The sequence below is a fragment of the Sarcophilus harrisii genome, chromosome 1 (assembly GCF_902635505.1).
Source record: "Sarcophilus harrisii chromosome 1, mSarHar1.11, whole genome shotgun sequence".
Taxonomy (NCBI): Eukaryota; Metazoa; Chordata; class Mammalia; order Dasyuromorphia; family Dasyuridae; genus Sarcophilus; species Sarcophilus harrisii.
The window spans coordinates 430,171,937-430,236,134 of NC_045426.1; the positions used below are offsets into that span (position 1 = coordinate 430,171,937).

The following is a 64,198-nucleotide window of genomic DNA, read 5'->3' on the forward strand; positions in this document are numbered from 1 at the left end:
TGATCAATAATGATCTCTAGTTCATATTTGGTCACAAATTTCTTCCTCCTCCACAAGTCTGAGAGGTAAACTATCCTATGTTCCTCTAATTTATTTATAATCTCATTCTTTATGCCTAAATCATGGACCTATTTTGATCTTATCTTGGTATATGGTGTTAAGTGTGGGTCCATGCCTAATTTCTGCCATACTTATTTCTAGTTTTCCCAGCAGTTTTTGTCAAATAATGAATTCTTATCCCAAAAGTTAGGATCTTTGGGTTTGTCAAACACTAGATTGCTATAGCTGACTATTCTGTCTTGTGAACCTAACCTGTTCCACTGATGAACTAGTCTATTTCTTAGCCAATACCAAATGGTTTTGGTGACTGCTGCTTTATAATATAGTTTTAGATCAGGTACAGCTAGGCCACCTTCAAAATACGGATTTTTCAACCTGCAAGGCTGAACTCAACATGACTTAATGTTGGGCTTTACTTATACTATGGAACTGGGAAGGCTCCTAGTTATGGCAAAAATTCATCTTGACCAGATTGAGAATCAGTCTTTGGACTCTCTGAGATTCTAACAGAGAAGTTCTCATCTAATGAAGCAATCAAAGGCAAACTGCTCATTTATTTATTTCTATGCTGACTTATTTACTTTTTTTTTTTAATAAAGCTTTTTTTTTTCAAAATATATGCATGGATAATTTGACAACACTGACCCTTGCATAGACTTGTATTTCAGATTTTCTCCTTCTTCCCCCACTCCCTCCCCTAGATGGCAAGCAATTCAATATAGATTAAGCATGTTAAAATATATGTTAAATCCAATATATATATATATATATATATATATATATATATAAACACATTTATACGTTCTTTTGCTGCACAAGAGAAATCAGATCAAAAAAAGAAAGTAAATGAGTAGGAAAACAAAATGCAAGCAAACAACAACAAAAAGAGTGAGAATGTTATGATGTGATCCACATTCAGTTCCCACAGTTCTCTCTCTGGGTGTGGATGACTCTCTTCATCACAAGATCATTGGAATTGGTCTCAATCATCTCACTGTTGGAAAGAGTTACATTCATCAGAATTGATCATTGTATATATATTGATGTTGTTGTGTATCATGATCTCCTGGTTCTGCTCATTTCATTTAGCATCAATTCATGTAGACCTCTCCAGGCCTCTTTAAAATCATCCTCCTGGATTGGCGAGACTTACATGAACTGATGCTGAGCGAAATGAGCAGAACCAGGAAATCATTATATACCTCAACAACGATACTGTATGAGGATGTATTCTGATGGAAGTGGATTTCTTCAACAAAGACAAGATCTAACTTAGTTTCAATTGATCAAGGATGGACAGAAGCAGCTACACCCAAAGAAAGAACACTAGGAAATGAATGTAAACTGCTTGCAATTTTTGTTCTTCTTCCCAGGTTATTTATACCTTCTAAATCCAATTCTCCCTGAGCAACAAGAAAACTGTTCGGTTCTGCACACATATATTGTATCCAAGATCTACTATAACCTATTTAACATGTATAGGACTGCTTGACATCTGGGGGAGAGGGTGGAGGGAGGGAGGGGAAAAATCGGAACAGAAGTAAGTGCAAGGGATAATGTAAAAATACCCTGGCATGGGTTCTGTCAATAAAAAGTTATTTAATAAAAAATAAAATAAAATAAAATCATCCTCCTGATCGTTTTTTTATAGAACAATAATATTCCATAACTGTTAGGGGTCAGAAGTTGAAACAAGGTACTAATTCACTGGAATTGATGGAAACAATGCTTATGTACTTAATTTCACACCTTTAAGAGTTCACACATTAGCATTCAAGATTCACAAGTCAGGAACCCACAATCCCACTCTCTCAGAGGAGGAGTCAACCTTTGAGTTCACGCCTTTAAGAGATCATAAAAAAGAAGCTCTTGGAGCCTCAGCCAGGAGTCAGTTGGAGGAGATTCGCAAAGAGGAATGGGTGATTTTAAAAAAATGCACTGGCCCACTTTGTAGCAAGTATAGTTTTATAGAACTGGAATAATGGAGTTTTATGGGGGATATAAATTGAGGACATTTTTGCATTCATTGACAAAGGCACAGAAATGATGATTCCTTTGTATGCATCATGAAAATTTCTTTATGTCAAGTGCATCTTTTCAGGGAAGTTTTATTAGCGCCTTCAATAATCTAAATTATAGTATGTTCATCTTTTTCCCACCAGAATGAGAAAAAGCTAGTGCAGATGGTGTTTAAGTAGGCAACATTTAATATGGGATATACATAAAGAAAATGTCCAACAAAATCCTAGAGTTCCCAGATGAGGCTAAGGAGCTGAGCATGGTCATTAAGTTTTCTGATGAACACATTGATCCTAAAAATATAAGTTAATGATCCCCAAATCAAGTGATATAAACCTTAATGTTATTATGTTACATTGCTACTTTAGGCTCATCAGGAAAAATTAATTTCAGAATTCAATAGAAATATATTCTCATGTAATAGATGGAGTACTGTTCCGGTAGGAATCAGAAACCTAGATTCTAATAGTGGAACTATTTCTTTTCTTAACAAAGACATGTAATATCTCTAAACCTCACTTTCCTCACCTGGATGCAGAGGGTCTGTGTTTAAATTCTGGTTCTATCACTTACTAGTGTGAACCTGGTGACTTGACCTTTCTAGGCTTCCATTTCCTCATTTGTGAAACAAGGGGAGCAGGCTAGATAAAATATAAATCTTGTCCTAGTTCTAATCCTACAGTTCTGTGACTGTCAGAATCAATCAAGTCACAAAGCAGGCTGTCAAGAAACAGCATTGTCATTGTTAAAGAGAATGTGTAATGCTACTGGTCTACTGAAGTGGGGGATAAAAACTCGGTGTTCTAAAAGTCAGGTTTGAAAGACAACAGACAATTTACTGGCCTTTATGGCAGTTCTTTGGCAGGGGGTGGGGGAGAGAATATATGCTTATATACCTCTCTCTGTCTCTCTCTTTCTGTCTCTCTGTCTCTGTCTCTCTCTCCCCCAAGTATTGACCCCCGAATCAACCAGTCATTTTCTTACTCCTCATAGAAATATTCAAGTAAGATTTCTTCTATGTATAATAAGGAATCAATTAATAACAAGCATATACAAAGTTCCTACTTCATGCCAGGTGCTTTGACTGAAAGGAGTCTAAACCTACAGCCTATTATCTTTAATTGAAGCTACAGATAACATGCTTCATCATAGATCTTCAGAATAGGGTTAGTACATACAAACACATATAGATATGCATACATACAATACACATATATTTGTACAGTGGAAAAATAAAGAATTGCATAAACAATCTAGAATAAGTGAGAGGGTCCCTAGGTATGTCATTGTCATTTCCCAGAATGGGGCTCATTTCTTTTGAAATCTGAGATGTATTTGGTTTGTTGTAGTCCATGAAAAGTATTTCCTTATGTATTGACAAGCATCATTTTGGAACATCAGTCTGGGAGAAAAGAAAACATTTTAGTTTTCATTCTCTGGATTTCATTACAAATAGTATTTGGATCTTGGTGGCTATCATTTATTTTCACAATTGCCAATTTCATTCTAAGCAGTCAAGTTCAGAGTGTGGCCAAATAAGACAACATTTTGATCCATTTTATCTTTGAGGCTGGTGACTCATATGTGTTACTAAGAAAAACCAATGAATAATCTGTTGATTAATATCTCTGGCCCTCCCTTTCCTCTTTTGTATGGAAAAAGTTGGAATTTGATAATCTTTTAGATTAGTGATTCTAACTCTTTTGTACTCTTCCTTGAAGTAGCCACTTTCATCTTAATTCTATATTTTTAATTTCTCCATCCCCTCTTTCTAGTATGATCTTCCAAATCTTGAAACCAAGTAAATCAGCCTATAGGAATGAAAACACCTTTCAAAACTAAATGCCATTTGTGATGACCGGGTATTTTAAAATAGCGATGGAATTGGTTAGGGGAAAAATTCTCATTTTATTTCAATGAAGAAAAGAGGAGAAGAGAATGGGCGATAGCAATGTGTGCCTAGTCAAAAATTGCTAGATCAGCAACCAACAGGAAACAGTGAGATAGAAAGGCCAATTTCTAGCTTTTCTGTTCTTCTGTTTCACCACAAAATGTTCTTTATATACAAATCAGGACTTTCAGAGAGGGTAGGGGTATTTTTTCAAGATGTATATAATAAGTATAGTAATTATTATTTAGTTTTCTGTTAATAGTATCCTTCAAGCTTTCAGCCTATTATATATTTTTTCTATGATGTTTTATTTTTTCTGTTATTTTATTATTTTTTAATTTATATTTTTCTTTTTTTTATTTTTTTTTTTTTTTTTTCTCTTCCTTTCCTCCTCCTTTTTTTCCTTTTCTTCTCTCTTCCTTCTTTCTCTCTCTCTCTCTCTCTCTCTTCTCTCCTTCCTTTCTCTCCTTCTCTCTTCTCTCTTTCTTTCTCTCTCTCTCTCCTTCTCTCTCTCTTCTCTCTCTCTTCTCTCTTTCTTTCTCTCTCTCTCTTTCCTTTCTCCTTACATTTTCTCCAAAGATTACATTTTAAAGCTTTTCTCCTCTTTTCACTTTTTTCTTCTTTCTTTCACAGGAGAAGATTTTTAAACAAATTTTTACAGTTTTCAGCCTTTCCCGGACCTCTATTTAGTTCTTTCCTTTCTTTCTTTTGAAAATATTTTTCTAAATTCCTATGTTACCAGGGAAAATTTGGGAAGTATGGACTATTTTAGCAGGATTGAACCGGCTCCAATTTACGTGAGAAAATTTCCCTATTTCTAGGACGATTTCTCAGTAAGTCTAAGAGGAGGTTTAAACCTTGAGAAATAAAGTATTTTCTAGGGTTCACAAGGCAAATGGATATACCAACTGGAATCTCGGCCTCAGACATCAAGGGCGCTTGGGCTTAATGGACTTATCACTTTGTCCCTGAGGACTAATGTTTAATGGCCTTGCCAGGAAATAGTTTAAACGTAGGTAATTTTGCGACTCTCAGATAAAGTTTATTCCAAATTCTGGAGGTGTCTCAGTTTTCAGAATCATCCTCCTAGAAGGGTAAATAGCTGGTTAAAGCAGGACTTTCGGGTTTTGTAAACTAGATGCCTGGGAAGGAAAGAGCTGCTGCTTTTTGACCTGGCTGTACAGCCCACAAGGTAGGAGTTGGAAATAAAAATTCGTACTTCTCGTTTTTGGCCGATCTGAAAACGGTTGGGGATTCCCTACTTTGCTAGAGGCGGTTGTAAACAGGGCGAAGGTCCTTGGTTCTCAATAAGTCCACTTTCCAACTTGGTGAGATCAGGGCTTATTAGATTTGGGGGCCCAAGTTGATTTTGATGGTGGTTTAAATGAAATTTGGGAAGAGTCAGAAGGTTAATTGTGCTTTTGGTGAGATAACTTTTTAGCTAGATGGATAGAAGCTTTCTATAGAAAAGCGAGAGGTTCTGAGCCGCTCCTTTGAATAAGGGAAAGGAGGTTTTTTATTTCAGGCTTTTCTTCCGGCTTTGGGGCATTGTTGGGCTTTTAGTCTGTCTTATGGATTGCATAGGGTTGTTGGAAAGATTAGTAGATGCTTTTAATTCTCTAGATCTAAATGGCCTGACCCAAATAGTGAAACTATGAAACTTTGCAGGGACAACCAGGCTAATATTAGATTTCTGGGCTGAAATTGGTTCTCAAATATTTTCAGGTTAAGGGGGTGTCTTAAAGGAATTTGAAGGTTATAGAATCAAAGCAAGGATATTATTATTAACTTTAAGTGAAGAAAATACAAGGTTTTACAGCTTAAAGAGGGGAAGAAAATTTTTAGTAGTAAATAAGGGAAGAAAGCCATTAAGGAAGCTTCCTAAATCAAAATTAAGCTGCTGGGATAACCCTAGAAGGGTTTGTTTAGTGAGGTATTATTAATTTTTTATAGGAAAATATAACAGCTTGACATAATAATTTTAGCTGGAAATCGATAATAGTATTTAGATGGTTTTGTCCTGCAAATGATTCAATAAAAAGTCTCGAACTTAACTGGGTGTCAAAGATCATTAAAGCCAATTAAGGTAAATTTAAATAATCATTTCCTTCTTTTTTAAGGAGCAACTTGGGCTGTAAAGTTAGATTTATCTTGTAAAACAAAGATGATCATTTCAGTATTTTCTTAGATCATATGAGATGGAGGAGGAAAGAAGGGAGTTTAAGGCCTTCGATGGGACAAGTCTCACTATTTTCATGATACTTGCCTGAAATTCAGAAAGAAATGAGGAGTCTCATTACACTCTCTGCATGGGGAAGAAGGATGGTTTTCATTTGAACATTCCCTACAGTTTTAAAATTGTGCCAGAACAACAGAGGAAGACAATAAACCCAAAACAAATAACTAGCAAAATAAAAAGCTATTCCAAAGCCAATCCGGAGTGCTTTTTGGTTTAGAGAAATAAGGAGGAAATAATTATGTGATATTTCTTCTTGGGAAGAAATTGATAAAAGTCCTAGTTAACTAATCAAAATATTTTCCAGCTATGAGTCATAATGATAATAATAATCAGCAAAATGAATTTATTGACTTTTTCTGGTATCCTATTAATATTTTTATTTTGTTCATTTAGGAGGCAACTAATTAGGACAGTGAATATAATACTGGATTTAGAGTCAGGAAGACTCTCATTCAAATCTTAGACCTTATTTAGCTGTATGACTAAGGGTGATTTAGTTCACCTCTGTTTGCCTCAGTTTCCTTATCTTTTAAATGAGCAAAATAATAGCACCTCCCTTGCTGGGTTGCTTTGAAAGTAAAATGAATTGATATGTCAAGTGCTTTGTAAACATTAAACCACTATATATATATATATATATATATATATATATGCACTTTACTATTGTTATTAAATTGAAGTTGTTAATCATTGAAGATGATGTGGAGTCAAAAAAATAGTAGATGCATTAGATGCATACAAACAGAAATGACTCATTTTCATGTAATATGTTTTTTTGTCTTCTCATTCTAGGAGTTACATGATGGATGCGCTCTCTGATGCAATCAGCACTTTTACTTTGAATGTTTTTAAAGAAATTACTGAAAAAGATAGCTCACAGAATGTGTTTTACTCTCCCTTGAGTCTCTATTGTGCCCTGACTATGGTCTTAGAGGGGGCCAAGGGAAATACTGCTGCACAGATACAACAGGTACTTGGGATTAAGAGAAAACAAATAAACAAAAAAACAAAATAAAAAGCAACTAGACCAAACTATATGAAACTTTTTATACTTCTCCAAATCCACATCTCAAAGGAGCTAAACTTTTCAGTAGTGTAGCCATAGAAAGTGAGGGAAAGGAACGACAAGATGTGGATGATGTGTCTCTGTGGAATGAACAGTAGGCATTCAGGATAGAAATGTGCCTAAGGTTACTAATGCAGAATAATCTTACCTTTTTACCATGGCTTGGAGGAATAACTATAAGGTCACTATTTGGGGAAGTACATGAGGAAGTGAGGAAGATAAAAAATATCAAGTGTAGTAATGTATAATAACTCTGGAAAGGTAGGTTAGACCCAGATGGTAAAGGACTTTAAATGCTGAACAAAAAAGATTTGTATTTGTTCCTAAATGCCTAAGGGGCTAATGGACCTTATAGAATTGGGTGATGTCCTCAATTTTTATTTTAAATAATTTCACTCTCTGTGGATATTTCAGCTGATTTTCCTTTGAGGTTTTTTTTGTTTTGTTTTGTTTTAAAAGAAAGGTAAATAGTCCTGAAGTTGTCCTTTTGTTTTTCTATATAGGTTCTTTCTTTAAACAAAGGTACAGATGTCTGTCAAAGTTTCCAGTTTTTTCTTGAAGAAGCTAATAAATCTGGTGATCAATGTCTGCTAAGAATTGCCAACAGACTTTTTGGAGAAAAGACTCATGATTTTATGTCAGTAAGTCTTGTCTATTATTTCTCCCTGTATCAACTTAAGGAAATCAGTGACATTTTCAAGTTAAAGAATGACAAGAGTACCTCATCTGTCATGTATTAAGGATTCAGTTGGAAGTATTTGAAAATGTCAGCCCTGGGAATATAGTATTATTATCCATAATGTCAAAGAATTAACAGTAAGGTTCAGTGGACAAAGCATTACCAGAATTCAAATCTCACCTCTGCTACTTGTTATCTGGACAGATCTCTCTGGGCCCGTTTCACCTGTCTAAAAATAGAAGGGGTGGACTGATGTTTTCTAAAGTCTTTCAATTCAAGATCTGTGATCCTTTGAACCTATAGACAATGACTATCTAGATTAAACATTTTTTTCTGACAGTTTATTTTTAAATAGCAATTTGTTGATTTATTGGAGAACATTGCCACATCCTTAGTCTTCCTTTGGATTCCTGACCATAATCTTTGCTTTTTAAGTGACCTATTTGAGCTAATAAAATATAAAAGTATTTAATAAGCCCTGATTTCTAATACCTAAGTCATTACATTCATTTAGTTAAAGACATAAAAGTTCATCAAGTCAAACACAAAGATTTGGGATCAATTTATGGTGATCGGTAATATGTTTGTGAGTGTTAAGAAGAGTTCAAAATTTGCATTGCATTGAATTGATGAAATTTAATTTTGGACTTGTGACACTTGATTGTATTGTTTATCCTACTGTTTAGTCTTTTAAGGAATCCTGTCAAAAATTCTACCTTTCAAAAATGGAAGAACTTGACTTTGTTAATGCATCAGAGGAAGCAAGAAAACATATAAATAAGTGGGTAGAAGAAAAGACTGAAGGTAAAAAATCATGGAATATCTTTTTAGTTATTTTAGAGATGGCAATTTGTGGTTTTGATAACTATTTTCCAAAATATAAAAAGGAGTTATATCTAAGCATTAAAAAGTAGACAAAAATCTGTCCATTAAATGTTATTTAAGTTTCTTTTTCTTTCCCCTGTGTTTCAATGTCCTCAGTATCAAGAATGTTTCTTAATGTTGTAATCAGGTACTAGGATGAATCATTTCCAATCACAATGCATTTCTTTATTTGTTGAATGGCTAAAATAACCATTCTACTGTTAGGAATCTAAGACAGATTCTCATTTTATGTTGCTTCCTAAAGTTTTCCATCCACCTTAAACAATGTTACCATATTCTTATTCAAGCCATGTAAAATCCTATTCCCCTGTCTTTTTGTGCCTTTTAAATATATGTATTTACATGTATTCATGCTGTACATGTTTTATTCTGATGACCATATTTAAATTGATTTAAATTCTAAGTAAATGCATTGTAAATTGGTTACTATTTCCAGGACATGTATTTTGTAGAATCTCACAGAATTATTTTTGTGATTGCCAAGTATTTCTTTCAACCTATGGTATAATAGTAAGGAGGTTTAGGAACTTCGGGGAGATAGAACCAAGGATGTCAGAATAGAGAAAATCCTCAATTTGTCAAAATATATTCCTCTAAACAACTTTTTAAAAATAAATTTTCATATCCTTTGATCACTTATCTGTTAGTTAGGAATGACTTGAATTCTTATAAATTTGACTCTATCAAATTTAAGAAATGAGGCCTTGAGCTAAAATAGTGGCTGCAAAAATTGTTTCCCAGCTTTCTGCTTCATATCTAATCTTGGCTGCATTGGTTTTGTTTGTACAAAAACTTTCCTTTAATGAAAATCAAAATGAAATGCAAAATGATCTATTTTGCATTTTATAATGTTCTCTATTTCTTGTTGAATCAGAAATTCTTTCCTTCTCCATAAATGTGACAGCTAAACTACCTCTTGCTCTCTTAATTTGCTTTCAGTATATTATTTTCTATGACCTTCTCTTGGTAGAAGTTGTAAGATGTTGGTTTATACCTAGTTTCTGCCATACTATTTCCCAGTGTTCCCAGCAGTTTTTCAAATAATGAGTTCTTATCCCAGAAACTAGAGCCTTTGAATTCATCAAACAATAGATTACTCTAGTTATCAATTGTTGTTTCTTGTGTCCCTAACTTTCTCCACTGATCCACCACTTTTTCTTGGCCAGTACAGATGGATCACTGCTACTTTTTAATACCATTTTAAGAATGATACTGCTAGTTCATCATCCTCTGCAATTTTTTTCATTAATTTCCTTGATATTCTTAACTTTTTCTTTTTCCAGATAAATTTTATTATTGTTTTTTCTATCTCTATAAACTAATTTTTTGACAGTTTGATTGGTATGGCATTCTATAAGTAGACTAATTTAGGTAGAATAGTCATTATTATTATATTAGCTTAGTCTAACCATGAGCAGCAATTTATATTTTTCCAATTGTTTGGATGTGACTTTACTTATGAGAAAAGTATTTTGTAATTGTGTTCCTATATTTCTTGGGTTTGTCTTGCATGAAGACTCTCAAAGATTTTATGTTTTCTACACTTATTTTAAGTGGAATTTATCTCTTGCTGCTGAGTTCTATTGGTAACATATTAAAAAGCTGATTATTTATGTGGGTTTGTTTTATGTCCTGAAACTTTACTAAAATTATTAATTTTTTCAAGTACTTTTTAGGTGATTATCTAGCATTTTCTAAGTATATCTTCTTAACATCTGCAAAGAGTTATAATTATTCCCTTATTTCCTATTCCAATTATTTCTATTTCTTTTTCTTCTCTTACTACTCATGCTAACATTTCTAGGTCAGTATTGAACAATTGTGGTAATAATAGGCATCCTTTTTTCACCCTGATGTAATTGGGAATGCTTCTATTTTTTTCCTATTATGAATACTACTTGGTTTTAGATAGATGCTGCTTATCATTTTAAGCAAAACTAAATTTGTTCCTTTGTTCCCTAGTGTTTTTAATAGGAAAGGATACTATATTTTTTTCAAAAGCTATTTCTACATTGAGTGGAATAATCATATGGATTCTGTTTGTTCTGTTATTAATATGATCAATTATGCCAATAGTTTTCCTGATATTGAACCAGCCCTGTATTTCTGATATAAATCCCACTTGATCAGAGTATATTATTCTGGTGATAGCTTATTATGATATCTTTGCTAATATTTTATTTAAAATTTTTGCATGTATATTTACTAGGAAAAGTGGTCCATAATTTGCTTTCTCTGTTTTAGCTTTTCCAGGTTCAGGTATGAGTACCATTTTTGTGCCATAAAAAGAATTTGGCAGGAATCCTTCTTTGCCAATTTTTTCAAATAGTTCATATAATATTGGAATCAATGGTTTATTAAATATAATTGATAGAATTCACTTGTGACTCCGACCCTGGAGATTTTTTCTTACTCAGTGGAATTCAAAATTTGAAAAAAAAATGAATATAAATATATATCTGTATGCAATCATGAAATAGTTAGTGGAATAAACATGGAACTTTAGTTAACTAAACATGCAATAAATCAGAATATGAATAAATATGGAAATTTAGTGAAATAAATATAAAAAACATATGTAAAGAAAAAACAGCTACAACAACTAAAAAAGGGCTGGAGTCAGAAAACCAGAATCCAAGATATGCCATTTATTAGTTGTGTGAAATGGGAGTCTCCTCAGTTTTCTAAGATTCATTTTCTTTATTTATGCATGGGGTTTTATCCTAACATCAAAAACCTCATGGGATTTTTATGAGTCTCATGAGTTGCTAGATGTTAACACATTTTGGAGCTGTAAAGATAATTTTTCTTTAACACAATAAAAGGAGGGATGATATATATTTGAAAATGATTTTTTCTTACAAAATAACTATCGTATTCAGAGATATTTTTGTTATTACACTGGAAAAGATTTGGTATATATTTTTCCTTGATAACATATAATGGATAGATCATTGTGGACTATATAACTATTAGCAGTGCTATGTAAAGGTGAATGATTGTACTTGAGTAAATTGTTGCAATTGAAACTCTGCTTAATGTATTTATTGATCGATCATATAATCAATGTTATGATAATGAGGAGGAAGAGGAAGAGCACAAGGAGGAGGCTAACTAGACTTGTTTAAAGTTTATAAAATGCTGTATATGTATTATCTCATTTGTTTTAGTTGTGATTATAGCTACATCTCCACTAAATTTAATCTGTAATGTTTTAATACAGGTAAGATTGTAGAACTACTAACTAATGGTTCTATTGATCAACTGACCTCTCTGGTACTTGTGAATGCTATCTATTTCAAAGGAAAATGGCAAAATCAATTTGAAAAACATGCAACAAAAGAACGAATGTTCAAAATCAGCAAGGTAAGTGGCAATTTTGCAATGTCCTACAATTCAATGGGCAACTGGGACAATGGGAAAGAACCATCGGGTTCCCTTTTTTTCTTAAGATTATAGATGAAAGATTAACAACACACTTAAACTCTTCTTTTTCTTTACTTAACTCTTCCTCATCTCTCTATCTTTTTCTTTCTCCCTTGGAAGGATTTTCCCTTCTATTTTCTGATATAATAAAGAAATCAAACTTTCCAAAGCAATCCTGATAGACTTTGTACAGAAAATGCCATCTGCGTCCAGAAAAAGAACTATGGAGACTGAATGTAATACAATATATACTATGTTCACTTTTATTTTCTGTTTTTTTTTTTTTTTTTAATTTCTCCCATGGTTTTTCCCTTTTGTTCTGATTTTTCTCTCCCAACATGATTCATAAAGCAATGTATATTTAAAATAAATAAATAAATTATTAAAAATGAAAAAAAGAAATAGCTTGTTTATACAGTGTTAATAACTGAATACTTGTTTTTATTTTTCATTCTGTGGTTGTTTTAAGGCAAAGTCATTTGTGATGCTATAGTTTGTTAGAACTGCAAGTTCTCTGAAAATATGATTTCTTCTATCAAGGTAAAAAAAAGAAGAATTCAATCCCACAGTTCAGTTTTTCTTCATTTCACTTGTTATGCCACTTATTTTCCTTACGTCAAGACCTTACAATCTGGAAGACAGTTTCCTTGCTGTTTCTGTATGTTTACCTTCTTATAAAGTTGTCATGGTAAATCATAAAAGAAGAGAACATGCTCTCTCCTGTTTTTCAGTTTGGCAATAATTTTTATCTTGGTCACTGAGGATACATTGTGGGAAATTATTTATTAGCAAGGCAAACCTAAGAGAAGTATTAAGATCTTCTTTGGAGAGAGTTGTTATTTTCCTCATCAAAGCTATCTCTATGTGGTCTCTGATTTCCAAGTTACTCTTTCCTCAAGAGTCTTTTGATACTTCCTTAAAAAGTCTGTTGATCTAAGCTTAACATGGTTAATCAGTGGGCTGAGAAGTCTACTTTCTTTTCTATCAGACTCTGAATTTAATTCTTTCCTTTTTCTTTCCTTAACTATATACTTCCTCTCTGCATCCTCTTTATCCCCTTCTAGAGCTATCTCTAGAAGGGATTTTTTTTTCTTTATATATTCAGACATAATAAAGAATTACATCATTGAGCTCAGAGACTAAAAAATAATTTAACCTCCTCATTTTAAAGGAGAGACAGTAAGTGCAAAAGGTCTTAGGGGAGAGAGATTAATGTGAATTAATATCATCAAGTAATAAAACATGTAATAGGGTAGACTAATATGTGTGTACCTATATATCTGTCTGTATCTCTCTCTGCATATATGTATGTATGTGTTTGCATGCACACATACACATGCACACATGCATAAACACATATACAATAAACCTAGAGAAGGCATTATTAATCTGAATATTTTTCTCTTAACTATCAAGCAGCTGTTAAATACCTCATATTCCAAAGAATAAACAAAGTTCTCTGTCAATGTACTTTTATTTCAGAAACTTCATTGCTAATGGTAAAAAGAGTTTTTAGAAATTAGTTGATGATGAAATATGGGCCACAATACCATTAAACCTTATTTAGACATATAGAAGTACCCATAAGATTAATGTCTTTTTTTTTTTTTTAATTACATTATCATAGAGATGCACTGGATATAGATTAACTCACAGAAAAAAGATATGTTAGTCTCAGGGGTATTTCCACAGATTCTATATCAAATGCTTTACTGTCTTAGGGATAAGGGAGGAAAGAGACAGAGGGAGAAATTTTGGAATTCAAAGTAGTATTTTAAAAAGAATATTTAAAATTGTCTTATGTGTAATTGCAAAACATAAAACATTATTAGAAAAAAATATTCTATAATACAAAATATAACAAAAAACAATCCTCCCACTAATTGGAATAACGTAAAATGTTCTAGAAACATATAGAACATAGAAGAGGTTGTGAGGAAAGATAAGAATTAGTTCCTTTTCTCTTCTTCCCCTAATAGTTATTATCTTAAAAAGGAGTACTTATATGTAGGTAAGTCTTATGTGTAGAAATAGTGTTTTTTGAGTGGGATAAAAGATTCCAGAGTTTGTTTCATATTTTTTAAAATTATAGCTCACCCATTGCTTGGTGACATATGAAATTCCTTTAACTAGTTTCATATATATATATATATATATATATATATATGTATATACACATACATATACATATACATGTATACATATATATGTATATGTATGTATATATATATATATAGTTTTAACTAGTTTCACATCACTATCAGATCAGAAATAAATTTTTGATGCAATTTGAGTGAAACTTATTCACACTGAGGTTTAACTAAATATTCAGTTGTGGACTTAGCTCAATTTTGAGCTTTTCTTGTTCTTATAGGATGAAGGGGAAGAAGTGAACAGGAGAGCACTAAGTGTTTTAATTATGAGAAATCCCAAAGAAAGAAAAAGGAAACTTAGGGACGCTAGACTTTTTTTTCCCCCTGAGGCAATTGGCGTTAAGTGACTTGCCCAGGGTCATACAACTAGGCAGTATTAAGTGTCTGAAGTTAAATTTGAACTCAGGTCCTCCTGACTTCAGTGCTGGTACTCTGTCCACTGCGCCACCTAGCTGCCCCAGGGCAGCACTATGTCACAGGAAAGAACAAAAGTTCTATTTTTTCAGTAGATGAATTTAGTCCATTTCCACTTAAGGAAACAAGCCTCAGGGCATGAACAATTTATACCTTCAGAGGATTTATAATCTAAAGATATGAGATAGGGGCATGCAAATATGTCATTTTTTTTTTCAGAATGTTGTATTGATTTTATGTATCCCCTTCAATTGCCCCGGATTCACTTTCATGTGCATTTATTTCTTTTTAGGACAAGCAGAAACCAGTACAAATGATGTTTCAGGAATCCACATTTTCCATGACCTACTTAAGAGAAGTGTTTACGAAGGTCCTAGTTCTACCCTATGTTGGAGGACAAATGGACATGGTCATTTTGCTTCCAGATGAGAACACAGATCTAAAAACGGTGAGAACAATAATTGAACAATTGGGGGGGGAAATGATTCAGAGCTGTAAGCATTACATCTAAATTTTAGTTTTAATTATTAAGTCCTTTAAAATGAATCTTCTTTTCCTAGATGGTTACACCAATTTCTTTGTATGTGTTGTGTCACAAATAGAGTATGGTAGAGACTTTGAGAAAAAAGAATGGTATCCAATTATAGGGTTTAACAATGGAAGGTTATAGCAGAAGGAGCTATCTAAAGGTAGAGGTAACCAGAGAATCTCTTTTAATATTTCAGGGACTGGAATTACTACAGGAAAAGAGTTTAGGTGTTTTTTGTTTTGTTTTGTTTTTTCCTAGATCCTTCTAGGGCATAGTGAGGAGGCACAATAGAATGGAACCAGTTAAGCTAGAGATATGATTGGAAATCACTGTGACAGCAAGCACAGAGCAGCTTGCCTTTCTTTGATTGCTACATTGGAGGAGAATGCCTATGTTAGTAACCCAGAGAGACTCATGACTGATTCTCAATCTGGTCAAGATGAGATTCCCTCATGACTAGGATCTATTCCAGTTTTGTAAATCCATAGTAAAAGTAAAGCCCAACATTAAGTCATGTTGATTGCAGAATTGCAAACTAAAAAGTCAGTATTGTGCCTACCCAGGAGATCTCTGAGCCAGTTTCCTCACATGTAAAATGGGGGTAATCTCTGCCTGAAGTAATTCAGTGAGATTATGTGTGAAAGTGCTTTGAAGGCTACAAAGTGCTAGAGAAGTTTAAGATTGGAAGTGAATAATGAAGGGGGGAGTAGGAAGTGGAATTTCCCAGGTAAACTAAGATGGTGTGGAATCATTTAAGTGAGTAGGTTATGGGGTGGGGATGGCAGAAGAAAGAAAGACTATATTTGCAATCCATTCTCCAAATGATAGGAACAAAGGATAAGAACAGACAATTTTCAGATGAAGAAATGGAAACTATTTCTAGCCATATGAAAAGATGCTCCAAGTCATTATTAATCAGAGAAATGCAAATTAAGACAATTCTGGATGCCACTACACACCTGTCAGACTGGCTAGAATGACAGGGAAAGATCATTCAGAATGTTGGAGGGGATGTGGGAAAACAGGGACACTAATACATTGTTGGTGGAACTGTGAATACATCCAGCCATTCTGGAGAGCAATTTGGAACTATGCTCAAAAAGTTATCAAACTGTGCATACCCTTTGATCCAGCAGTGTTACTACTGGGCTTATACCCCAATGAGGTTTTAAAAAAGAGAAAGGGTCCTGTACGTGCAAAAATATTTGTGGCAGCCCTGTTTGTAGTGGCCAGAAACTGGAAACTGAGTGGATGCCCATCAACTGGAGAATGGCTGAATAAACTGTTATATGAATATTATGGAATATTATTGTTCTGTAAGAAATGACCAACAGGATGAATACAGAGAGGCTTGGAGAGACTTATATGAACTAATGCTGAGTGAGATGAGCAGGACCAGATCATTATATACTTCAACAACAATACTATATGATGATGAATTCTGATGGCTATGTCTCTCTTCAACAATAAGATGAACCAAATCAATTACAATAGAGCAGTAATGAATTGAACCAGCTACACCCAGCGAAAGAACTCTGGGAGATGACTGTAAACCACTACATAGAATTCCCAATCCCTCTGTTTTTGTCCGCTTGCATTTTTGATTTCCTTCATAGGTTAATTGTACATTATTTCCAAGTCTGATTCTTCTTGTGCAGCAAAATAAGTGTATGACTATGTGTACATATATTGTATTTAATATATACTTTAACATATTTAACATATATTGGTCAACCTGCCATCTGTGGGAGGGGGTGGAGGGAAGGAGGGGAAGAGTTGGAACAGAAGGATTTGCAAGGGTCAATTCCAAAAATTACCCATGCATATATCATGTAAATAAAAAGCTATATAATAATAAAAAAAAAAAAGAAAGAAAGGCTTTATTTGGAGTCAGAGTCCAACACCTCCATTGGAATTCTGGATCAGCTTCTTATAACTTATAGGACCTGAAGCAACCTCTGTTTTCTCAATCTGTAAAATGGAGCATTATTCTGGATGGTCTCTAAGGTCCCTTTCATCTCTGAAGGAAAATACAGAAAAGACAGGTATGAGTCTCTAGAAGAATGGTGTGTGTGTGTGTGTGTGTGTGTGTGTGTGTGTGAGTGTGTGTGTGTGTGTGTGTGAGAGAGAGAGAGAGAGACAGAGACAGAGACAGAGAGAATGAATATATGTTTAGCTTCGTTCTGCATTTACCACTTTCCGAATTTTCAAGAAGAATAAAAGTTCCTTAGAGGCATAGACTAATATTTATCTAATTAAGTTAAACCTTTTTGAACTTAGAACATGCAACTCTTTTTTTTTTCATTTCTAGTTGGAAAAAAGTCTTACTTCTGAGAAATTAACAGACTGGTTAAAACCAGAGAGGATGAATAAAACTGAAGTCGAAGTTTTCCTTCCCAGATTTAAGTTGGAGGAGAATTTAGACCTTGAATGCATTCTTCAAAAATTGGGCATGTCAGATGCCTTTGATGGATCCAAGGCTGACTTTTCTGGGATTTCAGCTGGGAAGAACCTATTCCTATCCAAGGTTTTACACAAGGCTTATGTAGAAGTTAATGAAGAAGGCACAGAAGCAGCTGCTGCCACTGCAGCAGTTGCAATGTTCCTTTGTGCAAAAATGAATCCTCGATTTGTGGTTGATCGTCCTTTCCTTTTTCTTATTCGAGATAATAGCTCCAAAAACATTTTGTTTTTTGGCAAAGTGATCTCTCCATAAAGAGATAATTTACTCTTGATGGGGTCTTTACCCTCATTTTGTTTATCTCTGTTTTACCCAGATTCTGATTTGCCCAATATAATTGCCATTATAATGCAAAAATAAAATTCTTTCTGAGAAATTCTCTACCTGGGATTGCCTGTTTCCATTTGTGAAATTTTGTCTTCTGAAAGATATAATTTGCAAAGTGTGTTCCTGGGACCCTCATTTGAGGGCTTGAAATGAACATTCCCTAGTGTATTTATGATTAGTTTTTGTTAATGAAAGCACTGGCTTCTAGTAGAGTCCCTTGCCCGTCCCCGTAATTGTACCTCCCTCCCTCTGCCCACAGCCCAGTTGCAGAAGACATTATCTATCAATTTATTTTTCCCCAAGCACAGTGCTTGTTTTCTGACCACATCTTCCCTCTGACACTACATCCTCAATCTTTCTCTCCCATTGGTTACAAAAGGAAAACTAAATATTGCTATTTTCTATTCCTTTGTCAGTAAGGGATACATTTAGCTGCGCCCCCCCCCCCCCACACACACACACACATACCCACTTTTTTTTTTTTTTAAGAAAAAGATGCAGAAATTAAACTGGAATGGTAGGAGATCTGGGGAACAGGTTTCATGAAATCACAAGGGAGGTCTCTGGGAATAAAACATTTTTTGTGCTTTACCCACAAAGTAAACAAATTATACAATTACTACCTTAGTCCAGGCTTCTTCACCTGTTGTAAACATAATTGTAACATCCTCTTTTTTGTGTCAAGTATCTTCTTATTCCATTTCATCTCACATCCTGGTGCCAGAATATTGTCCTGAAAAAGTAGACCTGACCAAGTGACTCTCTTACTTCCCACAAATAACAATTTTTAAGAGACAAGAGTTTTGGGGTAAATTATAATCAATCAAATTAATGCTCTATCCCCTGCACCATCTCCTGCCCTTAAGGTAGAGAAAATTAATCAACTTATTTTCAGGTCAATTGCTTTTTCTCACTCTTTCTGACCCTTTCACCAAAACACAGCCCAAAGATGAAGGCCCTACTTTTAAATGCTTTCTTTCTCTCTCTCTCTCTCTGCCCCACCTTGTGGGCTCCCATAAGTGGAAAATAACTTTCTGGTCAGACTAAAGGCTGTAAAATGAGCCTTCTGTAAATATTTCTGAAGGGCCTATCAAGGGAAATATTTTCAACTGGAAACCTTCCAACCATCATTTTCTCTATCAAATGCCTAACACTTTCCAATGATACTGTCCCTAACCCTCTGCCTATTAGATTTGTTTCTTCTAAGTTCTGGTCTTTCAAATGGTGATCAAATGCTATATCAACCAGCTTTTGCTGCTTAGACAAGGTCCTGACCCCTTGAGTTCATCACACCTCCAAAGTGGGGTCCTATAGGAACAGATTTAGCTCCACAACCATTCCCAGCAAGGAGCAATTTTAAAAGATGAGGCTATCCACCTGTACTCCAACTCACCTTGGCCTCATTTGTCTGAGTGGAGGAATTGGTTGATGATGGAGTGAACAGATCCAGAAAAATACTACCCAGTGCCATAATGAGCACCCAGTAAGGAACAAACTGACCTTGTGCTGATCTCCACTAATGTGCCCTGGTAACCAGGTTTGTACCCTTATAGTGTCAGCAAACTTTGACCTAAGTTTGTCTCTGTAACACTTCCTCCCCACAGGCCATTGTATTTTACTTCCAGCTTCTGGCCACTTAAAAAGTATCTCTGGAACTGGCTTCTTAAACATTTCAGTCAAGAACCCTTCCTATTTAGGGACAATCAATACTCATTTTTTCAAAGATTTCTTTAACAAATGAAAGACTGGTGAATGATGTGAACTCTCTACCAACTTTTTCCCAGAAATTGCTAAAATAAACCTATTGTTTCTAATATCAATAATAATCTTGTCAGATTCTAAGAACTGCCTTGTTTGCATTAAAATTATGTGAAGCCAGAGATCTTGATTAGTTCATCTATTTGTTAATCCTTCCATCCTGTGTCTAACCTCTGGCACTGTCTGATAAGTGTATCTTTAGACAACCTAACTCTTCCATGGTTCTTCTCCTTACTGCCTAGATCTACCCTCACCTCTCCTTTCCCCTTGGAAAATCTCCTGGGATTTTAAAAGCATAATTATTATGATTTTGCTTTACTTAGTCATATTTAGATGATCCTATGAGCTTTTTCACACAATAAATGGCACATCTTTGTTACCTGTGATAAAAGCTATGACTTAATTTTTTCTGTCCCTTTTATTAAATTTTATTCATTATTATGAACTGCCATTGAAGGTATGAGTAATATCTCCCAGCTTCTTAAAGTCTTCTAAAAATTTAGCAAGTGTCCCAATGTCACTGACTAAAATGTTAGACAACACACAGTTAAAAACCCAGTTCAAGGGGCCTCTAGGTAGCTTCCTTCATATTGACATTGACTTATAAATGACTTATAAACTCTTTAATCCACCAAATAGTTCAGAATGCAACTAATCATTGTCATCTGATCTACAGGTTGATATCTTGTCTATAAAAATAGCAAAGATAATTTTGTCAAATGTTATACTAAAGTCTAAATAGATTATATAGCAAATTTGAGAAAGTTTCTTCTATTTTGTATATGTGATGAGGTGCAAATGATGAGGTGCAAGAATAGAGAGAAAGAGATCCCCCAACAGCAATGGGATCCCCTTGGCCAGTAACAGGCTTTGGGAAAGAATTTGCAAACCCCAATGAATACAGGTACGAGGTTTGTGGCACCCTAAGAAGCCAACTTGCTAGGAAGACAGACTTCCTTGGGCAAGGAATATAGCAAAAGTGGGTTACACTGAGAAGAAAATATCTTCAGCAGTGGGCATGATCCTGTAAGGACTTTTACAAAGATTCGTGGTTCAGAGTTATCTTTTATTTAGCCTTCTGAGGCTTTTTCAGGGTTTTCCCAGGCCCTGAGCTGCGAGCAATACTTCCAGGAACTAATCTCCAATTCAATAAAAGGTGATGATTATATCTCTGGCCAAGATCTCCAGTTGTATGAGACCACTTAACTTAAGGGTGTTGTCTAGAAAAAGTGTGCTTTTCCTAGGGGAGAGCTTGAGACCCCAAATCATCCTTCCCTCACAGATTAAAGGGGACACAGCTTCAGGGCTCCCCAAAAGTTAAAAGGAACACAGGTTACATCCTATGGGAATATCTTTTTGTTTCATATTTGTTAAGTTCTTAAATTTTAAAAAGAATTAATCAATTAATCAATGTTTATAAACACCAACTGATGCTAGGTAGACCCAGAGATATCATTAGGAAGATTTTCTTTATATCCCCCACACATCTCTGATTCATCTATTTTAGTTTTACCTTTTATGACCAAATAAAAGAAGTCTAATTCTTTCATGTATGCTACCAATTCAAACAGTGCAGATAATTGTTTTATCCACCTAAATCTTCTCTTCTGCAGGCCAGCATTCAACTAATTTAGTTTCTTTAATAAATCCTAATTGGGAACACCCTTTAGGCCTCTCAGAATCTTGTATACTTTTATCACAACTTGCTTTAGTCTGTCAGTGTATTTCCTACAATATGGTCCCCAGAATTTAATCCATCTCCAAATGTACTCAGGCCAAATATAATACACATGTATCTATTATGGAAAAATAAACAATTAAATATACAATCTAGAATAAATGAGAGGGACCCTAGTTCTGTCATTATTATTTCCCAGAATTGGTCTCATTTTTTTTGAAATGTGTGATGATTTATTGCATTCCACTAAAAGTATTTCTTTATGTTTTGGCAAGCATCACTTTGGGACATTAGACTAGGGGGAAGAAATTTGGTTTATACTCTCCAGATTTCATTAGAAAGTTTAAGAATCTCAGTGGATATCATTTATTTTCACTATTACCAATTTCATTCTAAGCAGTCAAATTCAGATAAGACAATATTTTGTTCATTTTATCTTTAAGCTGTTGACTCTCTTGTGCTACCGATTAATATCTCTGGTCTTCACTTTCCTCCTGTGTACAAAGAAATGTTGGAATCTGATAATGTTTAGATCAATGAATCTAAGCCCTTATTTACTATTCCTTGAAATAGCCACTGGCATCTCATCTCTATATTTTTAATTTCTCTGCCCCCTCTTTCTAGCATGTTTTTCCTATGTCTTTATGCTAAGTAACTCAATTTATCCAAATCCTAAACATCTTTCAAAACCAAATGCCATCTCCTCCATAATATTTTACTTTATTTTTCTCAGGTGAAAATTTTTTTTTTTGCTATCAATTATCACAATTTATCCATATCTTTCATGAGCTCTTACATCAATTTTTTTCACTATATTCTAAAATATACATATGTACATACACCCACATAATCTAATGTGATATCATTATATATTTAATATATCTATGTATATATTTACATAAACACTCTTATATGTGTGTGTATGCATACACACAAATATATAAAACCTATTATAAGGGGATGTAATAATAAACACCTAGAATCCTTGATATTATATTTAGGAATCCTAATGTACAGTAGTATAAATACACAACCAACTTGGTAAAACAGGGAAAGAAAAGGTATGTTGTTATCTGAACAGGACCCAGAAATAGGACTGGAAGTATTATGTAATGTAATATAATACTATAACAATTTTGTTTTAGAGGTTTAGTCAAATCGTTTAGCATCGTTTTTTGGTCACTTTCCCTTCTCTCCCTCCATTTCTCCTTTTCTTTCTTCCTTCTTTTTCTGGAGAATTATTCTTCCCAAGTCACATAGTACCAGGAGAAACTTTAGAACTGCATGGGCTGACTAGGGAAAGGGATTAGGATCGAAGCTGTAATTTCAGTTGTGTAAAAAAATTTCTATTCCAATGAAGACTGACACCATATCTTAAATTTACCGTCTAATAGAGTTGCCTAGATACTTGAGATGATAAGTGACTTTCTAGCGTCGCACAGGCAGTATGGATCATAGACTTGAACCCAGGTCTTCAGAGAAGAGGCAGATGGGGTTCAAAGGACCCTAACGCCACTTTAGTGCCTTTGGCACCAGTTTTCCAGTATGCCCCAAATCAGGAAATAATTTAAACAGTAGCTTCTATCGGACTCCTCCCCCAGTCCAATGATGCTTATTCCCAAACCCTGGGGGTGGCTCAAGCTTCTGGAAATTATCCCTAAGGGTAAACAAGACCTACCCAGGATTTAACTGCAGGAAGGAAGCTGCAGCAGTTTCACTTACTGTCTAGCCTACGGCCTACACCAGTGGGCTAGAACTACTGAGATATTCACCAATAGACAATGATTCCTTCCTCCTACAGCTGAGTATGGAGAGAGGCTGGATGTTAAGAATAGGATTGCCCGAGTGGCACAGAGGGCCCAAGGTGAGAGGGTCCCTGATCTGCCTGGTATGCCTCATTAATCACCCTGAGATTCAGGTCCTGCTGCTCGGGATTTGTGGAGTCAACCTCCCTGTGATTTTGCGCGCTGCCCTTGTGTCTGGGTTTGGAAAGTCTATAGAGACTCCATGGACCAGAGCATGTCCTGGGCGCAAGGCGAGAGGCAGCTTGTAGCTTGTTTGCAAGGACTTAGCCCTAACCTGGCATGGAAACCTGGCAGCGGATAGTGGGTTCTGAATGCTTTCTTGGGATGTCCTTGATTGGAAATAGGAAATAGTACTTTTCTCCACTTCCCAGCTTCTCCCGCCTCGCTGGGGCACATCTTAGCAGTCTGGTCTGATTCTTAGGAATTATGCATAGGGATGTTGGAGAGTAGAGGCGGGGCTGGTGATAGAAGCTCGGGCTCTGGATCCTGAGCTTGCAAGAATCCAGAAACTGTGAAAACTGAATTGAGGTGTCCTCTAATCCTGCTAATGTTGGGATTCAGGGGTTTTAGACCCCACAAAGTATATTTGGATTATATATCAGTGTTGAGAAGTGTCGCAAAAGAATTTATAGGCATACACTTCCAAATGAAGGACAAGGATTTTATTTAGCTGCTAAAAAGAATATATGCAAAAGGATTTCAGCAATTAACTGGGGGAAGGCAAGTTCCCTGGTAATAAAAAGGAAGAAAACTCATTAAGCTACGATTACACCAGCTAAAGGGTTAACCCTAAAAAGGAGTTAGCAAGTTAGGGAGGCACAGTTAAGTTCTTTTATTCAAGAGATAAAACCTAGGGCTTTGACATCATAATTTGGGTGTCTGATTAGATATGGTAAAGATAGACTTGTGCCTTTGTCAAATTAATAATTTTACCAGGGAATTAATCCTAGAGTGTGGAACTATAATAATGTTGCACTTAAAGAGACACAATTAGGATCAAAATGCCTAGATAATTAGTGCTCCTCTCTGTCTGCTTTTGGGAGCAATTTAGGGAGCAAAATTCAGACTTTCTCTACATCTTGCTTTTCTTTGCTATCTTGCTGAATTGTCAAAAGATCTAGGGCTTCACCCTAATCGTTACCTTCTTGTCAGTGCGATGGTGGGGGGGGAGAGGGGGGGAAGGGGACTTTTGAAAGCCCTGATAGAGGAAGAAACAAATCTCTCTCTGCTTCTAGGTTCCAGGTGAAACTTACCCTAGAAATGTGGAGAAAGAGAAAGTGAACTGAAGGATTCTCCTTACAGGATTACTATATGGGGGCGGGGGGGGGGGGGGGAATAATAATCGGTTTCATTTGGAAATAGTCATACAATTTTAAGATCGTCTGTAACCACAGAGAGCCTGGAGAAGAAAAGCCCAGAGGGGCTGAGTAGTCTAGTTAAGTTTACAAGGCTAGTTAGTGGCAAAGTCTGCCCAGAACTCAAGTTCTGAATCCTGACAGAACTCTTTATGACATTGGTGAAGTTCCACTCCCCTCCATTCTCGGTCAGGGAGTAATGATGAGGTTTGACGCAGGGCAGGGAGTTGTGGAAACCCCCTTGTGGTCCGTACAGTTCCTTTGTAAATGAATTTACAAACCCGAAAAGTAAAACTGGCAAAAGAAGTTTATTATTAGAACTGAGAAGTCAGCTTCTGCAGGCTGACTTCCTTAGTGGCAGGTCCCGATAGAGAAGTAAAGATCTAGCAGAGAAATCCCGTCACAGAGGTAAATAGGATCTTGTTAGGGAAATAGGTGAGAGAGATAAAGAGGGAGTACTGCTGAAAAGAAAATGTCTTTTCAGCTTTTCAGCAGGCAGAGGGTTGCATCTAAGCCAAGGAGAAAGAAAGAGGTTCCTTGGCATAATTCTTGCTTTTAGGTCCCCTGCAAGGAGTTGGGCTAAAGGAAGCTTGTTATATGGGTTATTCGCGCTGGGAGCGGTTTGATTGAAATCAAAACAGAAAATCTGGACTAATCTCCAACTCAATAGATTTGTATAGAAATCTGGATCTCCAGTTTGGGCTAAGTAGGCGTGGTCCTGGACTCAACTAATCCCACCCAGATAACAGAATGAAACTACTTTATCTTGATTCCCTGGGGAGGGTCTCTCAGGTGAGAGCTTCTCCAAGGGAGTTTCCCAAGCTTTCCCCCAAAGTCAGAAAGAGTGTGAGAGAGTTTCAGGGCTCCCCTCATCAATCTTTTACTTAGGATCCAAATGGGCTGGATCCTAAAAAGCTGTAAATCCTAGAAGTGAATTGAAATTTTTTTAAAAAGAGACTGAAGGCTTTATGATTATGGTGATCAGGCTTGTCACCTGGGAAGAAAGTGTGAAATGTACTTGCCTCCTTTCTTAAGAAAGATTTTCATCATGGGTGTGGAATGTTGTGGGGATCAGGTATACCTGCTGGTTTTGCAGAAGTGCTTATTGTTCTTCCAAGGGAGGGACTTACTGGACTGGGGAGGGGATAGAGTGTTGGACCAGAAATAAGAAAGACTCGAGTCTAATTATCAGCAAAAATCATTTTACTTCATTTTCCTCAACAGTAAAATGGGGATAATAGCTCATAGTGTTCAAGTTGGTTGTGCAGATCAAATGAGAAAATATTTGTAAGGCACTTGCATAGTGGTTGGCATGTAGTAGATGCTAAGTGCTTCTTCCATTCCTCTATTTACTGTTGGAAAAAGTGGATGTATTAGGACAATGTCAGGTGGACATAGGATTCTCCCAGATCCTATATTTAAGAAGGGCCCAGATGAAACAATTTAGAATTTCCTACCTGACTATAGGCGTATCCTCCCTCTCATTCATTTCTAGTCTACAACAGGCATTTAATCAATATTTATTGATTATCTAACTCTTGATTGCAACTAGCCTATTTGCATACTGGTTTTGATTCTAACCTTTCTAATTAATGATCCAATTTCCCCCATTATTCTTCTATAAATTGGTTGCATGGACATCCACTGTGGTCTCATAAATTCCTGTTTGTGGCCTAGTCACATTTTGTTTCACTTTCCTGTGTGGAACTTTGCTCCATTTCAGCCCTCCTTGGTTGACTGGGGCTAAGGAAGAACTGGGCTATATGACTATTTTGATAGTCTATAGCCTTTCAGCTCTGGTCTTCCATCATTCCATCAGCTGTTCTGATAGACATTTAATTTCTTTTGCTAGTTTCTCTAAAAAGTAGAGTAACAGGGGCTTTGAGTCATCTTTATAGAGGTGGGGTTTGCAACCCTGAAATTGGTCGATATTGCTGTCAGAGGAACATAGAGAGACAGAGACAGAGACAGTAGACACACACACACACACACACACACACACAGAGAGAGAGAGAGAGAGAGAGAGAGAGAGAGAGAATAGGAAATGATCTTGAGGAAATCCCTATACCAGCAGGTAAGGAAGAGGATAGAGAAGGGACAGAGACATCTAAGATGTAATGAAATCCAAACAAAGAGACAATGTGGAAAGGAAGGGAATAACTAAGTGATACAGGCAAGGAAGTAAAAGAGGATGAAAGCTGAAAATTGGAAAGCAGTTTCAGGAGCCTAGGGAAGATTTAATTCTATTTTGAAACAGTTGAGACAGTTTCATGTATGGATGGTACTGACTGACATTAACACCTGTATTTTCTTGGTGTTGTTAGGCCAAAATTAGCACAAGTAGCAGAAAATTGATACTGATTTTGTTGCACCTCAGCTTCAAAGGCTACAATGAGTGCACAATCATCTGAAAACAAAACCTCATGCACCAAATCCCTCCCCTTTACTTTCTCTTGCAGCCTTTTCAAATTGAAAAACTTACCACCAGTGCAGTAGTTGACTTTGATGCTATTTTCCTTATTGAAGGCATTTGACATCCTGGCTGAAAACATTATGCTGAAAAGCATGGGAGCAAGCACACAGCCTTGTTTCATTCCATTAGTGACTGGGAAAGCTCAAGAGCATCGTCCATTGTCCAGAAGCTAAGTAAACACACCATCATGAAATTGATGGAATATTGGATCATCACCTTCCTACTGATAATTTTTTGTTCTTTCATTTACAATTAGTCCAAGAAATCAAATTCATTAACACAAACAGAGGTTATACAACTAGTCAGTGACTACACACACACACACACACAAAATCTGGGGTGTTTTGTAGATAGAAAGTTCATATGAGTCATCAATGTGATAAATCAATAAAAAATAACTAATGCAAGCCCAGACTATATTAGAAGAAGCATGTCCTGGAATGTGAAGGCAGTAACAAAGATGACAGTAACAATTATATATTGCAGGTGATCTTGGAAAGATGAGGAATCATGGGTGTGTAGTGTTGTGGGGAACTGATGTGTCTATTGGTTTTGCAGGAGTGGTTGTTTTTCTTGCAAGGGAGGGGATGGCTAAATACGGGAGTAAATAAAGTCTGAAATCAAAAAGACTTGAGTTCAAATATGAGCAAAATCATTTTTATCAGCTTGTCCAAGGTCACACTGGCAGTAAGTGCAGAGCTGGGTTTTGAGGCCCCTTCTCCCGAGTCTGCATCTATCCCACTGCAATGCTCCTGCATTCATGCTCTGGCCAGGACACATCTAGAGTCCTGTCACTGGTCCTGAGGATCACATCTGCATGTCCAGGGGAGAGTGAAATGGGTAGAAAAAGAAAAGAAGAAGGTATTCTGCAAGAAAAAACTGGGGATATTTAGCTTGGAAGGGAGAAGTTAGTAGGCACAGGAAAGCTATCTTCAAGTGTTTGAAAGATTGGTATGGGAGAATGATTAGACTTACTCTGCTTGGCCTCAGAGGGCAGAACTCAGAGCAAAAAGAGGAGGTTTCAGAGAATTAGGTTTAGGCTTAATATAGTAAAAGCACCCCAACAACTGCAACTATCTAAAATTGGCATGTGTTGCTTTAAGAGGTGAATTCCATCTTGGGAGATGACTAGTTTTTAGATATGTATTTTCCAGGAGAGCTTTTGAAATCTCTTCAGTCTCTTATCTTCTGTAATTCTTTAATTGGAAACCTTGGCTTTATGCTGACATAGATGCTATAGAAGGTGTAATTACTCTGGTTCTGAAGAGAGGAAGGATTTCTCCTTAATAATTTTTTGAGTCAAGTTAAAGTAATCTGCCCAATTTCCACAGTATTCTTGGTCTTTACTCCCAAACAAATAATCCTGTTGCCTCCCTTTGGGCAAAAAATATAGCCCTTGTCCTTCAAAAAGAGATCTTAGGTAAGTTTTACTCACATAAGTAATGATTAGGCAAAGGATTGTGGGATAAATGCCAGGTGACTGATTCAGGCACTTGCTGCAAGTATTTGTCCAAGTAATTTTTATAGGCATTCATGTAGAGACCATTGATAACTAAAATCATTGGGGAAGCTTTGAAGTAGAGATGGCATTTGAAATGAACTTCCACAGAAAGTTAGGCTATATATAAGTACCATGAAGGGCATTCTAGGTAGCTGGTCTAATCTTCAGGAACATATGCACAGAAAAAGAAGCATTTTGATTGTTTAGTAGACCAGGAGACATATTATTAATTAGTTATTTGGGGAGCAAGAAATTGATACCAAAGACTCTTGTAAATATCAAAGCACTTACTAAATATGAGCAAAGCTGAGGTTATTTGATTTTCTCCAGTGTTACATTTTTTATTGTTATTATTTTGTTCATTTATGGAAGCAGTTAGTACAGTACATGAAATACTGCATTTGGAGTCAGAAAGACCTGAGTTAAATTATATCTTAGATCCTTACTAGTTGTATGACTCAGGTTAATTTAATTCACCTCTATTTTCTTCAGTTTCCTCATCTGCAAAATGAGCAAAATAATAACACTGACCTTGTTGGTTTCAGTTTAAAGTAAAATGAATTAATATGTCAAGTGCTTTATAAACATTAAAGGACTGTGTAAATGCACTTAACTATTGTTAATAAAGATGCATCATTGAAGATGATGTAGATTCAAAATGGAATAGATGGATACAGACAGAAACGCCTCATTTTCATGTACTGTTGTCTTCTCATTTAGGTGTGCCATGATGACTGCTCTGTCTGAAGCAATCAATACCTTTACCTTCAGTGCTTTTTTTTTTTTTTTTAATTATTGAAAAAGATGGCTCACAGAACATGTTTTATTCTCCTCTGAGCTCTACTGTGCTCTGGCGATGGTCTTAGAGGGGACTAAGGGAAATACTGCTGCCCAGATACAACAGGTACTAGGAACTGTGAAAAAAACAAACAAAAAGCACAATTAAAAACAAACAAATCAAACTTTATGAAACTTTTTACATTTCTCCAAGGCCGTACCTCAGAGGAGCTGAGTATTGCCAGTAGTGAAGCTATAGAGAGTAAGGGGAAATAGAACCCGATATATGGATAATCTATATAGCCTCTGTAATATGGACAGTAGAGATTCAGGGTAGAAATGTCCCTGAGGTTACTAATGCAGCATAATCTTACCTTCTTACCTTGCTATAGGGAATAACAAGGTCACTTTCAGGGAGTTGGGGAGAGGATGAGGAAGGGAAAGATAGGAAGTATAGTAATGTATAATGTATAAAGTCTAGAAAGGTAGGTTGCAACTAGGTTGAAAAGGGCTTTAAATGCTGAACAGAAGAAATCTGTAAAGTCAATAGGGGCCTAATGGAACTTATAGAATAGGTGAGTGACCTTATTTTTTTTTTTTTTTTGATGGCTAATAAATGTTTATTGACTGACCTAGACTATTTTTTTTTTTATTATAGTAACTTTTTATTGACAGAATCCATGTCAGGGTAATTTTTTTTTTTACAACATTATCCCTTGCACTCACTTCTGTTCCGATTTTTCCCTCCCACCCTCCACCCCCTCCCCTAGATGGCAAGCAGTCCTATATGTTGAATATGTCCTAGTATATCCTAGATACAATGTATGTGTGCAGATCCAAACAGTTTTCTTGTTGCACAGGGAGAATTGGATTCAGAAGGTAGAAATAACCCGGGAAGAAAAACAAAAATGCAAACAGTTTACATTCATTTCCCAGTGTTTTTTTCTTTGGGTGTAGCTGCTTCTGTCCATCATTGATCAATTGAAACTGAATTAGGTCTCTTTGTCAAAGAAATTCACTTCCATCAGATTACATCTTCATATAGTATCGTTGTTGATGTATATAATGATCTCTTGGTTCTGCTCATTTCACTTAGCATCAGTTCATGTAATTCCCTCCAAGCTTCTCTGTATTCATCCTGCTGGTCATTTCTTACAGAACAATAATATTCCATAACATTCATATACCACAATTTACCCAACCATTCTCCAATTGATGGGCATCCACTCAGTTTCCAGCTTCTAGCCACTACAAACAGGGCTGCCACAAACATTTTGGCACATACTGGTCCCTTTCCCTTCTTTAGTATCTCCTTGGGGTATAAGCCCAGTAGAAACACTGCTGGATCAAAGGGTATGCACAGTTTGATAACTTTTTGGGCATAATTGCAGATTGCTCTCCAGAATGGTTGGATTCATTCACAGCTCCACCAACAATGTATCAGTGAGTGACCTTATTTTTAAATGCCTTCAGTCTCTTTGGAACTTTCAGTTTATTTTCCTTTGAGGATTTCTTTTTTATTTTAAAAGAAAGGAAAGCCGTATTGAAGTTATACTTTTATTTTTTTCTAAATAGATTCTTTCTTTAAATAAAGGTACAGATGTCCACCAAAGTTTCCAGTCTTTTCTTGAAGAAGATAATAAATCTCGTGGTCAATGCCTGCTCAGAATTGTCAACCAGGTCTTTGGAGAAAAGACTTATGATTTTATTTCAGTAAAATCTACTATTTTCTCCCTATATCAACTTAAGGAAATCAATGAAATTTTCAAATCAAAGAAAGATGACAGTAATATCTCATCCGTTGTCATGCCATTAAAGATTCAGTTTGAACTATTTGAAAAAGTTAGCCAGTCCTGGGAACACAGTGTTATTTTCCATAATTTTTAAGGATTAATGGCATGATACAATGAACACAGCACTATTAGAATTCAAATCCCATCTCTGCTATTTATTTGGACAAGTCATCTCACTGTGCCTCAGTTTCTCCTCTGTATAAATTGAAGAAGTAGACTAGCTGCCTTCTAAAGTTTTCTAGTTCTAAATCTGTGATCTTATAGAAAATGAATACCAGATTCATTATCTCTTTCAGAAAGGTGACTTTTAAATAATAATTTGTTAATTTATTAGAGAATATTGCAACATTATTAGTCTTCCTTTGGACTTCCCAACCATAATTATTGCTTTGTAAGTGAAATTTTTGTGCTCATAAGACTTAAAGGGATTTAACAAGCCCCTTTTTTAAGGGCTTTAATTTTTAAGCCCTTAAGTAATTTTTAAGTCATTAGCTTCATTTTGTTAAAGACCTAAAAGTTCATCCAAGTCAAACACAAAAATTTAGGATCATGTTATGGTGATCTGTAACATGTTTGTGACTCAAACTGATGCTGAGTGAAATGAGCAGGACCAGGAGATCATTATATACTTCAACAACAATATTATATGATGACCAGTTCTGATGGACCTGGCCATCCTCAGCAACGAGATCAACCAAATCATTTCCAATGGAGCAGTAATGAACTGAACCAGCTACGCCCAGAGAAAGAACTCTGGGAGATGACTAAAAACCATTACATTGAATTCCCAATCCCTATATTTATGTCCACCTGGATTTTTGATTTCCTTCACAAGCTAATTGTACAATATTTCAAAGTCTGATTCTTTATGTACAGCAAAATAACGTTTTGGTCATGTATACTTATTGTGTATCTAATTTGTATTTTAATGTATTTAACATCTACTGGTCATCCTGCCATCTAGGGGAGGGGGTGGGGGGGTAAGAGGTGAAAAATTGGAACAAGAGGTTTGGCAAATGTTAATGCTGTAAAGTTACCCATGCATATAACCTGTAGATAAAAGGCTATTAAAAAAAAAAAAAAAACATGTTTGTGACTGTTAAAAAGAAGGGGTCCAAAATTTCTTAGCAGTTCATTGATTTAATTTCATTTTGGACTTGGTTAAATTGTTTATCTACTGTTTAGTCTTTTAAGGAATCCTATCAGAAATTCTACCATTCAAATATAGAAGAACTTGAGTTTGCTAATATATCAGAGGAAGAAGAAAAATATAAATAAGTGGGTAGAAGAAAGGACTGAAGGTAAGAAATCATGGGATTTCTTCTTAACTGTTTCAGAGATGGTGATGAATGATTATAAGTCTTGCAAACTAAAAAAGAAGTGATTTATAAGCACAAAGTAAGCACAAATCTATCCATTAAATATTATTAAATTGTTTTTGTCTTTTCCTTGATTTTTCAATGTCTTATAATGCAAAAGGCCAAGGAATAAATGAAAAAAAAAGGTGAAGTTTGGAAACCTAGAAGTACATGATTTCCAGCTATATTTTAAAGCAGTGATCTTGCAAACAATCTGGCACTGTGTAAGAAATGGAGTGATGAATCAGTAGAATAGATTAGGAACACAAAGATAGACACTAGAAAATGACCATAGTAACTTTGTTTGAAAAACCCAAAGATTAAAGTTTTTGGGCCTATGGGCTCACCATTGACAACATTTTGCTATGAAAATTGGAAAATAGTTTGAAAGTAACTAGGGATACACTTATATCTTATAGCATATATCAAAATAAAGTCAGAATGGATCTCAAGGATGATATAGGCAAATTAGAGGGGCATGGAAAAATGTACCTGTCACATCTGTGTATAAGGGAAAAGTCAATGACCCAAGAAAAGATAAAAAATATTATGGCAAGTAAAATGGATGATTTTGATTCCATGAAATTAAAAAAGCTTTTGCACAAAACAAAAAATAAAAATAATAAAAAATCCCAACCTCCAAACCAATAACTTGCAGCTAAATTATTGCAGCAATAAATGCAGCTAAAATTAGAATCATAGCAGAATACTGGGGGAAATTTTCTTACATCAAGTTTCTCAGATTTAAAGGTCTCAAATGGATAGGTGACTGAGCTAAATTTATAAAAATGGGAGCCAGTTGATAAATATTCCAAGATTATGCACAAGAAGATTTCAGGAGAAGAAATCAAACCCATTAAGAGTCACCTTTAGAAAATGATCTACATCACTACTAATTAGAGAAATGTAAATCAATTCACTCAGGGATACCACCCTACATGGGTCAGATTGGCTAACATGATAGAAAAGGAAAATGAACATTTGAGGAAATGTGAAAAAACAGAAATACTAGTGCACTTTTAGTAGATTTATAAACTGATCCAACCATTCTGAGAAATACTTGGGAACTACACCCAAAGAACTATAAAATTATGCATACCCTTTAACTCAGAAATATCACCTCTAGGTCTGGATTGCAAGGAAGTGAAAGAAAGGAGGGAAAGACCTGTTTGTACAAAAATACTCATAACAGCTTTTTTGATTGTAATAAAGATTTGGAAATTTAGGGATTTCCCATTAGTTGGAGAATGACTGAACAAGTTGTGTTATATAACCATGATGGAATTTTCTTGTGCTATGATTTCAGAAAAATCTGGAAAAACTGATATGAATTCTTATAAAGCAAAATGATCAGAAGCAGGAGAACATTGTATACAGTAACAGCAATATTGCAACAATGATTAGCTATGAAAGACTTAAGTACTCTGATCAAAACAATCATCCAAGATAATTCCAAAGGACCAGGATGAAAAACACTATCTAGGAATTCAGAATGGAGCAACCTTTAAAAAATTGTTTTATTTTTCTAATTTTTTGTCATTAACATGGTTAATATGAAAATATGTTCTACATGATTTCACATTATAACAAACATCAAGTTGTTTATCTTTTCAAGATGACAGATAGAAGAGGAGGGAAGTAAAGAATAAGAAACTCAAAAATTTTTTAATTTTATTTTGTTAGGTTATAGATGCAAATCATTTTTTTTACATATTTCAATATGAGTCATGTTTTTGAAGAGAAAAATCAAAATGAAGGAGGAACTACAAGTAGGAAAAAGTGAAACCCATTTGCTTAAATCTGTATTCAGTCTTCAGAATTTATTCTCTAGATGCAGAAGGCATTTTCATTCCAATGTTCATTGTCTTGGATCTCAGAATTTTGAGAAAAGTTAATCACCCAATCTTGCTGTTGTTGTGTACAATGTTTTACTAATTCTACTCACTTCATTAAGCATCAGTTCTTGTAAGGCTTTTCAGGCTTTTCTGAAATCAGTCTGTTCATCATTTTTATATAATAATAATATTCCATTACTTTAATATGCCATAACTTTTTCAGCCATTCCCCATTTTATGGACGTCCACTCATTTTCCTAGTCTTTGCTAACACATAATGAGCCTTTACAAACATTTTAATAGCTTTTTATTTTTCCAAATACATGCAAAGATGGTTTTCAAGATTCACCTTTGCAAAACTTTGTGTTCCAAATTTTTCTTCCTCCCTTCTCTCTTCTCACCTCTCCTAGACAGCAAGCAATTCAATATAGGTTAAATGTGCAATTTATCTAAACATATTTCCAAATTTGTCATACTGCACAAGAAAAATCAAAAGGGGAAAAAAACACGAGAAAAAAATCAAAACAAACAATCCAGGTAATAACAACAAAAAAGTGAAAAGGCTATCCTTTAATCCATATTCAATCTCCTTAGTTCTCTTTCTGAGTGCAAATAGCTCTCTCCATCAAAAGTCTATTGGAATTGTCTCTCATTGCTGAAAGAGTCAAGTTAATCATTACATAATCGTGTTATTGGTATGCACAATGTTTTCTTGATTCTGCTCACTTCATTTAGCACCAGTTCATGCAAGTCTTTCCAGTCTTTTTTGAAATCAACCTGCTCATTATTTCTTATAGAACAATAATATTCTATTATATTTATATAACAGAATTTATTCAGTAATTAGCCATTGGCTAATAGTAATTGGCATCCATTGAATTTCTGATTCCTTGACACTTTAAAAATGGTTGATGCAAATATTTTTGCCCATGTGGGTCCTTTTTTTTAATTGTCTCTTTTGGATACAGACCCAGGACAGGTAAACTATACCTTATTCTCATAATTTGCTTATAATATTACTCTCTATGTCTAAATCTTGTATGCATTTCAACCTAGTTCCATACTATCTCTCAGTGTTCTGAGCAATTTTTGTCAAATACTGAGTTCTTATCCCAGAAGCTAGAGTCTTTGGGTTTATCAAACAGGAGATGACTATAGTCATTAATTATTGTGCCTTATGTATTCTAACCTATTTTATTGATCCCACTCTATTCCTTATCTAATACCAAATGGCTTTCATTATTGCCTTTTTATAATATAATTGTAGATCTCATACTGCTAGGTCACTGTCCTCTGCATTTGTTTTTCATTTTATATGGTTCCTATTTTTTTGTTATTGATAAAATCAATTATTCCAATAGTTATATTCTGATATTGAACCAGCCCTGAATTCCTGATATGAATCCCACTTGGTCATCGTGTATTATCCCGGTGATAAGTTATTATAATTTCTTTGTTAATATTTTATTTAAAATTTTTGTATGAATATTCATTAGAGAGATTGGTCTATAATTTGTTTTCTCTATTTGAACTCTTTCTAGCTTAGCTATGAATATACCATATTTGTGTCATAGAAATTTTCATTCATCTTAACTTTTCTTTTTCCAAATGAATTGTTATTATTTTTTCTAGTTCTATAAAAATTTTTTTTGGTACTTTGATTGCTATGGCACTGAATTAGTAGACTAATTTAGGCAGAATTGTCATTTTTATTATATTAGCTTGATCTAATCATGAGAAATCAATATTTTTAGGGGCAGCTAGGTGGTGCAGTGGATAAAGTACCAGTCCTGAAGTTGGGAAGACCTAAGTTCAAATCTGGCCTCAGACACTTACCACTTCCTAGCTGTGTGACCTTGAGTAAGTCACTTAACCCCAATTACCTGGAGGCAGGAAAGAGAAATCAATATTTTCTCAGTTGTTTATATCTGAGTTTATCTATGTAAAAAGTATTTTGTAATTGTGTTTATATTTCCTAGCTTTGGCTAACATATAGAAATGTTGATTATTTATCTGGACTTATTTTATGTCCTGCAACTTGGCTAAAGTTGTTAATTTTTTCAAAGTTTTTTTTAGTTAATTCTCTGAGACTCTCTAAGTATAACTTCATATCATTTGCAAAGAACAAGAGTTTTATTTCTTCAATGATTACCCTAATTCCTATTTCTTTTTCTTTTCTTACTACTAATGCTAACATTTCTAGTACAGTACTGAACAATAGTGGTAATAATGGGCATCCTTTTTTCATCCTTGATCTAATTAGGAATGCTTCTACCTTCTCCCCATTATATATAAGCTTCTGATGGTGTTTGATAGATGCTACTTATCACTTTAAGAAAAATCCATTTATTCCATTGTCCTCTAGTATTTTTAAAAGGAATGGGTACTGTATTTTTTAAAAAGCTATTTCTGCATCTATTTAGATAATCATATGGTTTTATTTATTTTGTAATTGATAAGATCATTATGGTATTTGTGTCATAAGAATTTGGCAGGACTTCTTTGCCTATTTTTCTAAATAGTATTGTTTTGGAATTAATTGTTCTTTAAATACTTGGTAGAATTCATATGTAAACCCATCTGGCTCTAGAGATATTTTATTATGGAGTTAAATTCAAAATTTTAAGAAATAAATATAAAATCATATTTGTAGGTAACTGAATTATTTAGTTAAATAAATAAAATTATGGAAAAGAAAAACAACTATAATGCAAAGTTTTGGAGTCAGAAAATTCCACATATTTGCTCTGTGAACTTGAATGAGTCTACTCACTTTTCAAACCCCTACCTTCTCTATTTGTGCATAGAGAAATTATCATAACATATCAAAAATCTCATAGGATTTTTCTGAATCTACATGTTAAAACATATTGAAGGTATGAAGAGAATTTTTCTTTCACATATTTAGTGAAAGGAGGGATGTTATATATTGAAAATGATTCTTTCTTGTAAACTAACCGTAGTATTCAGAGGTATTTTATTATATCAAAACACAGAAAAGACTTCAGTATATAGTTTTTCGTTAATAACATTTAGTGGACAGATAGTTACAGACTTTATCACTGCTAGGCATTGCTATGGGAAGGTGAATAAATATACTTGAATAAATTGTAAAAGTTTTAACCCTGTTTAGTATATATCCTGATAGAGGATATAATCAAATGTTAGAATAATGAGGAGGAGGAGGAGGAAGAGCAAAAACATGAGGCTAACTAGGTTTAATAAAGTTTTGTAAAATGCTGTGTATATGTTATCTCATTAATTTTAAATGTGATTATGACTATATCTATGCTAAATTCTCTAATGTTTTATTATAGGTAAGATTGTGGAACTGCTAGCTAATGATACTATTGATTCACTGACCTCTCAGGTACTGGTGAATGCCATCTATTTCAAAGGAAAATGGCAGATACAATTTTACAAATGCACGACAACAGATATTCAAAATCAGCAAAGTAAGTGGCAATTTTGCCATGTCTTGGGACTCCATGGGCAACTGGGACAATAGCAATGAATTAGCATATTGCCTTTGTTTATTAAAATATAGATAAAGTTCTAACAACATACAGCTAAACTCTTTCTTTCTTCACTGTTCTATCTCTCTCCATTCTTGTCTTTCTCCCCTAGGAAAGCTCTCCCTCAATCTTTTCTCTCTATTTTCTAATATAATATAGAATTCACTTCTACAACTCAGTTTCCCTTTATTTCAACTGTTAGGAGGATGTTTTCAGAGTGGCCTGGAGAGATTTACATGAACTAAAGTGAAATGAGCAGAACCAGATCATTGTACATAGAAACAACAAGATTACACAATGACCAATTTTGATGAACATGACTCTTTCCAGCAATGAGATGACTGATGTCAGTTCCAATGATGTGATGAAGAGAGCCATCTACACATCCAGAGAGAGAGCTGTGGGAATTGAATGTGGATCACAATATAACATTCTCACTCTTTTTGTTGTTGCTTGCTTGCATTTTGTTTTCTTACTCTTTTCCTTTTTGATATGATTTTTTGGTGCAGCAAGATAATTATATAAATAGGTTTACACATATTGAATTTAACATATATTTTAACATATATAACATATATTAGATTCCTTGCCATGTAGGGGAGGGAATGGGGCGAAGAAGGGGAAAATCTGAAACACAAGGCTATGCAAGAGTCAATGTTGAAAAATTATCTGTGCATATGTTTTGAAAATAAAAAGCTTTAAAAAATAAAAACAAAAATTTTTTTTAAATATTTCAATTGCTAGCCCAGTCAGTCTCCTCACCTCAAAACCTTGGGATCTCTTATTACAGTAGCCTCTGGAAGATGGCTTCCTTGCCTTATCTATATGTTTACTTTCTTATAAATTTGGCATGGTAAATCACAGAAGAAAAGAGCATGCTTGTAGACTTGTGCTTTTTAGCGTGGAAATAACTTTTGCATTTGTCTTTAAGGAAATGTGGAGGAAATTATTTTATAAGCAAGGGAAGCTTAAAGAAATATAAAGATCTTCTGTAGATAAATTTGTTATTTTCCTCAGTAAGAATATTTCTGTCTGGTCTACTATTGTCCAAGTTATTCTTTCTTGAGGAGCATTGTCCTAGCTTCCTGAAAAACCCCCAACATATTCCCCTTCAATCTTTTATTCTAAGCTTAGCATAGTTTATCAGTGGCCTAAAAAGTCTGCTTTTTTTTTTTTTTTTTTGTATCAGACTCTGAACCTAACTCTTTTATGTTCCTTTACTCAACTATACTTCCTCTCACCATCCTCTATCCCCTAGTAGAGTTGTTCCTCAATATTTTTATGTATAATCTGATATAATTAAGAATTATATCATTCAACTCAAAGACTAGAATAGCATTTAATCTTCCCATTTTATAGAATAGACCAGAAGTGCAAAAGGACTTAGAGGAGAGAGATCAATGTGAATTAATAGATACAGGTAATAAAAAATGTAACAAAAGGTAGACTTTGTAGGATATATGTATATGTAAATACATGTTACACACACACACACACACACACCTCTCTATATAAATACATGTACAGAAACCCAGATAAGACAATACATTTTAATGCTTTTCTGTTAACAATCAAGCATCTTTTAAATACCTTGTGTTGTAGGGAATAAACAAAATTCTATGAACAAAAACAGTTTTTTTTCCCCTATCAATGGATTCTTATGTCAGAAACTTCATTATTAATGGTAAAAAGAGTTTTTGGACATCAGTAGAAGATGAGATATGATTCCAAAATATCATTAAGCAATAATTAGACTTGTGGAAGAACACCTAAGATTAATATATGTTTTCTAAAAAATTACATTACCAGAGAAATGTACTGAATACAGATTAACTCATAGCCAATACACATATTAAGAGAGAAGGGAGGGAAGAGACCGAGGGAGAAATCTTGGAACTCAGAAATTTTTAAAAAGATTGTTTAAAAGTGTCTTTACATGGAATTGTAAAAATAAAATACTTCTTAAAAAATATTCTACACTTCAAAACAAAAGAAAAAATAATCCACCTACTAATTGGAACAATGTAAAATGCCCCAGAAAATATACAGTGAACAACATATGGGGCTTTGGGGACAGAGAAAGGTAAGGACTAATCTATTCTCCCCATTCCCCCTAATAGTTACCACCTTAAAAAGAAATTCTCATTAGGAAGTCTTATGAGTAGGAATAGAGTATTTTGAGTGGGATGAAATGTTCCAGAGTTTGTTTTTTTATTTTTTAAATTATGGTTCACCCAGATTGCTGACACATGAAATTTCTTTAGGTAGGGGTAAAGTTTTTCATAACACCATCAGATCAGCCTTAAACTATTAATGCAATTTGAGTGAAATTCTTTCACACTGAAGATTAACTGAATATTTGGTTGTGGACTTAGCTCAATTTTGAGCATTCCTTATTCTTTATAAGAGGAAGGAGAAGAAAAATACAGGACAGTACTAAGTGCCTTTATTAAGAGGAGTCTCAAAGAAAGAAAAAGAAAAAGAAAATTTACAGACTCTTGGAAAGCTTGCTTTGTTCTTATAAATATTTTCCTTCCTCATATGCCTGCTAAGAACAGCTAGCTCTATGTCACATAAATGAATAAAGTATAGATTTTTCCTATAAATCAATGCAGCCCCATTTCCTTTTAAAGAAACAAAGCCCAGAGTATGAAGGCAATACTCTGTGAACACTTGATTTATACTGTCAGAGGGCTTATAGTATAAAGACATAAGGCAAGGACATATAAATGCACCTCTTTTTTAAAAAAGGTATATTGATTTTATTTCCCCCTTCAGTTACATTGGTTTCAGTTTCATGTGCATTTATTTCCTTTTAGGAGAAGCAGAAACCAGTATTGATGATGTTTCTGAAATTCACATTTCATATGACCTACATAAGAGTAGTATTTATGAAGGTCCTAGTTCTGCCTTATATTAGAGGACAAACGGATATGGTCATTATGCTTCCAGATGAGAAAACAGATCTAAAAATGGTGAGAAAAGTAATATGGTGTGTTGTAGACTTTCAAAAACAAATTTTTAAAAATTAATTCAGAGCTGTAAGCACCATATCTGAATTATGGTTTTAATAATCTGGTCCTTCAAAATGAATGGTCTTGTCCCACATATGTAGATCAGTGACTGGAGATTACAGGGATTTCTTTGTATTTATCCAGTCTCAGGGAGGTAGAGTATGGTAGGGACAGTGGGGAAAGGGAGGAACCCTTGGTATATAGGAATAGGATATTCAGGAAGATTATGGCATGAGGACCCACTTGAAGCTAGAGATAACAAGAGAGCCTCTCTCCAACATTTCAGGGGCTGGAATTGCTACAAGGAAAGGGGAGCTGGTTTCCAGATCCTGCAGCTGTAGAAAGACAAAGCAGAATAGGAACCAGATAACCAAAGCTGGGAATCACTGTTTAGAGACTTGTGAAGAAGGAAGTCTGGCTAAATAAATAGGGTACCAGCAAACACAGAGCCGGTTGCCTTTGATTGCTTCTTTGGAGAACTCCCATGATAGAATCCCAGAGAGTCCAAAGACTGATTCTCAATCTAGTCAAGATGAGCTGCTACCATGAGTAGGAGTCTTCCCAATTTTGAAATCCAAACACAAGTAAAGCCCAGCATTAAATAATGTTGAACGCAGCCTTGCCAGTTGAAAAGTCATTATTTTGCCTACCCAGGAAATTTTTGAACCAATTTCCTCAACTGTTAAATAGGGGTAATTTCTGCCTGAAATAATACAATGGGTTGTTCTGAGTGGTGAAGAAGAGTGAATGAGATAATATATGAGAATGTTTTGAAGCCTACAAAGTGCTAGAAAATTTTCAAATTAGAAGAAGTAATGATAGTAATAAAATAGCAAACTGAGGAAGAAAGGGAGAGAGAATGAGACAGAGAGAGATAGAGACAAGAGACAGAGAGAGGGAGAGAGAAATAGTGAAAATATGTTGCACTTGGTTATACACATTTCTAACTTTTCAAGTCTAACAGAATCTCCTTGAGAACATAAACGTTTTTCCTTCCTTGGATTCTCCACTAGTAGAAATTAAAGTAATATTTACCTAATTAAGTTAAATCCTTTGAGACTTTCAAAATACAACTGTTTTTTTATTTCTATCTGGGAAAAGAACTTATGCCTGAGAAACTAACAGATTGGTTAAATACAGAGAGGATGAATGAAACTGAAGTGGAAGTTTTCCTTCCCAGATTTAAATTGGAGGAGAATTTAGACTTGGAATGCATTCTTCAAATATTGGACATGTCAGATGCCTTTGATGGATCCAAGGCTGACTTCTCTGGGATATCAGCCAAGAAAGATCTGTTTCTGCTCAAGGTTATACACAAAGCTTATGTGGAAGTTAATGAAGAGGGCACAGAGGCAGCTTGTGCTACCATGAAATGTGATAAAATGTGGAAAAATTATTCCTCAATTTGTGGTTGACCATGCTTTCCTATTTTTTATTCCAGATAACAGCTCAAAAATATTTTGTTTTGGGGCAAAGTGATCATAGAAAGATCATTTTACTCTTCGTGGGGTCTTTACCATCACGTTATTTACTTCTCTTTTACCCAGACTCTAATGTGCCTGTGACCCAAATGATTCTTATCATGTTGTTTACTTCTCTTTTACCCAGATTCTGATGTGACTATGATCCAAATGGTTCTTATCAGCATGGTGATAATAATCTAAAAATAAAATTCTTTATGGGAATTTTTTTTTACCTCAAATTGTCTATGTATACTTTTGCATATTTTTCTCCTTTGGATGGTGTAATTTTCAGTGTGTGCCTTTACTCTCCTTTGAGGGCATGAAAAGCAAAGGTAGGACTAGAAACCAACATTCCCTTGTGTATTTCATGATCAGTTTTTGTGAATGAAAGCATTGGCTACTAAAGAAATCCCCTGCCTGTCCCCATAATTATGACTCATTCCTCTGTCCCCATTCCACCCCAGTTCCGGAAGATATAATTAATTATTTCAAATTTTTGCCAAGCACTGTGGTTAGCTTCTGGCACCAATATTCTATTCCATCTTCCCTCTGACACTACATGCTCAGTTTCTTTTTTTCTACTGGGCACAAAAGGAAAAACTATATATTACTACTAAGAAATAGTCAAAAAGGCAGACATATTCAATTTTTTTTCTTTTAGAGGAGGATATAGAAATTAAAATGGAATGGTAGGAACATGAGGAACAGTTTTCATGAATTCATGAAGGAAGTCTCTGGGAACAAAACCTTTTGGAGCCACACCAACAAAATAAATAAATCACATAGTTACCACCTTATCACCTATTGCAAAGATTATTGTAATAGCTTCTTTCTTATATCAAGTATCTCCCCCTTCCATTCTATGCTGCATCTTGTTGCCAAAATAATTTTGCTTGAAAAGTAGATCTGAGAAAGTGACTTCCTATTTCTCACAAAGAAAAATTTTCAAGAGACGTGAGGTTCTAGGTAAATTATAATCAATCAGTTTTATGAACCTCTGCTAGTAAGTAGGTATTTCTCAACTATCATGTTTAATATTATGGTTTAATAAGTGTTGTTTCCTATTGCCTCTTAGATTAAATACAAACTACTCTGTTTAGCTTTTAAAACCCTTTATAACCTGTTCCTAGCTTTCTAACTTCTTTGGACATTATTCTCCACAGAATTCTCTTTTAGATTCTGTTCCTTACATGCAACACTTCCTCTCCAATCTCTATTTCTTTGTACTAGCCACAATCTGTCTAGATTACAATTTCTTTTTGTCTCTGTCTCATAAATTCTCTTTCTTCCACTTTTTGAACTTTTGACTGATACCCTCCAATTGGAAGTGCTTTCCCTCCTAAACTGTCCTATATTAACTATTTTATTAATATATTTTTATCTCCATCCACAATAATTTTATTAATGTCATTTTATTTTTTATATAGATTACAATGGACACAGGATTTTGTAAGTTTTTCAGTGGAATGATATGAGACATATTGAAATAATATTGGACAGCATTTATACTAGAGTAATATAAATAAACTTTGGTGTATACATGTTCAAAATATACTGTAGGTTAATATTGTATTACAAATACTTCATAGAAAATGAGTTTTTAACATGAATAGTATTTTTTGGCCAATAGTATTTTTTAAGTGAACAAACTTTTTCCCTAGATGCAGCTTACTGGGTTGCTGAGGCTCAGATAGAAAATCACTGATGAGGGATAGCATCTATTTGAGCCTGTCACTTGAATTTCATTTGCAGGTATCTGCCTTTACCCTGTTCAAAATATTTCCTCCTCTTCACTCTCTACCAGTAGCTGATATACACAAAATGTCTTTCGCTCTTTGTCCAGGAACACATAGATAATGAAAGCACTGACAGCATGTTATGTCATTTGTGAATGCAATGGTACAGCATCAGCACCACCAAGACTTCAATTTCCATGGACTTGTTGCTCATGAAATTTATGGATAAGGAGATAAACTGAATTGTAGAAAAGTTATATGTGATTCACCTGCAGAGAAAATTAAATAGCAAAAAAAAAAAGGAATATCTCTTTCTCAGCAATACATGGCACCTTCACAAAAACTGACCATATATTGGGCTATTTAAAAATCTCACAACCAAATGCAGAGGAGTAAAAATATTAAATGCATCCTTTTCAGACAATAATACAATAAAAATTGCATATGATATTGCATGGGAGGGAGGGAGGAAGGATGGAAGGGAAGGAGGGAAAAAGTGAGGGAGGGAGGGAAGGAGGGGGAAAGGAAGGAAGGAAGAAGGAAGGGAAGGAGGGAAAAAGAAAGGGAAGGAGGAAGGAGAGAGGGAGGGGTGGGAGAGAAGGAGAAAGGGAGGGAGGGAGGGAAGAAGGTAGGGAGGAAGAATGGGAGGGAGAGAGGGAAGTAGGGAGGAAGGAAAGAAGGAAGGAAGGAAGGAAGGAAGGGAGAGGGAGGAAGGGAGGGAGGGATGAAGGGAGGGAAAGAGGAAGAAGAGAGGGAGGGGATGAGAGAGAAGGAGAAAGGGAGGGAGGGAGGGAGGGAGGAAGAATGGGAGGGAGAGAGGGAGGAAGGGAGGAAGGAAGGAAGGGAAGGAAAGGAGGGAAACAGGGAGGAAGGGAAGGAAGAAGGGAAGGAGGAAGTGAGGGAAGAAGGGAGAGAAGAAGGAAAAGAGGGAGGGAGGGAGGAAGAATGGGAGGGAGAGAGGGAGGAAAGGAAGGAGAGAGGAAATAAAGGAAGGAGAAAGGGAAGAAAGGAGGGAGGGAGGGAGAGAAGGAGGAAGGAGGGAGAGAGGAAAGAAGGGAGAAAGGGAGGAAGGGAGAGAAGGAAAGGAGGGAGGGAGAAAAGGAGAAAGGGAGGGAGGGAAGAAGGGAGAGAGGAAGAATGGGAGGGAGGGAGAGAGGAAGGAAGGAAGGGAGGAAGGAAGGAATGAAGAAAGGAAAGGAGGGAAGAAGAAGGGAGGGAAGAAAGGAAGGAGGGAGGGAGGAAGGGATGAAAGAAGGGGGAAGGAGGGTGAGAAGAAGGGAAGGAAAGTGGGAAGAAGGGAGAGAGGAAGGGAGGGGAGAAGAGAAGGAAGGATGGAGGAAGGGATGAAGGGAGGGAGGGAAAAGAGAAGGAAGGGAAGGAGGGAGGGAGGAAGGGAGAGAAGAAGGGAATGAGGGAGGAAGGTAGGAAAGAAGGGAAGGAGGGGGGAAGGGAGGGAAGAAGGGAAGAAGGGAAGGAGGGAAGGAGGAAAGGAGGGAGGGAAGAAGGCAGGGAGAATAGGGAGAGAAGGAGGAAGAGAGGAGGGAGGGAGGAAGGAAGGGAGGGTAGAAGGAGGGAAGGAGGAAGGAAGGAAATAAGGAACAAAGGAGGGAGGAAGGAAGGGAAGGATGAGGATGTAAGGAATAAAGAAAATGATACTTCAGTTGTACTCAGAATTCATCAGTTCTCTCTCTGGAGGGGGATAGTTATTTTATTTTTTTATCATTAATTTTTTAGAATTATCCTTGCTTATGCCCTTAATCACTAGAATGGTTCAAAATTTCTTAGTTAAAATGGTTCCTAAAAGCTTCCGCTGATGTGCAGGTGTTGCTTCTAAATGGTAGAGAGTGGGTTACAGTTGATATTGAAGAGAGGGACAAGCCAAGGTCTAGATAACAAGGATGTACTAGTGGAAGAAATATACTAGGATTGTTGGGAGAACTCTTCAAATGTATGAAATAAAAGAGAGACTGAAGGCGTCCAAGTGAAGAATTCTCAAAAAGTCTTAAGAGATGGAGTGGATCAGACTGTAGGCCTAAGTTTCAGAAAGTAGACAGCATCGCTGACCATTGGTCAATAGTTACTTCCTTTTCAGTCCATCCCAATCAACCCAAATCTTTTGCTATTTAATTCATTTCCTGTTTCTGGCTAGCCCTCATGCACCATGCTGGGAAATGGGAGCTGACATGTTCTGGATTCTGCTCAGCTGGTGTGCTTGGACCTCTCCTTGCAAGGATTGAATAAATGCTTCATGTTTGTATTTGAAGATGCCTCTGAGTAGTCAATTTGGCTAAGGGAGTCCAGCACCCCAATCCTGTAAACCTGTTTAAAAAGCTATGACTTAATTTGTTTCTTTCCATTTTATTAAATTTCATCCATTACTCTGATCTGCATTAAAGATGTGAGTAATATATCCAAGATTTATGTCTTCTAAAAATTTAGCAACTGTACCCAATATCATTGACTAAAATGTTAGACCACACATAGATAAGAACCTACTTCATGGGGCCTCTAGGGAGCTTCCTCCATAGTGACATTGACTTATAAATGAACACTCTTTGATCTACCAGATAGTTCAGAATGCAACTAATCATTGTCATCTAATGCACAGGTTGACATCTTGTCTACAAAAATAGCCAGGGTAATTTTGTGAAATGTTCTACTGAAGTCTAAGTAGACTATATCTATAGCAAATATGAGAATGTTTTTCTTCTACTTTATATATGGGAATGTCTTTTTACTTCATATTTGTTAAGTTCTGAATAAAAATAAATAAACAATCAATTATTTGTAAACATCAACTGGTGCTAGTTAGGCCCTGGGACACTCTTAGGAAGATTTTAGGAAGATCTATATCACCCATACATCTCTGAATCATCTATTTAGTTTTACCTTTTATGACCAAATAAAAAAGTCACATTCTTCTTTCCTGCAGGTTGCTAATTCAGACACTGAAAATAAATGTCTTATTCACCTAAATCTTCTCTTCTGCAGGCCAATATTCAATTAATTTAGTTTCTTGAATAAATCCTAATTGGGAATACCATTTAGATCCCCTCAGAATCTTGGTTACTTTAATCACAATGTATTTCCTTCAATGTGGTCCCCAAAATTTAATCCAATCTCCAGATGTGCTCAGGCCAAGTATACTCCAGTTATTGTCTTCCTATTCTAGACTACTATTTCATACATTTAGTTTGCCACATCAAATGGTAACTTCCCATTGGTTTTGTAATATATTAAAATTCCTAAATATTTTTCACATGATATTCAATCCAACCAAGTCTTCCTATTCTATACTTGTGTATTTGGTCTTTTCCAGCCAATATTAATCTTTATATCCATCCCTCCATAAAATCTCAATTTCAAAAGCATTGTTTCACTTTTTTTTTCTTTCTGTACATTACATTTTTTAGGAGAAAAGAGAGAGGACAGTCAACTATAAAGAAAAGTTCTTGATGATTTGGATTGCATTTCTGCTTGGAGAGGAATCATGACTTTTTGGTTTTTAAAGATAATTTGGAAAGAGATCAATCTTCAGCCTAAATTATTGAAGAAGAGCCTCCATCATACAGAAGATGAGAAGAAAGGTAGAAAAGGAGGAGACCAGGAGCTGGCATTAGGAAAATGCATGGCTTTTGGAGAAAGAGTGTATAGTGGCACAAAGATCACAGATAAAATGCTTTGTATGTTAAGCACATATTGCAGTCCAGAACTATCATGAGAAGCTTCACTCATCAGTTGGATTATCTAGTGATGAATAAAATAATTTGAAACCCCAACCCTTAATGTCTACAAATCCTATTTTAACAACTACCACAATCATACAAGGTAGTTATTTCAGCTGTGTAAAAATTTCCTATTCCAATGAAGATTGACATCACATCTGAAATTTACCGTCTAATAGAGTTGCCTAAGACACTTGAGAGACTAAGTGACTTTTCTAGGATTCTAGTGCCAATTTAGTTCCTTTGGCACTAGGTTTTCAGTATGCCCCAAGTCAGGAAATAATTTAAGCAGTAAGGAATACTTCTGTAGTACTCCACCCCCAATCCAATGATGCTTATTCCCAAACCCTGGGGGTGACTCAGTCTTCCAGGAATCATTCCTTAGAGCTTAAAAAAAGGACCCACCAAGGCTTAACAGCTGTATTTCTCTCCAGGGTTGCTACTTGTAGGTGTGGAAGGAAGCTGCGGCCCCTGCACTTACAGCCAAAACAGGTAGCAAAAGCAGACTGAACTACTTGCCAATCTATTGTGATTGCTTCCTCTTGTAGCCGAGTATTGGGAGAGACTGGGTGTTACAGCAGGATTGCTGGGGGTAGGTACAGAAAGCCCAAGGCGAGGGGATCCCTAATTTGTCTGGTACACATTGCTGTGGCCTTGAGGTCGGGCCGGTCCAGTTGGGGATTTGTGGAGTTTAGTGCCCTGCGACTTTGTTCACGGTCCCGAAATCTAGGTTTTGAAACTAGATAAAAAGTACATGGACCCGACCATACCCCGGAGCGAGAGGCAGCTTGTAGCTTCTGTTCGCTGGCATGGAAACCTGGCAGAAGTGTGTGAGTTCTGAACACTTTCTTAGGATGTCCTTGGTTGGGAATGAGGATAGTACTTTTCTTCACTTCCCGGCTTCTCCCGGCTCACTGGGGCACCTCTTGGCAGCTTGGTCTGCTGCTTATGAATTATGCATAAGATTTTGGGGGAAGCTGCTGGCCCAGAGGCACTTAATATTCTCAGAAGCTTGAACTTCCTTGGGGTCTCTGGATCTCGAACTTGCAAAGATCACTAAACAGCGAAAACTGAATTGAAGTAACCTGCAACCCTACTAATATTGGGTTTCAGTGTATTTGGGTTTCGGGCAGTGTTGAAATGTCTCAAAAAAATTTGTAGGCATAGACCTCCAAATCAAAGGCAAGGATCTTATTTTAGTTGCTAAAAGAGAAATGTATCTATACGGATTTTTAGCAATTTACAACGGGGAGACAAGTTCCCTGGTAGTAACAAGGAGGAAAACTCTTTAAGCTAGTATTACACCAACTGGAAGGTTAACCCTAAAAGGGAGTTAGCAAGTTAGTGAGGTACAATTAAGTTCTTTTATTCAAGAAATAGGGCTTTACCATCAACCAGAAACTTCATCTTAGAGTGTGGAACTTTCATAAAGATGTACTTAAATAAAGTCAATTAAGATCAAAAGGTTTAGATAATCAGTGCACCTCCCAGCCTGCCTCTGGGAGCAGTTTAGGCAGCAAAATTCACTTTCTCTGGATCTTGCAGCACTTAGCTGTCTTGTTGAGCTGTCAAATATCTAGGACTCCACCCTAATCCTTTCCTTTTTGTCAGTGCTGTGGTGGGAGGAGGAAAAGGAAGAGGACTTCTGAAAGCCCTAATAGGGGCAGAAACAAGTCTCCCTCCTTCTGGGTTCCAGGTAATACTTACCCTAAAAATATAGTAAAGGAAGTGAACGTTCTGTTACAGTATCTCTGCATGGGAAGGATGGGGGTGGGGGTGGGGGATGGATGGGTTTCATTTAGAAACATTCATTGAAGCATTTGAAACATTTAGAAACAGTTGTCAGGAACCATAAAGGGCTTCTTGAGATGAAGAGCCCTAGTGGCAGTGGCAGACCCTGTACTAGAATTCAGGTTCTGAATCCTAACACTGGGCTCTTTGTAGCTTCAGCTTTATGGATCCTACCAAGTGTCCTAGCCATAAGTAAATCCTAAAAATGAATTGAAAATAATAATAATAATAAAAAAGAAACTGAAAGTTTTGTTATTATAATGATCAGGCTTGGCCCATGGGAAGAAATGGTGAAATGTACTTCTTTCTTTCATTGGAAAGATGAGGAATCTTGGGTGTGGAATGTTGTGGGGAACTGATGTGTCTGCTGGTTTTGCAGAAGTCTTATTGTACTAAGGGAGGAGCTTACTGGATAGGGGAGTAGATGGAGTGTTCAGCCTGAAATCACAAAGAATTGAGTTCAGATATGGCCAAAATCATTTTACCTTATTTTCTTCAACAGTAAACTGGAGATGATAACAACTCAGCATGCTCAAGTTGGTTGTGAGGATCAAATGAGAAAATATTTGTAAAGCTCTTAGCACATTGCTTGGCACATAGTAGAAGCTATAAAAGTGCTTCTTCTATCCCTATATTTCCTGTTGAAAAGAGTAGATGTTTTAGGCAATTTCAGGTGGATATAGGATCCTCCCAAATCCTATATTTAAGAGGGGCCCAGAGGAAACAACTCAGAATTTCCGACCTAAATGTGAGAGTTCATCATACCTCTAAACCAAGTATTCTCCTTCCCTTCCATAAAGCTAATATTTAAGCTAGTATTACACTAACTGGAAGGTTAACCCTAAAAGGGAGTTAGCAAGTTAGTGAGGTACAATTAAGTTCTTTCATTCAAGAAATAGAGCTTTACCATCAACTAGAAACTTAATCTTAGAGCGTGGAACTTTCAAAAAGATGCACTTAAATAAAGGCAATTAAGATCAAAATGTTTAGATAATCAGTGCACCTCCCAGCCTGCCTCTGGTCTGCCATATGCATTTAATCAATATTTATTGACTATCTAACTCTTTATTTCTGTAAGCCTAATTGCATCTTGATTTTGAGTCTACCCTTACTAGTTAATGATCCTATTTTCCCCATTTTTCTTTTATAAATTGGTTACATGGACTTCCATTTTGTTCTCATGAATCCCAGCTTGTGGTTCAATCAAATTTTGTTTCACTTTCCCATTTGGAACTTTGCTCTATTTCAGCCCTTCTTGGTTGGCTAAGGCTAAGGAAGAACTGGACTGTATGACTGATTTTGTTCATCTATAGCCTTTCTATCTGGTCTTCCATTAGTTGTTCTGACAGATCTTTGATTTCTTTTGCTAATTTCTATGAAAAATAGAGTAAAAGGGGCTTTGAGTCATCTTTATAGAAGTGGCGTCTGAAACCCTGAAGTTGGTTGATATTGCTGTCAGAGGAAGATGGAGCGAGAGAGAGAGAAAGAGAGAGAGAGAGAGAGGAAGGATAGGCTCTTGAGGATGCCTACATTAGCAGGTAAGGAAGAGGATAGAGGAGGAACAGAAACATCTAAATTGCCATGAAATCCAAGCAAAGAGACAGTGTGGAAAAGAAAAGAATAACTAAGGGACACGTGCAAGGAGGTCAAAGAGGAGAAAAGTTGAGAATTGGAAAGCAGTTTTTAAGAGTCTTGGGAAGATTTAATTTTATTTTGAAACAGTTGAGATGGTTCTACTTATGGATGGTGCTGGCTGATGGAACACCTGTGCTTTCTTGGTATTGTTAGGCCCAAATTAACAAAAGCATGTACTGGAATGTGAAGGCAGTAACAAGGATGGCAGTAACAATTGTACATTGCAGGTGATCCTGGAAAAATGAGGAATCATGGGTGTGGAGTGTCTGCTAGTATTGCAGAAGTGGTTGTTTTTCTTGGAAGGGAGGGGCTTGCTGGATAAGAGAGTGAATAGAATGCTGGTCTAAAATCAAAAAGACTTGAGTTCAAACATGAGCAAAATCATTTTTATCAGCATGTCCAAGGTCATACTGGTAGTAAGTGCAGAGCTGGGTTTTGAAGGCCCTTTTCCTGATTCTGGTTCTATCCTACTACTATGCTGCCGCTTTCATTCTCTGACCAGGCCACATGTAGAATACTGTCACTGATCACATCTGCATGTCCAAAGGAGGGTAAAATTGGTAAAAAAAAAAAAAAAAAAAAAAAAAAAAAAAAAAAGGAAGGAAGAAAATACTCTGCAAGAAGCAACTGAGGATGTTTAGCCTCGAAGGGAGAAGTTAGTAGGCACAGGAAAGCTGAAAACTATCTTCAAGGATTTGAAAGATGGGTATGGGAAAAGCATTTGACTTATTCTGCTTAGCCTCAAAGGGCAGAACTGAAGCAAAAGGTGGAGGTTGCAGAGAATTAGGTTTAGGCTTGATATAGCAAAAGCATTCCAACAACTGCAGCTATCTAAAATTGTAATGTGTTGCCCTGAGAGGTAAATTCTCTCTCATGAGATGACCACTTTTTAGATATGTATTTTCCAGGAGAGCTTTTGAAGTTTCTTCAATCTCTTATCTTTTGTGATGCTTTGATTGGAAACTTTTGTGCTGACATAGAGGTAGGTGGTGTGATTTATCTCACTAATTACTCTGGTTCTGAAGAGAGGAAGTATTCCTCCCTAACTTTGGCTTTTATTGTTATTAAGAAGAAATTCGCTTCCTCTTTGCAAACCATTTTCTGATTCCTCCACTTGAGAGTGCTTTCCCTCCTAAAATATCCTGTATTAACTATTTTATTGATATATATTTTTTATCTCCATACACAATAGTTTTATTAATGTCATTGTATTCTTTATATATCTTACAATGGGTACAGTAGGATTTTAAGTTTTTCAATTAAATGACTTGAGACAATTTGAAATAATATTGTATAGCATTTATACTAGAGTAAAATAAATTAGCTTTGGTGTATACATTTTCAAAATATACTGTTAAGTTAATACTGCATTACAAATACTTCATAGAAAATTAGTTTTTTATATTAACAGTATTTTTGGCCAAGTAAGTTATATTTGATTGAACTAGCTGCATCTTTTTGGGTTGCTGAGGCTCAGATAGAAAATCACTGATAAGGGATTACCCCTATTTGGCCCTGTCACTTGAATTTCTTCTGGAGGTAGCTGCCTTTGCCTTCTTCAAAATGCTTTTCCTCCTTTTTAATCTCTACCAGCAGCTGATGAACACAAAATATCTTCCCCTCTTTGTCCAGGGATCCACAGATGATGAAAAGCACTGGAAGCATGCTATGCTTTCTTGGCGATGCAATGGGACAACATCAATAACACCAAGACTTAAATCTCCATGGAGCTGTTGCTTATGAAGCTTATGAATAATGAGATAAACAGAATTTTATAAAAATTTAGATATGACTCACCTGCAGAGAAAATAAAATGGCAACCGAAAAGAATATATCTTTTTTCAGCTATACATGGCACTTTCACAAAAATTCACCATTTATTAGGGCATGTAAAACCTTACAACTAAATGCACAGGAGTAAAAATATTAAATGCATTCTTCTTAGACAATTATAAAATAAAAATTGTATCCCCAAAAGGGCCAGGAATGGATAAATTTAAAATTAATTGAAAAGTAATGTAACTCCAAAAAGTGAATCTGTCAAAGAATATGAAAATAAGAAGGAAGGAAGGAAGGGAGGAAGGAAAGAAGGAAGGAAGGAAAGAAATGATGCTTCAATTTGTACTCAGAATTCATCATCAGTTCTCTCTCTGGCAGGGGATAACTTTATTTTTATCATGAATTTTTTAGAATTGTTTTGGATCACTATAGTGAAAAGTCTTTTACAGCTGACCATCATTACAATAATTTCTACATTTTTCTCATTTCATTTTACATCAGTTCATACATTTCTTCTTGTTTTTTTTTTCTGAAACCACTTCCTTCATTATTTTCTATAGCATAGTAGTACTACATCACAATCTTATGCACAATTTTTTTCAGCCATTCCTTAATCGATAAGCATCTGCTTAATATCCAATTCTTTGTTACCACAAAAATAGCTGTTATAAATATTTTAGTACACATAACACACTTTTCTTTTGATCTTTCCAGATACAGCAGTCACACTGCCATGGCAAAAGATGTGTGCAACTTTATATCTTTTTTAGCATAGTTTTAAATTGTGTCTTAGAATATTTGGATGGATTCACAATGCCATCAAGAGTTTATTTAAGAGTTTAAAGTCACTTAAATCCTATATTATATTTTAAACATCAATTAACAAATATTTATTAATTCACCTATTATATATTAGGAATTCCTGGAGAGATTGAGGACCATAATATTTTCAAATGTTTCACTCTGTCAATAATATAAAGAATTTAAGTTAAGAAGTTGCAGTTGTTAGAGATCATTATTGATTACAAAATAGAAAATTTGATCAAGTTAAAAAGCTTTTGTACAAACAAAACTAATGCAGACAAGATTAGAAGGGAAGCAATAAACTGGGAAAACATTTTTACAGTTAAAGGTTCTAATAAAGGCCTCGTTTCCAAAATATATAGAGAATTGATTCTAATTTGTAAGAAATCAAGCCATTCTCTAATTGATAAATGGTCAAAGGATATGAACAGACAATTTTCAGACAATGAAATTGAAACTATTTCTACTCATATGAAAAGGTGCTATAAATTACTATTGATCAGAGAAATGCAAATTAAGACAACTCTGAGATACCACTACACACCTGTCATATTGGCTAAGATGACAGGGAAAGATAATGCGGAATGTTGGAGGGGATGCGGGAAAACTGTGTTGGTGGAGTTGTGAATGGATCCAACCATTCTGGAGAGCAATTTGGAACTATGCTCAAAAAGTTATCAAACTGTGCATACCCTTTAATCCAGCAGTGTTACTACTGGGTTTATATCCCAAAGAGATAGTAAAGAAAGGAAAAGGACCGATATGTGCAAAAATGTTTGTGACAGCCCTTTTTTGTAGTGACTAGAAACTGGAAATTGAATGGATACCCATCAATTGGTGAATGGCTGAGTAAATTATCATATATGAATGTTATGGAATATTATTGTTCTGTAAGAAATGACCAGCAGGATGAATACAGAGAGGCTTGGAGAGACTTACATGAACTGATGCTAAGTGAAATGAGCAGAACCAGGAGATCATTATACACTTCAACAACAATACTATATGAGGATCAATTCTGATAGACGTGGCTCTTTTTGGCAATGAGAAGATCCAAATCAGTTCCACTTGATCAGTGATAACCAGCTATACCCAGCGAAAGAACATTGGGAAACAAGTGTGGCCTGCTTGCATTTTTATTTTTCTTCCCAGGTTATTTTTACGTTTCTAAATCCGATTTTTCTTGTGCAACAAGAGAACTGTATAAATATAAACACATATACTGTATTTAAGATATACTTTAACATGTTTAACGTGTATGTGACTGCCTGCCATCTAGGAGAGGGGGTGGAGGGAAGGAAGGGACAAGTTGGAATAGAAGTGCCTGCAAGGGTCAATGTTGAAAAATTAACCATGCATATGTCCTGTCAATAAAAAGCTATAATAAAATAAAAAAAAAATTTAAAAAAGAAGTTGCAGTTGTCTTCATAAGGTAGGGATAAAAAAGGATGAAGTCATGTGATGTCCTAGGTCTTAGTAACTCTTAACATTTATCAAAGCAACTAGAAACATTTAAACAATACAAAACAAAAGCCCACCAGTTGGAAACAGGACAAGCCTAGCAGGAAAATCATCATATGTTCAAAATGGAAAAGAAAACAGATATCACATAATCCAACCTTCTATTTTGACAAATCAGGAAACCGAGGCTAGAGAAGGGACAAGACTTTTACAGGTGTGGTATAGCTAAAAGTAGAACCCAAGTTTCCTGCAGTCAGTTTTTTTTTCTTCCACTAACCTACAACTTCTGCAAGCAGAGGAGAGAAAAAGTTCTGAGACAAATAGGACTAGGAGTATCCATGTCCCCAGGAGAAGGACCTGCCTTTAGAAACAAAAAGTAAGATTACAATTTGCTTTTTTATTTCCTGTCTTTTCTGCCTTCCTTTTAAATCCTAATATCCTAGTAGAGAAGTCAAACTCAAAGCCATGTGGCCCTAATCCCAAGTGCAGTGGAAACCAGATGGCAATATAAGTGGAAAATGTTTAACAAAATTAGCAAAAATATAATACAATATCTACAATGTTAATTTATGATTTTTAAAGTCAATATGCTGCTGCCCTCAGGGATAAGTTTCTACTGAAGTTGAATACTGTTGGAGCACTGTTTCTTTCTTTTCTTTTCTTTTTTTTTTTTTCCTGAGGCAAAGTGTGACTTGCCTAGGGTGGTGACTCACATGTGCTACTGAGAAAAAGCAAATGAATATCTGTTGATTAATATCTCTGGCCCTCACTTTCCCCTTTTGAAGAAAGTTGGAATCTGATAATCTTTTAGATCATTGAATCTAACTCTTTTTTACTCTTCCTTGAAATAGCCATTGACAACTCAATTCTATATTTTTAATTTCCCCTTCCCCTCTTTCTAGTAAGATCTTCCTATGCCTTAAAAACAAATAACTCAGCCTATATGAATCAAAACACCTTTCAAAATTAAATACCATCTCCTCTATGATGTCTTACTTTATTTTTCTCAAGTGAAAATTAGCTCTCATTACTATCAATTATTAGGAAGTAATCCATAGGCTCATTGGGCTTTTACTATATTCTTCTTTGTATTATATTTTAAAATATATATGAAAAATCTATATGGTTATTACATATTAAATATATAGATGTGTACACGTACACATTTGTATATAGATACATTGTCTCTATGTATACATATATAAATGTATGTGTGTATATATTTATATTCCCATTTACAATACAAATATTATTCTTTCTCTCCTTTCCTCCCTCTTTTTTTCTCCCTTTTCCTCTCTTCCTCTTTCTCCCTCTCTCTTTCTTCCTTTTTTTCCTTCCTCTCCCTCTCTTGCTCTCTCTCAGTCTCTCTGTGTCTGTTGCTTCTTCTCTCCCTCCTTTCTCTTCGAGATGACTGTATCATCTTTGAGACTTTAAACTCTCACTTTTTTTCACTTTTTTTTTTTTTTTTCCCCTGTGGATCACTCAGACTACAGGAAAAGAAAAGTTATTTTGTCTTCAGAACAGGATACTGAAATACAAAGGACTGGAAGCATAATCTTGCTCTATAACGTTTTGAGTTTCTCTGAAGAGAGAAGGAATTAAATATGTGTTTCAGAGGTTTAGGCAAATCGTTTAACACAGTTTTCAGTCCCCTTTCCCCTCACTCCCTCCATTTGTTCTTTTCTTTCTTCCTTCCCTGGAGAATTACTCTTTCTAAATCACATGTCAACAGGAAAAAGTTTGGAAGAGCATGGGCTGAAATCCCATGAAATCCCTGAAACAGGCATTGGGACCGAACCTGTTATTTCAGCGGCATAGAAAATTTCCTATTCCAATGAGGCTGGCATCTCTGAAATTTACAGTCTAAAAGGGCTGCCAAAGCACCTGAGAGGTTAAGTGATTTTCCTAGAGTCACACAAGCAGTATGGATCATAGGCAAATTTGAACCTAGGTCTACAGAGATGAAGCGGGTGGGCTCCAAAGGTTCTTAATGCCACTTTAGTTCCCTGGGCACCAGATTTCCAGTATACCCCATGCCAAGGAAATAGTTTAAGGAGTAGGAGTTAGGAGCTTCAACAGGACTGTCCCTACTCCCACCCCTCCAGGCCAATAGTGTTTATTCTGAAACCCAGGGGAAGTTTTAAATTTCTTGGAATCATCTCCTAAAGCGTAAACAGCTGGGTTTAAAAGCAAGGCTTCTCTCCAGGGTTGCAAGCCAGAGGTGCGGAAGGAAGCAGCAGCTGCAGCACTTAAGGACCACTCTATAGCCAACAGGTAGGCGGAGGCTGACAGAGTTACTTGCCTATCTTCTCAGATCCCTTCCTCCTAAAGCTGAGTACTGGGAGGGACCGGGTGTTAAAGCTGGATTGCTCCGCTTTGGTGGGGTGGGGTATAGAGCGCACGGGAAGGGGGTGGGGATGTGTGTGTCCTTCTTCGGCCAATCCCACCTTTCTACTTGGCTCTGAGGTCGGGGCAGTCCAACTCGGGATTTGTGGAGCCTAGCTCCCTGACTTTGATCTTGTGCTGGGTTTTGAAATTGGAAAGTCCTTGGGCCAGAGCATGCCCCGGGGGCCAGGAGCAAGGCAGTTTGTAGCTTCTGATTGCTAGTACTTATAACTTGAGCCTGGCATGGAAACTTGGCAGAGGCTAAGTGCTCGCTTGGGATATCCTCAGTTGGGAATGAGGATAGTACTTTTCTCCACTCACCGGCTTCTCCTGGCACTCTGGGGCGCGTCTGGACTACTTGGTCCGCTGATAATGAATTTATGCATAGGGCTGTTGGGGAGCTGCCTGCAGAGAAGGGCTTGATATTTACGGAAGCAGATACTTCTTTGAAATCTCTGGATCTAAAGGTCTGTACTGCGAGGTTCCGGAAACTGCGATAACTGATGTGAAGTATGCTGCAACCCTGCTAATGTTAGGGTTTGGGGGTATTAGACTCCCAACGTATATTTGGGTTATGGGCCAGTGTTGGGAGGTGTCTTAGAAGAATTTGTAGGCATAGACCTCTAAACCAAGAGCAAGGATATTTGTAAGTTGCTGAGAGGAATACATCCATAAGGATTTTCAGCAATTAATAGGGGGGAAGATAAGTTTCCTAGTAGTAATAGGGAAGAAGACGCCATTAAGGGAGAGACCTTTAAAGTGGAATTACACCTGCTGGGAGAAAAATCCTAGAAGGGATTTATCAAGTTAGTGAGATACAATTAAGGTCTTTTATAGGAGAAATATAACCAGGAAATTTGCAAAAGAGTTAACAAAATCATTATTCAGCATCTTTGAAATAGCTAAGAAGAAATCCCATGATTTCTTATCTTCAGTCTTTTCTTCTACCCACTTATTTATATGTTTTCTTGCTTCTTCTGATGCATTAGCAAAATCAAGTTCTTCCATATTTGAATAGTAGAATTTCTGACAGGATTCCTTAAAAGACTAAACAGTAGGATAAACAATATAACCAAGTATCACAAGTCCAAAATGAAATTTCATCAATGCACTGTCAGGAAATTTGGGGCCCCTTCTTCCTAACATTCCCAAACATTGTTAAGAATCGCCATAAAATGATTCCAAATCTTTTGGTTTGAGTTGGAGGAATTTTTTAATCATTAACTAAATGAAGTTAATGACTTAGGAATTAAACATTAGGGATAATTAAATCCCTTTAAATTTTATTAGTACAAAAAGGTCACTTAAAAAGCAATGATCATGGTCCCAAAGTAAAAAAAAAAAAAAAAAAAGACTAATGATGTTGCAATCTTCTCTAATAAATCAATAAAGTGTTATTTAAAAATCATCTCTCAAAATAAGATGTTTAATTCAGGCATTCATTGTCTATAAGATCAAAGGATTTGAATTAAAGGACTTGAGAAAACATTTCTTGCATAGAAAAATAGAAGCAAGCTGGTTTGTTGGTTTATTATCTTACTTATCATCATCCTTCCCTGCTTTGCACAGTAGCTCTAGATGATTACCCATTTAGTTTATACATAAGTATTAAACAGGATTGGGAAGGAACCAGGGATTTTCCTTACTTTGATATTTTTATTTATTTTCTTTATTTTTCATTTATTTTCTTCTCATTGTGATTAGATTGAAATGGATTTTATTTTACTTTGGAAGCTCTTCTTTGCTTCATATAATTTTTAGAGTAAGGTGAACAATTTTTTAGAAACTAAATAGTAGGCCAGAGAAAAGAGCAAGAAGAGAACATTTGGAAAATAGACCCTCTAAAGTTTTCTCTACCTGAGTTTTGTCATATCCATAGAGTTATATTTCTGGGTGGTCCAGAGTAGATTGGACCTGCCTGACATTTCAAACTATGACCCTAGCACATCATAGGACTGTCCTAAGGATGGATAGGAATCATGTTTTATCTGTTTGTATACACTGGACAAAAGTAGAAGCAACAAGTTTTAAAGTAGTAGAATTGAAATTCTCAGTTTCAGATAACTTTCTAATTCTCAGAATTTTAAATGTAATCTTGGAAAGGGAAGGAGGGAAGTAAATCTTTCTCTTGGTCTCTCATCATCATCATCATCATCATCATTATCTTCTTGAAACAAAGGGATTGAGTATATATTTATCTACATATATAATATTATATATATGATATGTATGTATATATAACTGCTATTTAAGAAATTGGATATTTAAAGAGAAAATTATAATTAAGACAATGGGTATCACATGAAAATTCTAAAATGGTTAATTAATTTATTGGAAATTATTTTCCTTATGTTAAAATAAAAAAAAAATGGTGATTTAAAAACCCCTCCTGACCCTATAGGACAGACTTAATTTTATATCCATTCCCAGCAGGTAGTAGTTTTAAAAGATGAGACCATCCCCCTGTACTTCAAAGGACTTTGGCCCCATTTGTTTAAGTGGAGGAACTGACTGATGGGGTGAATAGACCCTAGCTAAAATACCAGAAAATACAAAAATAGACCTAGCAAAAATACTCTGTAAGGAGCAAATTGACCCTGTACTAATGCTCTATGATGTCAACAAACTTTGGCCCAAGTTTCTCTATGTAACACTTTCTCCCCACAGGCCATTGTATTTTACTTCTGGAGACTTGAGAAATATCTCTGAATCTAGCTTCTTAAAATTTTCAGCCAAGAATTCTTCCTATTTAAGGACAATCAACACCCACTTTTTCAAAGATTTCTTTAACAAAGGAAAGACTGGTGAGTGATATGAATTATAAATCAGCTTATTCCAGGAATTGATAAAAATAAACCCATTCTGTTCTTATTATCAATCATAATCTGATTGCTTCAGATTCTGAAGACGGCCTTGTTAACATAAAATAATGTGAAGTCAGAGATCTTGATCAGTTCATCTATTGTTAATTCATCCAGCCTCTCTCCAATCTCCAGCACTATGTAGATAAGCATATCTTTAGACAACCAAATTCTTCCATGGTTCTTTTCCTTACTCTCTATATCTTGCCCTCACCTCTCTATCTATAAACACCAACTGGATCTAGTTATGCCCTGGGACATCCTTAGGAAGATTTATATTACCCATACAACTCTGAATCATGTAACTTATTTAGTTTTACCTTTTATGACCAAATAAAAGTAGCCTAATTCTTCTTTCATGTAGCTTACCAATTCAAACACTGAAGATAATTGTCTTATTCACATAAATCTTCTCTTCTGAAGGCCAGCATTAACTAATTTACTTTTTTTTAAAAAATAAATTCTAATTGGGAATACCCTTTAGACTCTTTAGAATCTTGGATACTTTAATCATGACTTACTTCAGTCAGTCAGTGTACTTTCCGCAGTGTGATACCCAGAATCTAATTTGCAAAAGTGCTCAGGCCAAGTATAGTACAGCTATTGTCTTCCCTTTTCTAGACTACTGTCTCATACGTTTAACTTTCTTAATGCCACATTAAATGGCAACATCCTATTGATATTGTAATATATTAAAATTCCTAAATATTTTTCACATGATATACAATTCAACCAAGTTTTCCTATTCTATAGTTTTTTTCCACCTGATATTAATCTTTGTATCCACCCCTCCACTAAATCTCAATTTCAAAAGCACCGTTTCACTTTTTTTTTTCTTTCTGTACATTACATTTTTAGGAGAAAAGAGAAAGGGCAGATACCTAGAAAGAAAGGATCTTGATGAGTGGATTGCATTTGTGCTTAGGGAGAAATCATGACTTTTTGATTGATCTGTTTCTAAATTATCTTTGACAATCTTCAAACTAAATTGTTGAAGATCAGCTCCTGTCATACAGAAGATAAGAAAAAAGTTGGGAAAGGAGGAGACCAGGAGTGGTGTTAGGGAAATGCATAGCTTTTCTTGGAGAAGGAGACAGTCTATATAGTGGTACAAGGATCACAGATGAAATGCTTTCTATGTTAAGCAACATGTTGCAATGGAATAGTCCAGCTGTGTCTCATCAGTTTCAGCACCAAAAACAGCAGCTTCACTAATTAGTTGGGTTATCTAGCAATGAATAAAGTAAACTGATACCTCAACTCCTAATATCTATAGATCCTATTTTAACATCCCAATCAAATATAGAAGTGGTGCTTTAGCTTTTGCATCCACTCTCTTAATTCTCATGACAACTTTTTGAGGGAATATACTACAGGCATATTTCTCCCATTTTAATAATCAAGGAATTGAGAATTAGCAATGTTCAATAATTCCTCCAAAGTCAAATAGAATGTAAAAAACATCTGTGTTAGCATTTGAATCTTGATTCAAAAGTCAGTGTTTTGGTCAATGCTTTATCCACAATAACATATTTCTTTTCAGTGGAAGATGGGCACCACAGCTTCACCCCTAAGAAGGCCATATTGTGGAACTGAGACTTGGGCATAAGAATTTTCCAGCAGTATTAAGCATCTAAATACACATGTGCACACACATATATGTGTGTGTGTATATATATATATTCACACACAAAAATACACATATATGTGTATATATGTGTGACACACACACATATGTATTGTGGAAAAACAAAGAATTAAATATACAATGTAGATGAAGTTAAAGAGACCCTAGTTCTATCATTGCCATTTCCCAAAATTGACCTCACTTCTTTTCAAATCTGTGATGCACTTGGGTTACTGCATTCCACTAAAGTATTTCTTTATGTTTTGACAAGCATCACTCTGGGACATTGCATTAGGGGAAAAGAAACAATTTTGATTTTTACTCTCCAGATTTCATTAAAAAGTTTAAGGATCTTAATGGATATAATTTATTTTCACTATTACTAATTTCATTCTAAGCAGTCAAATTAAGAATGTGGCTAGATAAGACAACATTTTGATGCATTTTATCTTTGATCTGATGACCCCCATTGCTACTGAAAAAATCAAATGAATGTCTGTTGATTAATATCTCTGGCCCTCACTTTCCTCCTCTGTTCAATGAAATGTTGGAATTTGATAATTATTTAGATCATTGATTCTAAGTCCTATTTATTCTTCCTTGAAAAAGCTAATGGCATCTCATCTCTGTATTTTTAATTTCTCCATCTCCTTTTTCTAGCATATTCTTTCTGTACCTTTATGTCAAGTAATCCAACCTATCCAAATCCTAAATATCTTTCAAAACCAAATGCCATTTCTTCCATAATATTTTACTTTATTTTTTTCAGGTGAAAATTGGCTGTTTTTACTATAAATTATAAGAATTTATCCATATTTTTCATGGGCTCTTACAACATACTTTTTGCACTATATTCTAAAGTATATGTATATATGTACATACACTCACATATATAAATAATCTAGTGGCATTATCATTACATAATTAATATAAACACATAATCCTTGATACTATGTTTGGGAGACCTAATGTATAATAATATAGTTGATTCTGTGTCCCACACTAAATCCAAATTGCAAACATGATAAAACTTTACAAGTGAAACACCAAGAGTTTGCCTAAGGACAGGCAAATCAACTGAAATCAGAAAAATGTAGTAAGTTAAAGCTTGGATTGAACCCCAGAATAACTAATCATTGTGCTTCCAGCCTGGACAAGATATAGAGATCACATTGCCCCTCTACCCCCTTTCTATCTCTCTGCCTCAGTCTCTCTGTTTCTATCTCTGTCTGGCTGTCTCTTGTCTCTTCCTCCCTCTCTTCTTTTTCTCTCCCTCTCCGCTCCCTGCCTCCCCTCTCTCTTCCTCCCTATCCTCCATAATCCCTCCTTTATATCATCTTTGAAAGCTTCAAGCTTTTACTCGTTTCACTTTTTTCTTGGGTCAGATGGACTATAGGGAAAGAAAAGGTATACTTTCATCTGACCAGAACCCAGAAATACAAAGGATTGGAAGCATAATCTTGCTCTATAACAGTTTGAGATTCCCTGAACAGTGAAGGAGTTTAATGTGTATTTCAGAGGTTTAGGCAAATCATTTAGCATGGTTTTCAGTCCCCTTTCCCTTCCCTCCCACCATTTCTCCTTCTTCCTACATTACGTATTATTCTTCCTACATTACGTATTACCAGGAGAAACTTTAGAAATGCATGGGTTGACTAGGGAAAGGGATTGGGATCAAAGCTGTTATTTCAGCTGTGTAAAAAATTTCCTATTCCAATGAAGGTTGACACCATCTGTGAAATTTATAGTCTAAGTGAGTTGCCTAAGACACTTGAGAGGTTGACTCTACTAGCATTGCACAGACAGTATGGATCATAAGAAAACTTGAATCCAGGTCTTTTGAGATGAGGCAGGTGGGCTCCAAAAGATTCTAATGCCATTTTAATTCCCTTGGCACCACATTTCCAGTATGCCCCAAGA

General features: G+C 35.5%; 1 protein-coding gene and 1 pseudogene across 1 annotated transcript; both read left to right on the forward strand.

The window, feature by feature from the left end:
- Positions 1–6,993: 6,993 nt before the first annotated feature.
- LOC100929216 (serpin B6-like) lies at positions 6,994–18,205 on the forward strand. The gene is made up of 6 exons (XM_031946189.1): positions 6,994–7,179; positions 7,779–7,916; positions 8,641–8,758; positions 12,063–12,205; positions 15,125–15,280; positions 17,673–18,205. Exons 1-6 carry the CDS (start codon positions 7,009–7,011, stop codon positions 18,075–18,077), a joined length of 1,131 nt encoding a protein of 376 aa, XP_031802049.1. The 5' UTR covers positions 6,994–7,008; the 3' UTR covers positions 18,078–18,205.
- A 10,998-nt stretch (positions 18,206–29,203) lies between these two features.
- Positions 29,204–58,290, forward strand: LOC111719514 (annotated as a pseudogene).
- The last annotated feature ends 5,908 nt before the right edge of the window (positions 58,291–64,198 follow it).

Bases quoted from the DNA above. Each gene is read 5' to 3' on its own strand.
- LOC100929216 (XM_031946189.1), top strand. From the start codon at position 7,009: ATGATGGATGCGCTCTCTGATGCAATCAGCACTTTTACTTTGAATGTT. The intron at 7,917-8,640 runs GTAAGTCTTGTC...CCTACTGTTTAG, and splicing joins AGACTCATGATTTTATGTCA to TCTTTTAAGGAATCCTGTCA. The intron at 8,759-12,062 runs GTAAAAAATCAT...GTTTTAATACAG, and splicing joins GGTAGAAGAAAAGACTGAAG to GTAAGATTGTAGAACTACTA.